General features: G+C 35.7%; 3 protein-coding genes across 4 annotated transcripts in view; 1 reads left to right on the top strand and 2 right to left on the bottom strand.

The window, feature by feature from the left end:
- The window catches only part of LOC6034096 (transcription factor SPT20 homolog), a 197,911-nt gene extending 195,536 nt beyond the window's left edge, over positions 1-2,375 (bottom strand). Inside the window, exon 1 of the mRNA XM_038265432.1 lies at positions 1,017-2,375. The gene's annotated coding sequence lies outside the window, so the exon portion shown is untranslated. The remainder of the gene's footprint in view (positions 1-1,016) is intronic.
- A 21,211-nt stretch (positions 2,376-23,586) lies between these two features.
- On the bottom strand, positions 23,587-51,083 carry LOC6049703. Of its 2 annotated transcripts, XM_038262233.1 has the most exons (7): positions 50,940-51,083; positions 47,152-47,362; positions 46,243-47,096; positions 43,706-43,903; positions 37,768-39,360; positions 24,560-24,672; positions 23,587-24,380 (listed from the first exon to the last, which is right to left on the bottom strand). In XM_038262233.1, exons 2-7 carry the CDS (start codon positions 47,304-47,306, stop codon positions 24,162-24,164), a joined length of 3,132 nt encoding a protein of 1,043 aa, XP_038118161.1. In that variant the 5' UTR covers positions 47,307-47,362; positions 50,940-51,083; the 3' UTR covers positions 23,587-24,161. The 2 variants fall into 2 exon arrangements, with proteins under 2 accessions (XP_038118161.1, XP_001866407.2); XM_001866372.2 differs by lacking the exon at positions 24,560-24,672 and having other exon boundaries at positions 24,179-24,380.
- A 12,425-nt stretch (positions 51,084-63,508) lies between these two features.
- On the top strand, positions 63,509-69,691 carry LOC6051596 (succinate dehydrogenase [ubiquinone] iron-sulfur subunit, mitochondrial). Its single transcript, XM_038264271.1, has 4 exons — positions 63,509-63,728; positions 63,985-64,095; positions 64,158-64,462; positions 69,096-69,691. Exons 1-4 carry the CDS (start codon positions 63,669-63,671, stop codon positions 69,490-69,492), a joined length of 873 nt encoding a protein of 290 aa, XP_038120199.1. The 5' UTR covers positions 63,509-63,668; the 3' UTR covers positions 69,493-69,691.
- The last annotated feature ends 2,398 nt before the right edge of the window (positions 69,692-72,089 follow it).

Here is a 72,089-nt window from a genome sequence, read left to right as displayed (position 1 = left end):
TCGTGATGCTCATGAGCAAACCCCTTATGTCTATGTCTATCAAAATTTTTGTAATTGTCTGCTCTGCAACTTTGTAGAACATTGTTACACTCTAAAAAATAACCCTGCAAAGTTAGAAAAAACACGATATTTTAAAATGAAAAATTTTGTTCTAAATGAAAAAATTACCCTTCTGGATCAATGTAGATTCGAAAAGTACATTAAATTTTCCATAAAATGACATGTTCCAAAATAGTTTCTTTGACACCAAATTTCTATCTCATCAACGTTTCAGGCTGCAAATTATTGAAAAACACATCTTTTTTCGCATGTTCAAAAAAAATGTCGTATCGCCCCTCCGACCTCCGGACCTCGGATTCGTGATCAGGGACAAAAGTTACCCCTTAGGAAAAGGTTTTACGCAAATCGAAGAGGGGTCGGGGCAACTGCTGTGTGAGTTGGCGGAGAATTACCCATAATACATTGCAAAATGATTAACAAATATGATTTCAATATGTATTATTTTTCTTATCAAAACGGACCCACACGTGTTAAAACTAGTTATAATAGATAGACCGTTACAATATTTTGCATAGTTCATGACGCTGTAATTTAAATTTTTTAACATTTCTATTTTTTGCTCCCCCCTCGATTTTGGTCAGAGTCGAGGGACATAAACTTCAAAAAATATTTGCAGCGGCCTCATAGCATAGCATAGCATTACTAACTATAATTATTGGAATAATTAAATGCAGGAAAAAGCATTTTTTTTTTCACAGTTCCGATTGTGCTCCTGGTTTTACCAAATGTTTGTCAGTTTCTGAAAATAAATAAAATCCTCCCCGACATTGACCTTAACAAATACTTGCAACGGCATGGAATCAAGCAAAAAAAATATAATTTTATGGTTCTAATGTATACAAATTACTGCTCTTAAAACTTCATAAGCAACCAATTCAACCTTTGAAAACCCATTTCCAATGTCAGTTCACAGTTCAATGAACCGCACTCATCATCGCGATCCGGAATCCACGTACCTTTTCACGTGGCACGAGTCGTCCTTCCCCACTCCTCCAAACTCCGCGGGACATTTATCCTTAACCTGCCGCTGCCTGTGCCTGAGACGACACCAACCCCGACCGACCTTCACCGCCACCAACTCACGTGGATTTATTTTACGTGTGTGCGGCACTGTAATGTGTTATCCTTTTTTTCCGATTTTTCCCTCCGACGCGCAAAATTGGCAATTCCGGCAACGACGTAACGGCCACCTTTCGAGGTTTGTTATCTTTTCATTTGCACATTTTTGGGGCCTAAATTTTCACGATGAAATAAACACATTGCCGTACTGCGCTACACCACCACCAACACCACCATCAACACTAGGGTAGCGTTTTATGCACCAACACAATCGCAGGGACACGCTTGGCTTTTTTGGGAGTGTGCGAGATCCTTTTAGGTTATGTACGTGAGGAAAATTCGACGGAGGGGAATCGGGGTGGAAGTGGGCAAATTTTCCGCCTAATAGCTTCACACACGAGTTGTGAGAGACTCACTTTTGAAACGACCCTAGCATCCTAGGCCCGAGGGCAACCACCTGCCCCGGAGGTTGGAAGAAGGTGCGGCGGGGGGGTCGTCCATAGATTATTATCAACGCTCTACGGCAGTAGTAGATGTGTGTAGCGTACGACGTGACGACAGTTTGTCGGAGGTTGGCAGATTACACGGCTTTAACGACGGTCTGCGACACTCTCCCTCTTTTTTTTTTATTTCTACGCTGCACAATATTTACACTTGGCTGAATACTCCTTTTTTATGATTTTCCATCAATCACTCTGGCGCTTAACGTGGCGCTTTCCAGGGTAATTCGAGACCTTTCCGGTCGCACCTTTTCGCTATCACATTGCTGGAACCTTGTCAACACTCGTTTAACGTGCAGTCAACGTGACCTCTTGGCTTAGTTACAGGTCTCATGTTCAATCCCGAGCAAACGTTGTGTTTTTCAAGTCTGCCAGCACAACTCCGAAATTCCACGCGACAAAAACTTCCCCCAAAATCCTTCACAAAACTTTCTCCCCTTCTCACTCTCTCTCTCTCACTCGGAGCCGTCTCACTCACTCCCTGCAGAGTCAGACACTTTCCCGACTCGCGTCGCGACGTTTTTCTCACCCCCACCGCCTTCAAAAGCCTCCTCCTCGAAGGGCTTTTCAGCGCCGCCGGTCGACTGGCCGCCAGAGCTTAATCCACGCCTAATCCCAGGTAATCCTGCATAATAACACCGTAACGCGCGTAACGCCTCACTGTCTCAAGCCCCACCAATCGATTAGACGGGACACCCGGACACGGCCCGAAACCGTGAAAAACTCACGTCACACACGCACGCACTGTCTGGCACGAAAGCTAGAGAAAAACTGAAAATCGGGCAAATTTTCCCGTCCAACCGAGTGCCGTCGATTCGATTTTCTCACCACCGGCAGAACAGCAATAGAGATTTTCCCCCAGTGCGAGACCAAGCGAGAGAGCACCCCAACTCTCACCAAAACATCCTCGCGGCGAGGAAAAACTCTCAAATTTTACTCTCGCACGCACACCACGCCGCAAATGTTTTCATCTTTCTAACCCCCCGTGTGCGGGGGGCCGCCGTCACCAATACACACGCACGCAGAAATTTCACGCTCTCACCCCATTCGTGAAAAACGAGAAAAATGAATTATTTACGCGCGCTCACGCTCTCTCTCTCCCGCTCTCTCGGGAAACTTCCTTTTATTCGTTTTTCCCTGCCCCGACTTGTTCCCACAATCTTACTGTGATGAGCTGGTGTGAGTGGCGGTGGTTGGAAAATCGATCGATTTGTTTTCCTTGTGGCTCGCTCGCTCGTCGTCGTAGTAGGCTCTGGTGGCTCAGTGTGTGTGTTTTCTGTCACTTGTTTTTCTTTTCGCTCTTGGAAAATCTAGCTCATGGTCTGCCTTTCCGAGGTTGGTTGGTGGTGTCGAATGTTGCAATACAGGGATGTGAGGATTTTTTGACATTTGTTGCATTTCTGATTGGGCAGATTTTTTTGAGTAATTTTTCTATGACAATAATTTTGGCAGCTGTCCATACAAAAATGCTATCAAAATATTCATAAATCGGTAAATTAAGACATTTTTTTATAAATTTAATGTCTTCTTAATTTTCCTTTTCAAACAAGAAATTTAGCTACGCTAAATTGGACATGTTTTGCGTTCCTCACTGAGGTAAGGATATAATCCTGCTCTAAAAATGAGCTTTTCTCAGAAAGCTCATAGACCCACCTTCATGTATACCTATCGACTCAGAATCAAAAACTGAACAAATGTCTGTGTATGTATGTGACCAAAATTCTTACTGAGTTTTCTCACCACTGGCTGAACCGATTTTGGTCAAATACGTTCCATACGTACCTATTGATTTTTATTAAGTTTCGATAAGTAGTTCAAAAGTTATGTACACCCAAAGGAAAAATATATATCAATATCTGCAACAGTGGATTTGCTGCAGAAAATGTTACATTTTATAACATTTTTTGCAGCAAGCCCGTAGTTTATTTTTGCCCGTGTGTAAACATATCAGCGATCTGCAGTTCTCACCAACACATATAATGCTAGCGCGTCCCTGAGCAACACTTCAAAGAGATAAATATGTTGGTGGTAGCGTGTCGGATCAACAATTAAGAAGTTGATGGTTCAATCCTCGATCTATAAAGATATTTTTTGCAATACAATCAATCGGCCGTCGGTAATGTCGATGATTGTCGATAACGGGCAAAAATGTCATACCCCTATATCGCAAAAAAAAAATGCATGAGGACAGTTTTCATGCAGAATCTGATATACTTTCATGCCGCCATGCATCACAATCATGCGACAGCCGTTTGGGTGTATAAAAATATGTTTTTGTATTTATCCGGATGTTAGATAAGTGATCGGAAATCGACTCAAATACCATCATGTTATACATGGTTGGTTAGGTAATCAAAAGACCTTTCCAACGATTCCAAAACGTTGAGAATCTGGCAACCCTGTCTCAAGTTATGGCCACTTAAGTGATTTTTATGCACTTTTCCGAAGCCGAATCTCCCTTAATGTATTTAAACTATGCCTGGATACATCATCCGACCCACCGTTGGTTAGCTAATCTTAAGACCTTTCCAACGACTCCAAATCATTGAGAATCTGGTAACCCTGTATCCGGTTATGTCCACTTAAGTGATTTTTATGCACTTTTTTGAAGCCGGATCTCCCTTAAATGTATTTATTATATGTCCGGATCCATCATCCTACACACCGTTGGTTAGGTCGAGTCCAACGAGCCCAAAACATTGATAATCTGGCAATCCTGTCTAAAGTTTTGGTCACTTAAGTGATATTTATGCATTTTTTATTGCTGATATTAAGAAAAACTAGATAACATTTTTGTCCAATTCCTTCGAATCGCCAAATGTTGGTAAAGAGTGAGGAAGGCATCAACCACATACGTGGATTAAGTTAGTTTTTAAACATGGTATGACTTACTCTTGAAGTCATGATAATTAAGGGGTTACATACATGTATATCGGCAAAAAAAGTCAGAGGTTAGTATGAGCACACACATAAACTTGTTTATAATTATTTTTTCTTGGCACTAAAATATACATTTTCACCTACTTTCAAAACAAATTTGAAGATATTTGGTTGCATCGTTGCCGAGATACATATAGCAATTTCAAGTTAGCAGTTTCAAAAAACGGGTGCCACGAAATCTCAACATTGTCTTGACCAAATCGGCTCAAAATTTTGGTGAAGACTTGTTAAACCGATTCCGTGTGCATGACGAAGCCCGATTTTCAAAAAAAAATATTTTAAAAAAAATAAAAATATTTTTGTGTTTTTCATATAAAAAACCGTTAGTTTTTGATTTTTGTATTTTTTAAAAAAGCTAATTTTAAAAATTGGGCTTCGCCATGCATACGGGATACATCTTGAGAGTCTTCACCTCAAATTTCAGCCAATTGTGTTCATCCCATCTCGAGATATCGTGGCACCCGTAAATCAACTCAGGGTTTAAAGAAAAACGCCAACAAAGTTTGACAGCCCGCTTTGCGCATGGCAACATTTTGAATTTAAATCGTCTCTTACTCAGTTTAATCATTAAATATCTTCATGAAACTTTCAAGAGTGATTAATAATCATCTTTTGAGTGGATTTATCAAATATTCTGTTATATTAAACTTTGTGATTTTCTACATGTATGTAACCCCTTAACACTTGTAGCCCCAACGGGGTCAAAAAAGTTGGAAATGCATTTTCACCGGCTCATACAACCGTCCCTTGGTTTTTGACCCCCTTGGTGCTTCGCGTAAGTTTTGACCCCGTTGGTGCTACAAGTGTTGGTGCTTCGGAAAACAAAGACAAATAGTAAATTGAGATGAAAAATATATCAGGATATGCAAAATACTTCTACAAACAACATATGAGCCGCGATCGTTTTGCTGAATAATGGATAGAAAACTGACTTGGATTCCGAACACTTCGAACAATAATGTCGAAAAATTTGTAAAAGATCCTGTACCAGATGATAGACACCCAAACACATATTTCCCAATACCCTGACTCAATGGTGCTTGCAGGACTCTATTCATTTCGGAGCTTTGAAGTAGTGTTGGGGTGGTTCATTCAATTGTGTTCATTTTTCCTTATGTTATTTGTACTTATTTTCGTTCAAATTTTTTGTGGATGGAGTTCAATTATTGATTTTTTAAATCATAAAAAAATCGCATTGCCTACCCTAACCACACAATACAATCAACTAAACCCCTTCGGAAAGCTTCTTTTCCACGAAACAGATGAAGATAAACCCTTGTGAAACGAGCACGAAGACCACAACCGTTTAGGCCAGATCAACCGGCGGTCACATTCCGACACGTTGTCCTTGGTTGTGCCTGTCGGTGGAAGGATTTTTCTCAGCAAGGATGTTTCGATTCAATGGACCCGATTTTCGCCGATGGTGTCAAACGTCATGCCGCCGGTGATGATGATCGTTAGTGATATAGGCCCGTCATTAGTGGGCTCGCCGGGAAAGGACTGACGGAAATGGTTAAGGGGTAGCGATTATTACGAAGGATTATAATCGATATTGAATTGAAGGACTGCTTGGAGAGGCTGAGTTTCGATTTGTCGATGCTAACCTTTTGTTGGCATGATTGTAGAAATGTATGACTAGTTGTAAACGATTTTTTAATTTATTTATTTTTTCAACGAAGAGTGTTTTTTTCTAACAATCCAATTGATGCAAAAGAGAAAACCGGTATGGTCAAATGGCGATGGCTTTAAATTACGCAAACATCTCTTTGAATATTGCATTAAGTCAAGTAACTGGTTATTCTCTCCTAACAACAGATACAAACTTAGGGATATTCTATGGACAACCTTGTCGTATTTCATTCCATCCATATGGTCAACGTACATCCTCACTAAGAATCATATCATATTCTTCCACCATCCTCACGTCACCACATCAATCCCCACAATGAAGCAGCACCAACTGAAACATAACGGAAAAAGCTGTTAAAATCAGTGGGTCTGCCCGAATTCATTTAGTGCAAAAACGGATTTCCCAGTCAACCATCAGATTCTCTGCTACACAGTCAGCGTATTCTTTTTTCCTTTATCGATATTCTCAGTTTTGATGTATTCTAGTGTTTCAACTTTTGTTGCCATCACATGATTATCCACAGCCCATTTCTGTCTTTTTTCTATTTTTTTTTTTGTTTTAGAACGTGACTCTTGTGCTTGCGAGCAGAAGGTAATAATTTTGGAATAACATTTTTTGATTATTGAAAATACTTGGCTAATAACACTTAATATTATTTATAACAAGTTTTGTTATTTGCCGATATCATTTTTTTTGTTATTAGATTGTTATTGTAAAAAAAAAAAAACGAAACTATTGGCACTACGCCCCCGGGGCATGGCCTTCCTCTAACGTGGGATTTCTGCTCCAGCGCCTCTGACGAGACAGGAGAAACCGGGACCGACGTTTTACTTCACCATCCGATAGAAGCTCAGTGGATAAGGCGGGAATCGAACCCGCGTCTCATAGCATCATCGGGATCGGCAGCCGAAGCCGCTACCGCTAGATTGTTATTGTAATAACAGATTAATAACATTTAAAGTTATTCTTCGAACAAATCTTTGTTATTATTTTTTTTTTTTTAGCAACTAATCCGATCATCCCAATAACAGTTGGAGGTATTCTTCAATAACAAAACATGTTATTCCAGAGTAGTTTTGGCTTTCAACCAATTTCAGACCAATAACAAATTTTGTTATAATAACATAAACTGTTATTCAACTCTTATGCAAAAAATGGATTTTTCAAGAAGATTTCATGACGCTTTTTGTAATTTTAACAGTATTTGTTATTGAAATGACATGAATTTTGTTATCACCGTCTGCCCGGGCTAGTTGGAACGATGTTTTTGATCGCAAAAATTACAGCTTTGATCAAATTAAGTTCTGCAAAATTCTAGGATCATCTAGACATCCTAACAAATCACTGTAAAGAAGAATCATCTTGATTGGTTGAGTAATGCCCGAGAACCAGCTAGTTGAAGTTACCGTTCCAACTTTTTTGGAGCCTTGAGCGTTGGAATGTTAAACTAGAGCAAGAGATCGTCCAGCATCCTTCGCTATAAAGTTGTAACTATCCATTTCTCAATTTGAAGATTTGAACTTTTGGTCTGGTTTTATTCCACTGTTTTCCACCCCATGTTTTCCATCTCTACCAACAAGAAGTGGGGAACGGGGATCAATGTTGTGATTGTGTGTATGTGTACTAGGGTGTCCAGGAAAAAAATACACTATGCAGAGTTGTATTCAACGGAAAAAAAAACACTTAGCTACTGGCTATGGCTAGGCCCCTATGTCACTTTGAGCTGATATTATTCTGGAGAAACTCGAGCTTCAAATTTGTTTAAAAAACATTTTTAAAGACCCTTTCAATTCAATTGTAGAGCATTCAATTCCTCATAATAATCAAACCTTTGACGATTTTTGTACTTGAAACATGGTTTCACCGATTAAATCAGTAAAACATTTGTTTCGCCAATTAGGCTCATCGGCTTCAAATACTCAAAATGTAATATCAAATTTTGATATATTTCCCCATATTACGGGCACCCTAATGTGTGCCTGGAGTTTGTTTTAGTTGTGATACTGCAGAAGCAATCCCGTTGGTTTGAGGGTCAAGGGAGAAGAGGGGAAAAATGTGTTTGATGAATAAAATATCAGCAAAATATGCATAAAATCGAATGAAATATTCAAACTGCAAACACAAAACAATGATGAAACAGAGAGAAAATGTCACGGCCCCCTGTTTGGTTGCGAGTATTTTCGAAGGAGAATCAATTTTATTGTAGGGTACTTTTTTTGTTACAAAGTGTCAGCTGAATGCAAGATAGAATTATGAGTGATGCCACAGAGTACTCTGTGGTGATGCTGTCAGAGAAGACTTTCAATTGAATATGCCACAGACAAACAGATGTCCAGAAAGTCCTTGTTTCACCCGTAGACTCCATGGAGTTTTTGGAAGATCGAAGACAGCCCAATACATCAACAAAGTAGTCTGCGATACTCATTGAAGCTATGCGGGTATGTTCCAAAGTAAAAAAAACCGTCGCCCTCTTGCTTGATAAGGCGGTAGATTCATCAGTCTTGACTCCAAGCAGTTCTTGGATGACCCAGATCATACCAATAAGTTCTTATAACAATGCACTGTAGCCTTCCACGCTCACTGAAGCAGTCTGGGTAGGATTAGGTGTCAAAATGTTGACGTATAGACTGTACGAAGCCTGTTGCACAAAATTTCCGAAGTATCGGATGGACTAGAACATCCCAGGTGTTCCAAAACCATGCTAAAATGTTTTAATACCATAACTGAACAAAATACAATTGATACATTTTGAAGAATCTCCGACAAATTACGAAATCTCAAAGATTCTTAATTTAAGTTATATTCTCAATTTAAGTCATGTTCATTCTCATTTTAAGTCATGACATAAAAATAGTTTCGTAAACCGAGAATTGTTTAAAAAAAGATGACTTAAAAAATATGGTAAGCCGGGGCCATGGTGTAGGGGTAAGCGTGATTGCCTCTCACCCAGTCGCCCTGGGTTTGATCCCAGAAGGTCCCGGTGGCAAATTTTGCGACGAGATTTGTCTGATCACGCCTTCCGTCGGACGGGAAGTAAATGTTGGCCCCGGACTATCCTAAAAAGGTTAGGTCGTTAGCTCAGTCCAGGTGTAGGAGTCGTCTCCCTGGGTCCTGCCTCGGTGGAGTCGCTGGCAGGCAGTTGGACTAACAATCCAAAGGTCGTCAGTTCGAATTCCGGGGTGGATGGAAGCTAAGGTTAAGGTGTAAAAAGAGGTTTGCAATTGCCTCAACAATCAAGCCTTCGGACACCTGGTTTCGAGTAGGAATCTCGCAATCGAGAACGCCAAGGCAATGCTGTAGAGCAGGCCTGCCAGGGCTCATTTTCACATTTTTGATCGTCAAAATTACATTGTTGATTTTTTCATGTTTTTTGATGGAATCGGTTCTCAGATGTCCAGTGAACATAATTTTGATAAAAGTTTGGAAAAATATTTTTGCAGGTCGTTTTTTATGTAAGTTTTAAGTGAAAAATTGGACCGGCCCGCGGGCCGGATCGATTTTAGACGTAAAGTGTTGATAAAAACGACCTGTATAATTTTTTTTCAAACTTTTGGTAAAGTTATGTTCACTGGTCATCTGAGAACCGATTCCATCAAAGAAACCATGAAAAAATCAATAATTGTAATTTTTACGATCAAAAATGTGAAAATTGAGCCGAAAAGGTTGGGCAGGCCTTCCCATGGTGTATAAAAATTATGAAACATGTTCTTTTGTGATAAATATTTCAACATTTAAAAACGAAATTGAACTGAAAAACAAAAACAAATTATAACCCATTGAATTTTAAAACGGGTTTTAATCTTATCCTAATTGTTTATCAAAGATTATAAGTAATAAAAACAAAACAAGATGATTTTAATGAAATATAATTGTAACATAATTTATTTTGATCGGATCGTAAAATTTGCTTGAAAATGTTGGTTCAAAGTCCAAATCTGGAGTTTTTTTTTTTTTTTTGAAAAAATCCAATAAACCAAATTTCTAGTTTTTGCTTTTTGGGTGTTTTTGAAACCACCTTGAGTCAGGGGTTTTAAAAAACACCTAAAAAGCAAAAACTGAAAATTTGGTTTATTGGACCTTTAAAAAAAAGCTCCAGATATGTTATTAGTTCCCAATATTTCGATGAAATTTTTGTCAAGCATATGATCGATTTTGTGATACTATAATAATTTTAAATTCGATTTAATTATATTGTACTTTTTTAATCAATTTCATTACAAAAATTACAAATTATACTAATTGCTTCTTCTCAATTTTCTATAATAAATTTTCCGAAAAATTCAACTACGCACTAAAAAAATCCTAAATCACTTGTTTCCAACAAACAATTTTAATTTCAAAAATTCTATCATTCCTCGGATATTAGTGGCATTTTCAGAATCGTGTTATTTAAACAAATAAAAGTGTGTTTCAAGCTATATTTAGAATCTGAGTTTTTCGTAATAATAATAACAATAGTTTTCGTTATTTGATATCACTCTCCAGATATTTTTATTTCTTATTTCCTTGATTGAACTTTACTTTACATCAAAACAGGATAAATTTCCCCACTCCCAAGGCCACGTCTAATCTGGACGGATTTTGCAAAGAATAACTTTCTGAAAACAAACGCAAAGTGACTTGCTAGCACAGATCACCACCACCATGCAAAAGCCACTAGGTATCATGCGAGTGAGTGAGTTGGGACCACATCAAGATTGAAAACACGAAGATTAGCACTAATCTACCCGGGCCCTGCCCACTGCCAACGGTGTGGTGCTTCTCGTCTAGCCGGACAATATCTGAAATAAGCTTTGGATGGGGGTGAAAGATACTTTAAATTCATTCAAATTAAAGTATCAGTTAACATTTTTTTAGCTAATTTTTGATGATTAGTTTAGTATTTTTGAGTAATTTCAAAACATTGACTACAAATGACACTGAGAAAAACTCGAACGATGCCGGCTTTCATGGGCAATTTGATTAAATTTTATTATTACGACTTGAGCCTTGCGGTCAAGCATAGATCCTTGCCTGCCACGTTTGTGGGACGGGGATTATGATGTTCGAATTTGTTCCTGCGGGCAGATTGGACCGTTGATGAACAGATTACTCTGCGTTACCTGTTTGCGATTTGAGTACACGGAAAAGTAAATAACTTTTAAAACATGATGATTTTGTCGGATGGCAAAAATAACAACTTTGTTTCCAATTCAAAAAAGAATTAAGGAAAACAAAAAAACGTATCTTTCCGTACATTCTGCATCAAACTTGGCATTTTCCAACAACGATCCGAAAACCACGTCATCGCACCATATTTCCAACGTGAGTTTTATGAGCTTTTGGCTGGGCCCAATTTGGCACGTCTTGCCGAGCTGGAAACTGCACTCACATTGTGCACAGCCAGAAAGGCCTCTTTCCATGAATTCCTGAGCGGAAAAACGGTTGCAACATGCCGTGTCTACGATGTGGTTTTGTTAAATTTTGTAGAATTTTCACCATGTGTGTTGTGCGATGGTGGAAATTCTTTGTATGAATCATATATCAATAAATATTTTTTAAAGATTGAAATGAAACAAAAAAAATACATCGAACATTTCTTTTGTTCAAGTATGGCCTTCAACTCATCTTCCCTAGAAATATCCCAACTAAAGGTCACAAAATCCTGTGTCGTTCCTCACTCCTTCTTCAATCTTAAAGCCCAAGCCAAATTCATCACGTTACATGTATCAAAACACACACAAACGTGTGTTACATTGTCAAGCCAGCATCCAACGGCGGCAGTAAATTCAGCAAAGGACAAAAAACGCACGCACCCCGAGCAAATGAGGAAAAACAAGTCCTTTCCGGCTCGTATTTCTTCTGTATACACTCTCCGGGGGCCATGAAAAACCTGGCCCCCTATTTCTTCGCCAGAACGATGATGACCTCTTGAGGCTGCGAGCACAGGTTCTGGCGGGTTAGGATAAAAAAAGGGACGCAGGGGGGAATTGTGTGATATTTTTGGAGTCGTGTTACATTAGCTGCCACGGGTTGAAAAGCTGAAGACTTTACTTCCTTTATTACTCCTAAAAATAAAAGAAAAAAACGCTTTGATCACCAGGATGAAAAGCCAAGCGTTTTGTTAACCTATAGGGAGTCGTAATTAGTCACATGAAAGCATAGAAGTGTGGTGGTACTTTTAACAAATTATTTTATTACCTACCGTCAGTGGGGATGACATTGGTCTGGGGGGTGAGATTGGGTCAAAGTGATTTTTGACGGATTTTACAATTTCTCAGGTTCTTCTCAATGAAAATGAATTCTGTTGAAAGGGTTGTGTAGGGGACATCTTAAGATGACTTCGCTGAAAAAATCTCGTTCCTAGAACAAATCCTGTTATTTTGGCAGCTGTCTAAAGTTGGGGTACGTTTTTGGCCAAAAATGACCTCTCGAAAAATCATTTTTCTAACATTTTTGTTAGAATTGCTCGAAAACTACCCAAATGTTTGAAAATCTCCACTTCAAACATTGTAGCGTGTCAATACGATTCCCTCGAACAAGAAACACTGTTGGATGACTTGTTTTTACCATATCGTTGTATTTGAGCATCATTTTAGTTTCATTTGACCCAATGTGACCCCCTCTAAGGGGTGAGATTGGGTCAATTTTCAAACTATAGGCATTTAAGGTAGTGTTCATCAAAATCAACCATATTTTGGGAAAATGTTAGTAAACTATCTAAGAACAAATCTACGTTGAAATATTTTCGATGTTATTTAAATTGTTTTTGTTATTAAGAAAATACGAGAGGTGTATCGTTTTTTGACCCATAGTCACCCCCACTGACGGTACCATATTATAGGGATATTTTAACCTTTATGTGAAATAGGTAATCTTTTTGAAAAAGTGAGCGAATGAAAAAACTACGTCGTTTGTGAACGGAGTCAGATTGTAACGAGCTCGAAAAAAGTGTGTAAAAAAATTCTAATTTTTATACTTTAAATTTTGAGCTAATTTTTTTCTCAGTGATTCCCAAATATGGACAATTTCACTGATTTCAAAAAAATGACAAAAATAACTGCGTAGGTTTAACTCGAGGGGAAGCATGAACTTTGGGGTCCCTAGAAACGCATGTATTTTGATTTTTTTTTTTTTTTGATATTCAGACACCGAACTTGAGCGATTCATAAGCAAAAGCAAGTGTCCGGAAATCGAAACAAGTAAGGTTCGTCTCGAAATATTATTTTTAAAACATGTATCTACTATTTAGCATAAGCATAAGCATAAGCTTAGGTGCCCACCCGCTGGGAATGTTAGTCCGATACTTGAGTGATAGAGACCGCCCAATCGACTGCATCTCCGACAAAGTCAAGATTCACGAGTGGCAATGATGTGACCATGAGCAGTTTGTTTATCGGTTGAAAATTTTAAATCTCAGGCAGCCGGCTGCGGAAAGATAAATAATTGATTATTTAAAAGTTTTTTTTTTATTGAACGCGTGCCAACCGAGCAGTAGTGCTATGGGCTGGACTTATCAGTAGAGCAGTTCTCTAGGATTTCGGTCATTCGATTTTTTTTGTATTTTTTAATCCGACTGAAACTTTTTTGGTGCCTTCGGTATGCCCAAAGAAGCCATTTTGCATCATTATTTTTTCCATATAATTTTCCATACAAATTTGGCAGCTGTCCATACAAAAATGATGTATGAAAATTCAAAAATCTGTATCTTTTGAAGGAATTTTTGATCGATTTGGTGTCTTCGGCAAAGTTGTAGGTATGGATAGGGACTACACTGGAAAAAAATGATACACGGTAAAAAAAAAATGGTGATTTTTTTATTTAACTTTTTATCACTAAAATATGATTTGCAAAAAAACACTGTTTTTAATTTTTTATTTTTTGATATGTTTTAGAGGACATAAAATGCCAACTTTCCAGGTTGTGCAAAAAATCATTGACCGAGTTATGATTTTTTGAATCAATACGATTTTTTCAAAAATCGAATATTGGTCGCAAAATTTTTCAACTTCATTTTTCGATGTAAAATCAAATTGCAATCTACTTAAAAATTTTGATAAAGTGCACCGTGTTAAATCCATATCTAGGTGATTTTTGAAAATTGTGGCAGTTTTTCATTTTTTGCAGTTTGCACACTTTGGAAAAATATTTTTGAAAGCTGAGAAAATTCTCTGCTTCTTCGGACTTTGTTGATACGACTTTAGTTGCTGAGATATTGCAATGCAAAGGTTTAAAAACTTGATGTTTTCTGTTCACCCAAACAGCCCACCATTTTTAATGTCGATATCTCAGCAACTAATGGTCCGATTTTCAATGTTAATATATGAAACATTTGTGAAATTCTCCGATCTTTTCGAAAACATTATTTTCAAAATTTTCAAATCAAGACTAACATTTCAAAAGGGCCAAACATTCAATATTACGCCCTTTTAAAATGTTAGTCTTGATTTGAAAATAATGTTTTCGAAAAGATCGGAGAATTTCACAAATGTTTCATATATTAACATTGAAAATCGGACCATTAGTTGCTGAGATATCGACATTAAAAAAATGGTGGGCTGTTTGAGTGAGACTTAGAAAACATCAATTTTCCTGTTTTTAAACCTTTGCATTGCAATATCTCAGCAACTAAAGGTCGTATCAACAAAGTCCGAATAAGCAAAATATAGAGAATTTTCTCAGCTTTGCAAAAATATTTTTTCCAAAAGTGTGCAAACATGTGCGCTAATTTAAAAAAATGAAAAACTGCCACAATTTTCAAAAAAATCACCTAAATATGGATTTAACTTGAAAACGGTGCACTTTATCAAAATTTTACTTAAGTACTTTTTGATTGCAAATTTGATTTTACATCGAAAAATGAAGTTGAAAAAATTTTGCGACCGATATTTCGATTTTTTGAAAAAATCAGTATTGATTAAAAAATTCATAACTCGGTCAATGATTTTTTGCACAACCTGGAAATTTCTGAAAAGTTGGCATTTTATGTCCTCTAAAACATATCAAAAAATAAAAAAAATTAAAAATAGTGTTTTTTTGCAAATCAAATTTTAGTGATAAAAAGTTAAATAAAAAAATCACCAAATTGTTTTTACCGTGTATCATTTTTTTCCAGTGTAGTCCGTATCCATACCTACAACTTTGCCGAAGACACCAAATCGATCAAAAAATTGCTTCAAAAGATACAGATTTTTGAATTCATACTTTTTCATTTCATATTCATATTTCATACATCATTTTTGTATGGACAGCTGCCAAATTTGTATGGAAAATTATATGGACAAACTAATGATGCAAAATGGCTTCTTTGGGCATACCGAAGGCACCAAAAAAGTTTCAGTCGGATTAAAAAATACAAAAATTAAAATTGAAGAAAAAAGACCGATTTCGTAGAGAATTGCTCAGTATATTTTTACTATAAATATAATAAAGAAAAAAAAACCAAAAAAATTACCGTTTGTTCAATTTAGAAAAAGCGAGCAAACTTCAAAACAAGTAAATAAAAGACGAAAAACGAAAAAACGAAACTATTGGCACTACGCCCCCCGGGGCATGGCCTTCCTCTAACGTGGGATTTCTGCTCCAGCGCCTCTGACGAGACAGGAGAAACCGGGACCGACGTTTTACTTCACCATCCGATAGAAGCTCAGTGGATAAGGCGGGAATCGAACCCGCGTCTCATAGCATCATCGGGATCGGCAGCCGAAGCCGCTACCCCTGCGCCACGAGACCCACGCTTTACTCTTAATAAAATCGATAGTTTGATGAGTTAATACTTAAACAGCCAGTTGGAATAAATTATTACGATCAACGAATATAAACAAAAAGAAAACAGGACACCACGTAACCAATTGTAATGAAAATTAAACAAGAACTTAAACGAACTAAACCGGCGGCGTGCCATCCAATCAACGATGATAAAAGAAGGACTTATGAAAAATAAAATATCAAATAAAAGGCTCCGATAAACACGTTGCAGATCCAATAGAAATGAGTTGTTAACCGTGAAAAATTTAACACATTATATGAAAAATAATTACACAATTTACCCGAAGCCGTACCTTCTGATCAACGGTGAAATAGGAAGGGCTTTTAAAATCACCAAACAATTCTAGCAAAACAATTTAATTGGGCCGATGTCGAAGTGTAAAAAAAAAGTCTATCTTACTCGATCCTGATGTAAACATCAACTGACGTGAGCAGGATAGACTCATTGTTTACACTTTGACATCGACCAAAAATGACCTCCATCCAACTTCGACTCACTCCTCCTCGCAGCACACAATTCACGACAAAAATGCGAAACAAAAGGCACGCAAAAAATCACTTTTCACTCCGAATATGTTTTACGACCACGCGCTCCCTTTTTCAATTATGCACTCAAACATCCATACACTATTTTCAGAAGAAAAAACCTTCAATCGTTGCATTGGAAATTCTTATTTGTAGTCTGGTGTGACATTGATGTCATCGTTTTTCTTGTTAAAATCGTGCATTTATTTGTCAGGTGTACTTAACTATGGTTGATGCTATAGTTTTAAAGAAAAAAAAATCTATGTTGTTATGTACTTTCAAAGTTTCAATAAAAATATTTGTACCAGCCTAATATTGAGAATCCAAAATACAAATTATTTTTAAAATCGCAATTTCTCCGCATTTTTGTGTGATTTCCCTGTATTAAAAAAAAAATTGGAATGAACATTGCACATACGTTTCTGATGTAAGGTACAAGGAAAAAAAAACATTTTTTAATGATCACTAAAAGTTTAATTTCCAAAGTAGTTATGAATTTTTGAAATAATGTGATTTTTATTTTTAAAAGCTAGAATATTGCCAAACTAAATTTTATGAATCATTTTGAGATGACCAATCACCAAACGAATTAAAAAAAAATATGAAAAAGGTAAGCCGTTGCAAATATTTTTTTATGATTATATTTAAGGGGATTTAATAACGAGGCCATTTTTTCAAAAATCTTCAATATAAAAATGGAATATGACTTGCAATAACCTGAAAACAATAAAAATCAAAGTAATTTTACTGGATTGATACTCGTTTTGAGCATGATTGAACCAGAATTTGATGAATTTCGATGTACAGTATTTACCATTTTTTTTTTTTTGCAAAAAAACATTTTTTGTTTCGTCAAAGCTTAGTTGCTAAATTGGAAATCTTTTACAATTGATTGTATATTGATTCAAATATCTTGCAAACATATTTTTTTCTTTTTTTTATCAAAACGGTAAAAGTGTGAAGCTTTATTAGTTCTGGGACAACAGATTGCAAAAGACATTAAGCTTTAGACAAAATATTCTCGTGAATTTTTAGATATTTAGCAAATATTTGAAAGCAGTATAACTGTATATTTGCCTGAAGCTATTTAATATGGAACATACATTTTTTCACACTGAAGTTCAATCAAATGCTTTACAAATTTGTTAATAATTTGCCCAAAATAAACATTATTTTTAGGCCGATGCTCAACCGATGCCATAGTCTCAACATTTGAATGCAAAAAGTGGTTTAAAATGCATTTTATTTTTTAAGTTAAGTTGTTTTGCAATCATTAGTTTTCAAAAAAGTAAGATTTGACGAAAACAAAAAAATTAGCGAAAAAAAACTTGTTGCTATACTAAACATCGAAAATTTTCAAAAATTCCAAAGATGTTTCAATCAACCCAAAACATGCTTAAAATGAAACGCAGGGAAATTATTGCACTTGAATTTCCATAGAAATTTTTTGTTTTGCCCCCTGATTTTTCGGGCCAACTTTGAGGGGGGGGGGGGTGGAGAGACAAAAACTTTAAATAAAATTTGTACCTGCCTAATAAAAAAAATTGAAATAAATCTCAAGCGAAAAAGCTTGAGTCTAAGAAACTTGCAATTTGTTTAACCAATAATATTTTTCCAGAATTATTTAACAGGAATATCATTTTAATTAGACTTTATTTAAGAAAATAAACACATTAAAATTGGTTATAAGAATACTTTTAAATCAGCCTATTCTATATTATCTTGTACATATCTCTTATTTGTGGCTTTCTAGAAATAATTTTATGTGTATCATTTATGCTAATTAAATAAAACGCTCAGACCCATCCATCTATCAAGCTTCCACAACTTACCTCTAAAAATGCCAACCCAATCGTCAGACCCAATTAGAACAAAAGCCTCAACAGCGCATCAGCGTCCTCAAAAGTTAACCACACTCTCTTCGGTCGCTTCAACTGGATGGCAGTTTGATGGAGAGTCGGCCGCCTTACTAAAAATAGTTAGACAAAAGGGCCTTCATCACTTCCAGGCCGCATCAGCATCAGGTGGTGTCGACGGGCAGTGGGGTAAAGTGGACAACTTGTAGATTTTTAAAGCAGCCCCTTCAAAAGCGTTTTTGAAGATGGGAGCTTCCCAAGAAGGAGTGCAGCGCAAAGAAAGGACGAAAATTTCCTTCCAGCTAGAGCAAAATAAACATAAAAATGGGGAATAACCTGGCAGATTTACTGCATCGCGGGGGCGGTTTGGGTGCCGAGCTGTTTTGCTAAATGTTTCCATTGCGCTTAAACTGCTGCTGCTGCTGCTGCTGCTGTAAAAGTGGGTTAAACGAGAAGGCACTGCTAAAAATAGAAGCGGAGGAAATCCTTTTCAGGTGCGGAAAGCTGGAATTTCCCAGGGACGCTTTTCGAAGAAAGTCGAGAATGGAAGCAGGCACATTCTTATGCGACAAATTTATTTTATTAGTAAATCGACTCACTGTTGCAGTGAGAGCTCATCTAACTTACACTAATTGGTTAAAAGGCCACCATTGAAATGGTTTGATTATTTTTTTTCTTTTTAAACTATCCACTAACGTCACGATCTAAACGTAGAATTTGGAAATGGTTTACTTTTATTCGGGTGCAGGAGCTAATCAAACTAACCAATTAATTTGTACTACATTTTCGATTACTGTATTTTGCGGTTGATAAGGAAAGAAAACGAATAACGAACACATTAACTGTAAAGTAACACAACACAAACTGTACACATTTAAACTTACTGACTTTGGAACGGAACGGAACACGAACAACACAAATATAATGTGAACAAAGTGGTAAAACTTATTAATTAACGTTAATTAGTCTGCTGCTGATGCTACTGCTGCTATTGGTAAGTGGTAAAGTTATCTTAATCGCTAAGGTAAGGCAACTTTTTTTGTTCGATTGCAAACTGGTTATTTTATTTTTACACAAAGCGTTTATTTTTTTTTCTTTTCTCAGAGTTAGTAGATTCTATGGGCTGCAAGCGAGGACACGGCATCGATGCTTCAATAGCGTGAAAAAAGTGATATTCATAAAGCATTTGAATGAAATCTGAGGCAATTAAGAAAAATGTTTCTTTTGCAAAAAGGCCTTCGAAGAGATCAAATCTATTTTAATGAACGTCGTTCATTTTCCAATAATTCCAGCCCAAAACAGGATTTTTTAGGTTCTTTTTTCTCGACCATCTCCGATTTCATGAAACTTTGTAGACTTGTCATCCTTTGCTTATATAGGCCATCCTTTTGAATATTTGGAGCCAGTTTCACTCGATAATGGCATTTGAGAAAGGCAAAAGTGTTTTAAATATTTTTGTAATTCGTAATTTAAATATTGCTGTACCTCGAAGCCGTTGCATTGTATCAAAAAGGGATCGAAGATAAACTTGTGGAAAATTAGACGGGCTTTCTGAAAGAGAGATTTTTCGATTTTTTTGTTGAAAAGTCAAATTTTAAGGTGAGCCCACGATTTTTTTTCGTTCAATATTTTTGTGAAAATAGCATACAAAAAGACTCACGAAAAATGCAAGATGGAGCAACTCACCTGAAAAAATACAAAAATCATTTGTTGTCATGGAAGACATTGGCTAAAATCCTTTGAAAATTCATCCAGACATAAAAAATATTGTGTTTTGGAATCGGGATTCGGGATGCTGTTGCAATTAAAACTACATGATTTTTTTTTACTTGAATACGTATTTTTCCAGTACTTTGAGAATGCAATGTTTTTCGAAAAAATACTCAGAAATATTGTTATTGCAATATGGGTGTCAAATGATCAATATTTTTTCATACATTTTAAAAGTTATCTCACACATTTTTGAAAATATTCACAAAACAACATATTTTCGGAAAAATACACAAATTTCCGTCTTTTACCCATATTGAAAAAATGATCGGAAATTTTTCATAAATTTCGATACAAGAAACAATTTTTGTTGAAACCTTAAAAAAATATCACAAATTTACGTATTTTTGAAAAAATACTGAAAAATTCAGTTTTTTACAATATGGTTTTCAAATATTTATTCATACATTTCGGAAGTAATACCATTTTTTTTAATTCTTAATGTTTTCACAAAACTAAGAATTTTCGAAAAATACTCAAAATTTTAGGTTTTTACAGTATGGGAATCAAATGATCGGGATTTTTCCATACATTTCAATAGTGTTATTTTTATGTGAAATACTCAAAACAACGTATTTTCGAAAAAAACTATAAATCTAAGTTTTTACAATATTGGTTCAAATGATCGGGATTTTGTCATACATTTCGAAAGTTATAACACATATTTCAAAAATACTCATAATTTTCACAAACCACGTATTTAAAAATAAATACCGAAATTTAAGTTATTACAATACGGGTACCAAATGATCGGTATTTTGACAAAGAACTTTGTCCTAAGGGCACTGTCTACGGGTGTCAATCCAAAATTTCGCGAAGCGAAAGTGTAACGATTTTCTGTCGTTTTTCAAATGCTTATATCTTCCCCCCCATTCAAACAATCTTTATGTTTTACACACCAAACGAAAGGGGAATTCTTAAAGTACAAGTTGACTACCTCACAAAGTTGATAAAACTTTGTTAAAGTACTTAAAAGTTAAGATGAAAATAAAAATGAATGCAAGAAAAATCCCGGCTGCTGATTGGCTGAAAGCACGTAGCAAATGTTGCTTCCTCTCCTGCTTTCGCAAAACTCTCACGCGAAAGTTTGGCACCACTGTTGCCACATTTCATGCGAACTATATAAGCTAGCACTTAGCCTCAGAAAATTTCAGTGCCTATCGCGGTTTCGTCAAAGACGGATCCACGGTGGTAATTTTATTGGTCACACACACACACGCACACATTGAACGACACAGTATGTGCACCAAATATTGGCCACACCTGGAGTGGCCAGTGCCCTAGGGAAGGTTCTACCGGGAGGACATTAATCGAATCATACGACTTGGGGCAATATGGGTATCAAAATTCATGGTTTTTGAAACTGGTAACTAAAATGGCCATTTTGACCGGATTGGCCACACCCGAGTGGCCAGTGTCCAAGGAAGGTTCTACCGGGAGGACATTAATCGAACCATCCGACTTGGGGCAATATGGGTATCAAAATTCATGGTTTTTGATACTGGACATGAAAATAACCATTTTGATTGTGGTGACCACAACCTAGAGTGGCCGGTTCCGTGGCATTTTCCGAACCATACTTGTTATGGCAATATTTTCGTGTTTTGGCAATTTATTTCCACAGAGGTGCCAAAGATTGGAAACATTTAATTAGAATAAATTATTCAGGATTAAATAAATAGGCCATGATTTAAAAATAAAATGTAATAAAATAATTTTTTAAGGAGTTTTGTACAAAGTTCTTTGTCATATTGGTCATGTAGAACATAACCACCTGCACCTTTTTTTCATACATTTCAAAATTAAAAACGCATCTTTTGAAAATAATCTTTATTTACACAAAACTACGTATTTTCAAAAAAATACTTAAAATAAAATTTTAATCATTGTGAGTAGCAAATAAAAAATATTTGCAAAACTACATATTTGCAGACAATACCTCAAATAATAAAAAAAAATGGGGGATGCAAAACTGGTTATAATCGTATGAAAAATCATGCAAACATCAAAAAATGTAAGTGTTTTGGAATCGGGATAATGTCTGCTACTTATTGCACTTATAATATTTTCACACAAATAAATATTTTTCCTGTATTCTGAAAATGAAATGTACCTCGAAAAAATACTCAAAATAATTGTTATTGAAATATGGGTATCAAATGATCTCAATTTTATCATACAAATCGAATGTGATGACAATATTATTTTGAAAATACTCAAATTTTTCACAAAACTAGGTATTTTCGGAAAAATACTCAAAATTTCAGTTTTTTTCAATATGGGTAATGTAATAACAACAAATGTGGAAAATAATAAAAATAAATCACAAAATTACGTATTTTAGAAAAAAAATACTCCAAATATCATTTTTTTTACAATATGAGTATCAAATATGATAATATTTTAAAAACATTCAAAATTTTAACAAATTGCGTATTTTCAAAAAAAATAATCAAAATTTAAGTTTTTTGGGATGTGGGTAACAAATGACCGTGAATTTTTTATACATTTCGATAGTAATAACTTTTTTGCAATATGGGTATCAAACGGTCGGGATTTTTCAAACATTTTGAAAGTAATGACAACATTTTTTGAAAATACTCAAAATTTTCACAAAACTACGCATTTTCGAAAAAAATAATCAAATTTCACTTTTTCACGATATGGGTAACAAATGACCGGGTTTTTTTTTAATATTTCGAGAATAATAACAATTTGTTTCGAAAATACTGTTTTTTTTACAAAATTGCGTATTTTCGAAAAAAAATTAATCAAAAAATATAGGTATCAAACGGTTGGAATTTTTTCATATATTTCGAAATTAACGACAACCTTTTTTGAAAATACACAAAATTTACACAACATTACGTATTTTTGAAAAAATACTCAAAATTTCAAAATTTGTTATATTTGCAATGCATGAAAAAAAAATCCGATGATTTGATACCCATATTGTGAAAAACTGAAATTTGGAGTAATTTTTTCGATAATACTGTTTTCAAAGAAAATGGTATGACATTCGAAATGTATGAAAAATAACACGATCATTTGATACTCATATTACAATAACAATTATTTTGAGTTTTTTTAGGTAAACAATTGCATTTTCAAAATGCAGGAAAAATACGTATTTTTTGTGAACATTTTCGTGTAATTAAAATTGCAATGGCTAGCCATCATTCCGATTCCAAAATACTTAAAAAAATATGTTTGCATGACTTTCAATACGATTATAGCCAATGTCTCCCATATATCCGAAATCCCATAAGTAATGTGCTTCAGTTATGCACGCCTCAGTTTTGCATCCCACAATTGCGGTGCTAAACCGAGGCATGACTGTATTCATTTTTCGAACGATCCAAAGTGAGGAAGGAAAAAAACAATAAAACAAAATTGAGAATAGTTGACAAAAATAAACTTAATTTTAAGTACAATTTTGGTTCCGGAATAAAATTATGATGCTTTTAAAGCTTCTCAATGAAAAAAACACACACAACAGGAAAAAATACATTTTCTTAGATTATATTTCCAACTTGTAGTGTACAATAGTCAAAACTGTACAATTCAACTCATTTTACACGTCTCCATTCCAACAAGACACTTTCAAATGCTTCCATTTCACTTCGATCACGCCTTAATTCTTAACAAACTCGCCTCCAATCGCCCAGAAACTAAATAAATTCTAAACGTAAGCGCTTTTAGGATTAATAGTTAGTGCAGAAAGGAAGCAACAGAAAAGAAGGGGTGAGTAGAAAGAACAGAGTCGTTCAGCAAGCTTCACGGTCGCGAAAGTTGCCAACGATGACAGCTGGGGTGCCTTACAGTGCTAGATTTGGTTCCTGACTTGTGTGTCCGCCACAAAGTAATGGTAGTTATTGCACCATCTCTTTACTCTAATGCGATAAAGATAAATCGCTTATCGACTAATGAACGCGCACAAAAAAAAATGAAACAGTTTAAAACCTACAAACGAAGGTTAATCGAGGGGCGAGATCTTACAAACTAGGGCAAATAAAAATAAATAAAAGGAAGAAGCTATTTACAACGATTTGAAGCTCGCGAGGGGCGTTCCCTTCAAACCCTCTCGCCGTGCACCCGGAACCGGTACAGGCAGGTGTAGTGCGCGTTGCCATGGTTGGACTCGATGCGCAGCTCGACGATCCGGAAGGCGCGCCCGGCCAGTTCCGGCCGCGTCGGTTCGTCCACCGGGAAGTACTGCAGGGCGGCGCTATTGTCCTGGTACACGTAACTGCCCAGCTGGACCGGGTCGGGGTCGTGCTCGGTGGCCAGGCCCTGATTAAAAGAGAATAAATTAATTAAAAAAAAATGCAATTCTTGCATCCCGCCTTCCATGCAACTGTTATTGTTCGCTAATTGTAGTAGAGCTATGCTAACTATTGCCGGACATGCAAATATACTGTTGTTGTTACTGCTGCTGCTGCATGCATAGCTATTGATGGGGAGGAACCTACCCAAACGGAGAAATTCTTCGGGGCGGAATCAATTTGGTTGTTCGGGGCAAGCAGTTTTGAGATATGCTCCAGTGAGAAGCCTGTCACGACGACGGCGCTGTTCAGCTGGATGACTGCAATTGAGAAAAAGAGAGAGAGAGAGAGAAGAAGGGGAAACAGGGTCAGAATTGTTTGGAGCAGATGTATTTTGCAGTAAATTTAATGATGATATGGTCACTAATGAGTTATTGAGTTACGAGTTATATCAATAGATTTGAAAAAAAGAAAATAACAGCACAAAACTGGAAACAATTGTTGAATTTATTGTATTTTTTGAAATATTTCAAATAAGCAGATCTCTGCCTCAGTGCTCTCTTCTATTAACCATGCTGGGTTTTCTATCTACTTAGAACAAGAAAGCACAAAGACATCGATTTATAGACATAAAAAAATGTTATTAACAATACCAATAGAGCTATCTAAACCTGCTCTCACGCACACTAGCACACCATTTGTTTTGCTGGCGGGTACAAAATTTAACCTCAATCTTTTTCGTGTACGTACACGCAATACATGAGCACGTAGATAACTCTATGCTGCTCAGAAATGAGTCTTTAAGATTTGAGTTATTTTAACTCAGAAATCAACAAAAATTGAGGGAAATTCACGCAGATTTAAGTTGAAATTTATGCATATCTGACAGATGCCCCGTTTACTCATTTTTGAGTAGGTACGGTTTAGACAAAAAACTGAACAATTTGAAATCGACGTCGTCGTGCTATCATGTCGCACCCGTCATTTTGACGTTCCGAGAAAAACACGTTTTAATGTTTGACCTTGAATAAACAAAAACGAAAGCACGCAATGCAAACAATAACAAACACGTTTTGTTTGGCTGACCATTCTGTGCATTGTCTCGAAGTTTGGTTGAAGTTGGTTGCTGGAGTCCCGAGTTATAATTAAAAATGTTTACGGTAGTCTAACTTGTACGTGCGTCAAACGCATCCTGACCTGAAATCCCTTTGCCCTTTGTCGCACTTACATCAATTTTCAGGGAGTGACAAGATAGCACGACAGGATTGAAACTTCTTTTATATGTAGAGTGACAAAAAATTTCGGAGCTTTTTTGGTTTTCATTGAATATCTCAGGATTGAAATCAAATTTTGGGGATCTGTGAAGGTCAAAAGATGAGGCATTGTGAGCTGCACAAAATGGCGTTCTTAACTCAATTTGTCCCAAAATGCACGTACAACAAGTTAGCACGATGGCGACGAAATGAGGTTGAATATTTTAAGTTCTGAAATAAGGTTCCTGGTGAGTTAGATACCGTAAACCATTTTTTAATTGACCCAAACTTTTTGGAGGCCTTCCCTATGACCAAAAAAGCCATTTTGTGTCATTGACCCAAGACTCCATACAATTTTGTCAGAGATCCTTACGAAATACGAAAATCCTTTTTTAGGTACACAGTAAAAAAAACATGGTAATATTACATATGGAAAGGGGTACATCTTTTACGTCAGAAAAATGTGTAATGTTACCTCTGAAAATGTGTTATTTTATCACTTTTCTGGCGTAGTGTCACTTTTTCAGTCTAAATTGAGGTAAAATAACATCATAAAAGAGGTAACCTTCCAAAATAACACTATTTTTTACTGTGCATTGATGAGGACTTTTCGGGAAAAATACACGAAAAAAAAGTCTTAAAAATTTAATTTCTCAATTTCTTTTATTTATTAATATTATCAAGGGGACAAAAAAACGCAACTTTTGAGTCATAGAAAAGAATGAACTAGAGGTGGGCAAAAAAAAGAGCGAGCCGCTCAAAGAGCCAGTTCACTGAAAAGAGCGAACGAACCGTGTCTCACAAAAAAATAACCGCGGTTCTTTTTTAAACTCCGGTCTTTTGAAAGAACCTTTTCAAGATGGCACGATTTTGGTTATAAATATAATTTATTGAATTTCCAAAGAAATAAGCATTAAATTTGTTATTAAGAATTGAAAATACAATTTCAAATAATTCAATGCTTTTTTTTCATTGTACAACTGATGGTACATTAAAGTATTACCGGAATACAAATTTGAGCATTTCAAATTGCATAATTTGTAAAATAATACATAAAAATCTACAGAATAGTTTAGAGATTTTGGAAAAAAATACTCTTCATAATAGTCCAATGTGAAATAACTCATAAAATCACAGGTTTCTTGAAAAAACTTTTCATCCGAATTTTTTAAAAAAAGAGCGAAAAACCCGTTCAAAGGAGCGGCTTTTTTAATAAGCGAACGAAAATGAGCGGCTCCTAAGAAAGAGCGGTTTTGCCCACCTCTAGAATGAACAAGAATATTGCCAGCGATTTTTTTATTTGTGGTTTTTGAAAAAAAATAAGAATTATACTCGATTTTTTTTTGTTGGCTACAGTTTTTAATGTAAAATCAAATTTTACAATCGAAAAGTACCTAAACCACAGATTTGATAAAGTGCACCGTTTTCAAGATGTTATGTTTTAGCTGAAAAATAGGGTATATGACCCTATTTTGGACCTAGTACCTATTTTGGACCTATTTTTATTAACCGAGGTAGTTCAGGCTTTTAAAGTACGAATTCACTGAATCCAACCAACAGAATGTGTAGGCAGGATCGTTTTGTATCTTACCTCTTCCAAAAATGTTAACATTTTTGATTATTTCCGCTTTTTCAGCCACTTTTTCCAACGCCATTCGAACTTCCTTTCATTTTCCTAGCACATCGATTAGGTCCAAAAATTCCGGCCTCGTTGCTTATCAGATTTGGCTCGCGACACCTTGATGATTTTTTCTGTTTTGCACTGACACCAAGCAATTTCGTCCGGTTTCCGAGCAATGTAACTGTTGTTTATTTAATTCTTTCTTGTTTTCCGTCACTAAACCATTGAAATAACTATTCTGTTATCGAAAAAAACTCATTTCAAAATATTTTTTCAAATCAGCCGCGTTGGATCAGTTTTGGAGCTACTTTGCCGTCGGTTCAAGGCTATCACCAACACATGCATAACAAGGTGTTGCCAGTTTTGCTTATCAATTTATTTCGATATTTCATTGAAATTGATTCAAATTTTTTAATTTAATATTTTGAATTGAAGTTCTTTACTGTAATTATTTGAATGAAATCTAAGCTTTAAAAAGCAAATGATTAACAGAAACAATGAAAATATGTTTTTTAAACGATAAAAATGCAAATTGATGCTAGAGATTTAGATGATTGTTAGGACCGATTGCAAAGTATCCCAAAATTTAAACTGATGTTGATTTATCTTTGCATTAACATCATTATCACCAATTTAGCCGCATATATTTTTAATTTTTGTTCCAAAAATGCAAACTGGCTACCCTGTTGAAATTGAAGGAGAAACGATTGAAAAACCTAAAGGGTCTAGTTCATTAAATCGTCAGCTGTCACCGTGACAAGAGCTGTCAACATCGCTTACGAGTGATTTTTGAAAAAGTCGTATGAACTAAATTTAAAAAAAAATCTTGAGTTAGTTTTAAAAAGATCCTAAGCGCTAGTTGTAAACAAATCAATTTTTCGATTAGTTCTCGATCAATTTACGAATTGCTTTGAATTATCGTCTGCACGTCTTTTGAATGCTCTTTACTGGAAAACAAACAAAATTTGGTTTGGTTCAGAAAAAAATCAAAAATGTGTCGGAGATCGTGATGACTTTTAAGACGTATTGCAAACTAATCAGAGAAATATACATATGGATAATATATTTTTTGTAAGTTTTATCTGATTTTTGCATATTTATCTCTATATATATTTTTTTTAAACACAGCTATAACGATTTTTTTCACAATTGGCAGCGTTGGTTTATAATAAATTACACTTTTAAATTTTACCGTGACAATCATGTTAGAAACACAATTAAACCAGCTAGAAAAATAAAAATCTTCTAATCTAATCTAATCTAATCTAATCAGACCCTAGCGCAGCCAATCTTTCGAAGGGATCCTGAAGAGTGCCTTAGGTTAGATGACGCCTAGCACTCTTCTTGTCATTTATTAACATTTGTAGTGCGCCATTGCATTGAAATGCATTGAGACATCACAAGCGTTAAAGCGGCCAGGCCTACTGCGTAAAGCCGTATCGCAGAGATGACTCGTAATTAGGTTGAGTTTGAGCACTAAGTGTTCGAACAACAACACAATTCTGAATCGACAGGGAGGAAGAAGCGTGGGGACACACCACCATACGCTCCGAGATTTGGTTGTATTCGTTGGGAGCACCATGCTAAGAAGGTTTGGTACTCCGGGACCCTCTGGGATGGGACATTGTATTTCCACGAATGACCTGGACACTATTTGCCGTGGTTATAGCGCCACAACTCGCTCTCTGTAATAGTATTCCTAATTCCAGTCCAAGTTCACCAAGTCGTCATGGCCTAGTGGTTAGCATTTTTGCTTACCAACCCAAAGGACGGGGGATCGAACCCCGCCTCGAGCGACTTTGATTTTTCGTTCATATTCATCATTTCTAATTTCTGTGTTCTAATCTTTCTCGTTGGGAGCAGATGAGCATCGAACGCAGAACCATTCGCTTACAAAGCGAACACCGTAACCAGTCAGTCACGGCCGCTCCTCTAAACAGCTAGAAAAATAAAAATCTTCGAAAAAAAATAAGCATAAGAGGTTAATGCGATGTTAACATTATGAATTTTGTGATTTGAGACATATAGCCGGGGTGACTTTGATAGGTTTGATATTTTTCCGCAAAATGAAGAGTAAAATTGAATACGTACGGAATGGTATGGAATCATACTGACCGTGGTAGAGAAGTGCTCAAAGTACCTCATGAAGAACTTTTCATGAAATTTTGAAAAGTTTAAAAAGTTAAATAACTGTAACTAAGAAAATGTTGATAAATAGCATTATTTTCCAGTGATCCCCGTGCACCGCGTTCAACCGCGTTCTCTGTTTTCTGTACTCGATCAACATGACAGATGAGAAAGTTTCACACCAAGTAACAAGCTATAATCTCCCTTTAAAATTTCTTGATTGTTTAATAATATTTGAACATAAGCTCTGCGTAAAATTTAGAACCTTTTTTCATTGTAACTTGTTATGTATCTGTGTCATTCATTTAATTTTAAGATTAGGTGTTTTTATTGCGAGTAATAACGGGTTGTCTTTTATGTTATAATGCTTGAACAATTAGGTCGTAAGAATATGCAAATTGTAAATAGGACAGAGACCTGCTAAAGATGCGTGAGTTTCCATTCAATATGATTAAAACACGTTTTCAAATTCAAATCCATTGTTTCATCATAATTGTTTAATTTCTGAAATAAATATTCTCCAAATTATAATCGTGGATAGGCCCTTTGGTTTATCAAACCGAGTTTTTGTAAGTGTGCGTGTTGCCACTGCACGCCGCAATTCGAGTTGTCCAAATTTCAACCAATCAGAGTGTGGGTCCAAAATAGATTCAGCGATGTCTCCAAAATACATTCAATAAGTCCAAAAAGCATCCAAAAAATGTTTTACTTGAAATGCTTATTACAATGAAATGGTTAAATTATTTTAAATTTTCAATAGTACACTTTGTTAAGCATAAATTAAGGCACAAAACAATCCTGAATCGAGCCGAATTAGTTAGACCGTTCCTGAGAACTATGCGAAATATGTTGACGCTTTGCATAGTAGGTCCAAAATAGGGCCATATACCCTACCCGTATTTGAATTTTAAGTGTTGTCTATTCCCGAAAATATATTTTTCGAAAAGTTGAGAAAATTTCCAATAAAATAACCTAAGCATAATTGGATGCTGAAATACAGCGAATAAAAGTAATTAAAAGTAATTACTGGGTAATTAAAGTAACTATTGAGTAATTAAAGTTATTTAATATAAAAAAAATTAAACTTGTTTAACGAATCATAAGTTTAATTTAAAACTTCGTTGTTTTTTTTTATTTTCAATATATGAAGTCTCATTTCAAAAATTTAAAATCGAGATGTACTTTATTATATTTAATGTTCTGAGATAAATTTTATAATTAAAAAATTTAACTTATCGATATTTAGCCACAATTCGAATACAACTTTATCAGTTCTAAATCTATCCATACATTATAAAGTATCTTTAAACAAACTTTTTAAAATAATTCCTCATATTTCATTCAATTCATTGCTGATATTACAGCCTTGCAACAAGTAATGATTAAATCGAACGGCTGCTTGAGTGAAGAGCTTGGTTTCTGTTCGTTTCAACTTCCGGTATTTTCCCCTTACGGTCGCTTCGTAACAACGATCATGACCGGTGCTGTGTGAAAGCTTTCAAATATCTCATTTTGTGCAATCACTGGCAGTGACCGTCCTTTTTGGGCCTTTTTCTATGTTTTTTTTAAAGGTTTTTTAATTTGATGTATTTTTATGTGATTTTTATACATTTATTTATTTTGTTCTCAAGTTGATTAAACATACGATTATGAATTTAAAAAAAAAGATAAATTCAGGATTGCTCCCCTTATAGGGATAAATATTTGCTTAATTTATTCATCCGCGTGAATTTATTAGTTTTCTAAACATGATCATAACACTACCCATTTCAAACCTATACAGACGATCACCACAAAAATCGGAACACCAATCGATCCGCCAATCCAAACAATTGAAATTTCGTTTCTTTTTTTCGGCTTTACGTCATGGTAAATCTGTTCATATACAATCTGGTATTTCCGGGTAAACTTTTCCAGCTTTTTACAGGCGCATTTTTTAGTTCCATTCCCAGTATCGCGGCGCAGCATCATCCACGACCCCGGCGGCGCCCTCGCAGACAAGTCCTCCATCAGCAGCAGCTCCTCGGCAAACAGAAACGAAACTCTCAGCTGAACCAGAATAAAATCGGAAAAATGGTGCGCCAGCTGGAGCGTTCCATTTCTGCATTTGTAGCGCATCGTTCGGGCGCCGTCCTGAGACATTCCGGCATAATCTAGCGATACAACGCTTCCGAACGGTTTCTGGTAACAATCCGGAGAAAGGGAAAAGGTGAACTTGTCGGGGGTTCCAACGGAAGATCGCTCGACTGTCAGCTGCGTGCAGCCTGGTTCCCGAGGATCGTACAAAAGATTGAACAAATGTTCGGGATTTTGACGCACAACTGGTCGAGTCTGCTCCAGGGGGATGTATTTCTCCAAATAATACACTCCAAACGCGTCGGTGGTTTCTGCTTCAGTTTTGACAGGAATAGTTATTACGTTGAGGCCACAAAATTCTGAACCGATTGCAGACGTGGCTGAAAATGCTATAACAGCGATATTCAGCAACATCTTACAGTGAAAACATAAATCACAATGGTCTGGGAAAGGTTGCTCGTGACAATTTTCCTTAATTTGATTACCATAAGCTGTCTGTAAACAAATTATTTCGTGTGTGCTAAGAAGTGTTGTTACGTGTTACTATGGGGTAATATTGCTACTAGACAAAGGGACAAATAAAGCAAGGTTTAAATTAAACATTATTAAATGAAATTGAATGTAATATGGGAAAGCATACAAAACGGTTAGGAAAATATTTGAAAAAATCCAAGTTATTGCGTTACGTAATTAAAGAACGCTCCATTAAGACATCGAATCAGAGGGTATCCCAGAGGTCGATTTTTTTATTGTCACCCTACTGCGCAGTCATTTTTGTATTTTTTAGGTCAGTGTTATTTTATGATTATGTTTTAGATGACCGAAAACTCCATCTTTTGACCTACAACACAACATAAATTGACAATTATTTTTGCCAAATAAAAAAGTGTTTTAAAACGACAAAAAAAAACATGTTATCTAGCGAAAAAAATCCATTTAAAAATTACTATAACAGATACGCAGAGTGCAGTTTTCTACCTAACCATATTCAATTTTTTTGACATGTGTAAGTTATGATCAACTTTTTTCATAAGTAAGTATTCGAAAATTCCATTTTAAAATTAAAAAAATAGCGTCCAATATTCAATTAAAATTATTTCAAGAACAATTTTTTAAACATTTTCTTTATTATTTAAAATATTTAAACTCCCAAGCAGCCATGCTAGATATACAGACAAATCTGTATTATACAGTTTTTCGATCCGGAAAATCGCAAAAAAAAATGTGTATATACAGATTTGTTTTTTAAATGATTAAGGCCGTTGAAAATATTTTTCAAAGTTTATGTCGCCCCCCTTTAAAATTGGTACAAAAAATCTGGGGGAAATTTTTTTTTTTTCAAAAATCTTCAAAATTTTTATGAAAATAGAAGTCAAATCAACTTTAAACAATCTAAAACGCATTTTCTGCATTTATAATCATATTTAGCATGTTTGGGCTGGATTAAAAGTATTTTGAATTTTTATGAAATTCCAAAGTACAGCACCGCAAAAACTTTTTTTTTGCAAAAAAAATAAATTTTCTTCAATACTTACTTGAAACCATGGCTCGTAAATTCAATGTTTAAACTTTTTTATTTTTTTGCCCCCACCCTCGACTTTGGTCAGAGTCGAGGGACATAAACTTCAAAAAATATTTGAAACGGCTTAAATTCAAAAAAAAATCACAAATTTCGTAACTGAATTATGCTTTAATACGATTTAAAAGCTTAAATCTGCTGTCAAAAAATTGAGAAAATCTTCTATGGCTTCAAATTTGACATGATACTGATAAAATACAGATTTATTTTTAAGAAAATACAGATCTCCCTTAAAATAATCTGGCATCGTTGCTCCCAAGCTCGAGAAAAAAGGGAAATTTGTATGGAAAGAAATTCCCCCTTTTTCTCGGGCTGGGGAGTTTAGGTGTTAAGTTTTCTTAAATCACAAAAAAAAAAAAACAAATCAAATTAATCGCTCTACAGCATTCCCTTGGCGTTCTCGATTGCGAGATTCCTACTCGAAACTCAGTGTCGAAGGCTTGATTGTTGGGGCAATTGCAAACCTCTTTTTACACCTTAGCTTCCATCCACCCCGGGATTCGAACTGACGACCTTTGGATTGTTAGTCCAACTGCCTACCAGCGACTCCACCGAAGCAGGACCCAGTCAGACGACTCCTACACCTGGATTGAGCTAACGACCTAACCCTTTAGGTTAGACCGGGGCCAACATTTACTTCCCCGTCTGACGGAAGGCGTGGTCAGACAAATCTCGTCTCGAACTGGGTGTGATGAACTTTTTTTTTCGCTTTTTTTTTGCGGAAATGTTAATCGGAATTTCACAAAAATTCTACATACTGACTTGTTCGGTAACTGGGCTAAGAACGTAGCCCATTCACCGAATGCTGCTCGCTAACTGGGCTGAACGAAAAATAACGAGGGGACCACCGATGCATATACAATACTTTACATATTTCTTTTATTGTTACTTGAATTAAATAAAAGTATGATAAAAGGTTTTTTTAATGAACAGGCTTTTGGCATCCATTAACCCTTGGTCATTTCGAGTTGTTTTGGTTTTTTGACGTTTGTCTGCTTTCTAATTGGGCTACGACCCAGTTATCGAACGCCCAGTTACCGAACAACTACTGTATTTCGAAACAAGCTTAAAGATGCTAACTATCATCAACGCAGTATTATAAATGTGTTATAAATTGTGTTCTTAGTTTGTCAGACTTCTATTTCCATTAACATTTTGAAGTTGCTTGTTCGAAAACTGAGTTGATCGAAAAATGACGAGGGGAATATCAACAAAAAATAAAAAGTAAAGTTACTCAAAATATCTCCGGACATACCTTCAAACTTCCACTCAATGTAACATGAAATTTCATGAACACAAAATAAACAATTTTTATTTAATGATTTTCATATTTGCATCCACTGACCCCTCGTTCATTTTGCTTTGTTATTATTTTTTGACATTTTTTCTTGTATTGAACTGGGCTACAACAGGGCCCAAAGTTAAAAAGTGTTTATTATGATTTACAAAATTTTAATCGAGAAGAATTTATAGAAAGCGAATATTTGAGATTCGATCCCAGAAAAATATCTTTTATAGGATTTAATTTTTGTTGATGTTTTTTAGTTTGGAATTTTCTCTCTTTTATTTTAGTTAATAATTTTTAAATTTGCTGCATAAAATCAATTGCAAAAATCATGTAAAGTTGTTTTGCGAGTATTAAATCATATTACAGAAAATTTATTGAATCCAGTAAAACAAATTATTTTCAGTCACTCCTGAATGTTTCATGAAGATATTACATGATTAAACTGAGAAGAGACGATTTAAACTGAATTTTTTTCTATGCGCAAAGCGGACTGTCAAACTTTGTAAACTTTCTTGTAACACCGAGTTGATTTACGGGTGCCACGATATCTCGAGAAGGGATGGACTAACCTGGCTTAAATTCGGGGTGAAAACTCTCAAGACATATCCCGCGTGCATGAGGAAGCCCAATTTTGAAATTTTGCTTTTCAAAAAATACAAACACCAAAAACTGACGATTTTTATTTGAAAACACAAAAATATTTTCGTCTTTTTTAAATGAGTATTTTGAAAATCAGCTTTCGTTATACACACAGGACCGAATTAACGAGTCTTCACCAAAATTTTGAGCCGATTTGGTCAAGGCAGTTTTGAGATATCGTGGCACCCGTTTTTTGAAACTGCTTTATCTCGGCAATGATACAACCAAATGTTTTTAACTTTGTTTTGATAATAGATGAAAATGTATATTTTAATGCCCTGAAAATTGAATTTAAATAAAACTATGTGCGTGCTCACACCAACCTCTGACTTTTTTGTCGATTTACATGTATGTAACCCCTTAAATCAATGTGTCGAACAAAGCAGGCGCAAAGCAAAACCGAGGTACAAGAGAAACCGCGTGTGCCGCACGGTGCAGGAAAGCTTGCCATTCAGCTTCTATGAAAGTGACAGAGTCAGCGATAGCCATTTTTACAACCGCACCACTACACACTCAATCGCGAGTACCTAAGCCATTGGCGTCGCAAACATTGAATATCTTGAAAATGATGTAAACGATAAAAGCTTAGAAAGACGAAAAAATGAAGCCTACTTTTAGGCGTTTTTAGGAGCACACGGGAAACAAATTGATTTTATCCGGATGAATTTCCTATATCGAAAAGGTTTCTGCATAAACATTGAACAGTTATGCACTAAGAAACCGAAAAGCTACAATATCTTACATGCTGTAGGAAACATCGATAGACAAGCTACTACAAAACGAGTATATCTTGAACCACAAACTATATGCGCCAGCATTCGAAGCTCAACTTGACAACTCAAAAATCAAAAGTCGAAAATCGATGCAGTGTGATTTTTTTGCGATTTTTCCGATGAAAATTTATGCTGAATTGTAATATTTACGAAGATAGAAATGATGTCCAGCCATATAGTAAAACCTATACCTTTCATTAGTAAGAAAGGCAAACATTATTCGCAATTCGCAATTTTCAGTGTAAGAACGGGCCTTGACCGATCTTATGCACTAGGTTCCCGACGAACACGCACTGCCCTTACACCTACATCTCACCCTTGCTCTGAGTCAGTACGAGCAGCACGCTAGAACACGCTTTGAGTGTTCGTGCCAGGCATGCACACCTTCTTTTCCGGTTACGCATTTTAACTCGGCCGGGGGTGGTACATTACGTAGGGTTTGATGTAAGTATAAGCGCCTAACCATTTATAGTGTGCCTATCAACTTTCATTAAAGCAAAAACTGTTTTATTTTTAGTTTGAATTCAAAAACTTATTGTGATTTACTGTGTATTGTTTTCTCCTGAAATCTTCCCTATTGTTGAGTCGTGTTTATCTGTTGCTATTTCTTCTGTCGCGGTGTTTTGTTACAATATTTTGGTCCTAAGCATTTTATAAAAGTTTTTCAAAAGTACAATAGTAATATTTGTGTTTATTCTTTGATCATTCCAAAAATTGAGTAAGGGCTCGAACCTCATTTGTTTGAAGAAAAGGGTGAAGATTGAAACCAATGGACCGTGAAAGAAATAAACTATTTGAAGAATCAATAGTAAAAGAAAGATAGTAATTGATGAAGTAGATAAAGAAATTAACAACAAAATAAATCGCTGCCAAATTAAGGGAAAACAGACAGTTTGTTACAGCAGCATCAATAAGTAAATAGAGTGGAAAAACGTTGAGAAATAAGAGAATCAAGAAAATAACAGAATATAGATGGTAGATAGAGAGGCTGGATCCTATTAGAGAACGGACATCCCAAACCAAAGCACCAATCGAAGCACGAGAACTGTCAAACGGAGGTACCAATCGAGCAAAAGACAAAGGATTTTGCTCGATAGGCACCTCCGTCTGACAGCTCCCGTGCCTCGATCGGCACTTCAGGCTTGAGATGTCCGTTCTCCAATAAGCTCCAGGCTCTCTAATGGTAGATAAAAACGGAAAGAATAGAAACCCCGTTGTGCGATGTTTCAGGTACATCCACAGCAGTTGACTCAACATACTGCGAATCAAAACAATACCGTCTACAATCACAAATTACTTCCCTTTTCCACATTGTTGCGCCCCTTTCTTTAAGCCGTCTCGACTCTGACCCGCGGTGGTCAAAGATTTACGATCCGTTTCCACAGGCCACCAGCTAGGTCATCATGAAAACCAAGCCAACGTGGAGGTAAGAAAATAGGACACTCGCAAGGAACCAGAGCTATACTGTTCTGATCAAGATAATTCGGATGATCTAACAGAACTACGGATGTAGTTAGTTACGCTCCTTCCAGGATGTTCCTTACGTGGACGTCAACCGAAGAGCACGCAACAAGGTCAGTGCCATTGCATGCTCTTAGGTATCAATCCTTGGCCTGCAAGAAAGGCAAACATTATTCTTTAAAAATTAAACTTGATTTTGGTTTAAATCCTATTTTAGTCAATTTTGAATCGATTGAATACAAAATTACATCGATTGAATCTGTAGTTTCAGAGATAAAAAAAAAGGGTTGTAGAAAACTTTTTTATTCTGGTTGATGTGAACCGTTCAATAGTGAAAAGATCTCGGAATTTTATGTAAAGTGCTCAAAACGAATTGAGACAATCTTTAGGAACAAAAAAATTAAACATTTGGATTTCCTCAAAATTCGAAAAAACCCTAAATAATAAATATGAAGGTTGATTTCTTAACTCAATAGAAACAGGCAATTTTACATCTTACTTTCTCCGGCATTTTCAAAAAATTAACGAATGATACCAAGCGAAGCCACCACCAATATAACTACACTACTCGCTACACACATCTATGTTCGCTACTCACCCAGATATCCCGGGAAGCCAGAAAACGCCCAACACTGGCCGGGCTGCATCGTGGGTGAAATTACGGTGCGGGGCGTGTTCGTCGGGTACCACAGCGGAATCCCAAAGATCGAGATCTGCGCCGAATGCGTTTGGTAGTTTTCCGTGCAGCGAGTTGAAAGAATCTGACCACCGGCGGACTCGAGCGCATAATCCACGAGGCCCGTTTTATCCGCGTCGTAGATGCGAAGCGCGTCCCGGACGATCCGCCGAACGGTGTCCTCCGTGAGGCCGCTGGCACTGGGTGGGGTGTCCGTTGCGGTGTTGAGATCTGCTTTGTGGGATTGAATGGACACGAGGACCTCCTGCTGGATTCGGTCGCTGACTTCCTTCATGAGCGTGGCCGCGGAGCGTTCCATTTCCTGCTGGATTACGGCGTTCACGCCGGCTTGGTACTCCTTGAGGCGGTTCTCCAGATAGTCTTTAGCGACAAACAGGTTGCTGATCCACGTCTTGAGATCCTCGTCGGTGAAGTCCTGCTCCACGTTCATGCCCAGAATGGTTACAATGTTCTTCTTGATGATGCTGTTGAGTCCGGAGAATTGCTCGCGCTGAACCGCGGCCAACCGAGCGTCAATGTCCGCCAGCAGCTTGATGTACTTTTCGTCGTTCTCGATCCGGAAGCCGCTGACCTGCTCCGCCAGTTTGTCCTGACTACGTTTCAACACGTTTATGTTATCCTCCAACATCAGACTGCTGGCCGCCAGTTTCTCCGTAAAGTGCTGCTTGATCTCGTTGATCTCATTCTTCAAGTTTTCAACCAACGCTGATTGAGACTCCTGTTGACCCCGCAAGTCTTTGGTCTTCAGCAGAATCCTAGAATCTATCAAATCCATCAACTTCGCAGACGACAAAATCTTCATCAGCAGCTCTTCCAACTGTTGATCGCTGATGACAAAGTTGTTGTTCGTAACGCTTATCTGCTGCTTGATCAATCGCTGAATCTCCACAAAATTCGCCTCCGAAATCCCAACCGCTTCTCGCTTTTCACCCTTCACCGTCGGATCGAAAACCTCCGGATACGACTTGACCAGCGTCACCCTCACCTGCTCCGCAACCCGATCCACATCCCCCTGCGTCAACTCATAGCTGTAAGCCTTCAAACTCTGCTGCACCACCCCTGCCACATGCACAACCACTTCCGGTTCAATCTCCCGCTTCACCTTCTGCGCCGCCGCCTCCTCCTCCTTCTTCCTGTACTTCTCCGCCAGCAGCCCCTCGATATAAGCGTCAATGTGACGCATCAGCTCGTCGTACTCCTCCGCGCTCAAGCTGCGCTGCAGTCCGCTCTTCAAGTTCTCGTACTGCTGCTGGCCACCACCACCCCTCGGGGACCGGTCCCAGAAACTCCACAGGTCCAGCGACGGAAGCAGCGCGCTCCACGAGAGCGACGACTCCCGCCAGTCCAGCTTCTGGAACAGGTTCGCCCGGAACGCGTCCAGGTCGGACGGGTTGAGGGAGGCGGGCAGGACGGCTCCTAGGGAGGAGAGCGCGATGGTGGCACGCTTCGACGCGGGCAGGACGATCGTTTGGTCCTCGTCGGCGAGCAGGAAGGCTGGGGGAAAACAAAACGGTATGAATTTAAAAATTAATTATTAGAAAATATAAAAAAAATTAAATATGAATATTTAAAAATTGAAAAAGGAAAAAAAAATTAAAGCACTTAATCAGAAATTTTTAAATGTTTCGCTTGATTTCTTAATTTTAAAAACATTTCTTTAGTGCTGGATATTTAAAATAATTTAAGAATTTTCCAATTTTGTAGTTTGATCTTTTCGCTTTTTTTATTTATCAATATTTTTGTCTTTAATTAAATTAATACAATATAATTTTATTAAAATAATTTAAAAAGTTAAAATCTATTTTTTCAAAATAGTGTTTTAGCCCTTTTCAAAGGTTTCTTTTGATTAAAACATTTCATTTTTATAGTTTTTGTTTATTTTTAAATTAAAAATTCAAAATTCAAAGAAAATCGATTTTAAATTTTATACAAGTAATATTTTATTAAATATCTTAAATAAATGTTCGGGACACATGAGTGTTTTAAGAACTTTCCAAAGATTTCTCTTGGTTCAAATATTTCGAAATCACTTTTGTTTAAAATAGCAAAAGAAATCAAACATTTTGTTAGGTTTTTTTTTAATTTTGAAGATTTTTTGACTCCTGAATACAAATAATTCAAAATTCATAAAATTTCAAAATCTTGAAATTAATCAAAATAATCTTTAATTTAATTTTTTGTATACTTTATTGTTATTTTTCTATTTTGCAGTTTTTTTTTATTTTTATTATTAAAATAAACTAAACATTAATAAAATAACATTAAAAAATGTGAAGCAAAAAACTTTTTTTTTAATTTTTCGCCAAAATAAAATTTTCGTCAATACTTAGATATTTTGGAATTTAATGATGGCAAAACAACTGGACAGGTGTATAATGCATTTTAAAACACTTTTTTTCATAAAAGTGTTGAAACCATGGGTAGTTATTTCAATTTTATACTTTTGTATTTTTTTAATTAATTTTTAATTTTAATTAAATTTTTCTCTAAATTTCTGATTTTTTTGAAAAAATACCTTTCAATTCCTTGAATTCTTTCAGGTCTTATATTTTTTTAATATTTTTTAGTTAATGATGGGAAAATTAATGTTATGAGCCAAGGTTATTGACAATAAAATTATCGAGCCTCAATAACGATAACGATAATTCTATCGTTATTTCGATAATTCTATCGGCGATAATCAAACCGCCGGACGATAACTCATTTTTTAAATCATTCTAAAATCCACTTAATTCAACAAATTCATGATAAATTTTCAATGCTCTCACTAAGAATAAATTTTTGAAAATGTAGTTTCAAAGTATTAGTACTCAAAATTGTTCACAAAATACCGTCTTTTTCGAAAGTACTTATATTTTTATCATTTGCAATATGGGACTCAAACGAAGCTAAATTTGATGTGTATTATCAGTTTATTAAAGTTTTTTAAATACAATTTTCAGAAAATACTGAATTTTTAAAAATACTAAAATGTTCTAAATTCGCAAAAGCCGATTTTTGAATGCATTTTTATTTATTGTTTTTAAGTAAATCACTAAAATTTTCACAAAATATCGTAAGTTTTAGAAAATACAAAAAAATATATATATATATGGATATCAAACAAAAAAATTATATGAAGCATAAATATTTTAATTTATGTTTGAAGCATGCAAAATGTCGTTGGAGTTATTGTTAGAATTTTTGTTTTTTGAAAAATACGGTATTTTATGAAAATTTTAGTATTTTAGTAAAAAAGCAAACTAAATTACGGTTTGGTTGATTTCCGTGTAGCAAATTATGAAAATCTGTGTACTTTCGTAACACGTTTTAACAGGACATGAATGCCACTAAAGTGGTAAAATGTCTCTAATAATAATTATAATAAAAAAATACTTTTAAATACAACTACACTTAAAAAATATACTTATTTTTGGTGAAAACATCGAAGATCTAACACGATTTTGTTTAATTAAGTCGATTTTAGATTTTTTTTTTTTTTAGCATTATCGTCCATTATCGGCATACAAAAATTATAGGTTTGATTTTTTTTATTTTTGGGTCATATATGACCCATCATGTTTGAAAGGGTTAACTAACTAGAAAATGTGTAGTCATTTTCGACAAAAACTTGAAATAAAATTTGCATTGGCCTGAAATATTTTTTTTTGCAATTCCGTCGTGAAACTACTTACTTTTCCTGTTATTCTAAAACGACGAAATAGCCTACTTTTCTGTACCAATAAAATAAATGCTGAAAAGTTCTACTTTTCAGCACTCAAATGGGTGCTGAAAAGTTGAACTTTTCAGCACTTGTTTCGAAAAGTAACACTTTTCAAAAAAAAATTGATTTAAACGATTTATTGACAAAAAAATGAAAATTTGACATAAAATTTCACTCAGTGTGTTTTTTGGAATTGCAAAAAATGTTGTATGGAACTCGTTGCAAAACTTGATTTTTTCAGCACTCTTCGTATTTATCCAACTCGGTGAACCTCGTTGGATAAATGTACGACTCGTGCTGAAAAAATCCTCTTTTTGCAACTTGTTGCATAAACTACTATTTTATTTCGACTAGTTTAATTTGACAAATAATCAGAAATCAAATTATTCGCTGTACAGGCATTGCGTTGACGTTCTCGATTGCAAGATTCCTACTCAAAACTAGGTATCCGAAGCAGGGATGGAATAATCGCAAAAAAATCAATTTCGCTTGCAAACTTTCTTCACCCGCGAAAGAGAGAGGAGGAAAATCAGGCAAAATAAAATCGCTCCCGAACTTCTCCAAGAAAATCAATCTGTTGATGATTTTTTTTATGAATTTCCTTGTCAGCACCACTTAAAAATATTTATTTCACTTGTTTACACACAATGCCCTACTACAAAATGTGACAGGTTATATTTCGACGTGTGACGTTACACTTGCAAGTGAAGTAGTGAAAAATATGTTCCGCCGAATAATCAAGATGATGATTTTTACCAATCTTTCGTGCGCGAGAGAGAAGAGCCATGCTCCCTTCGGATTTTTTTCTCTTGATGAACGTCCAATGAAAATCTTTTGATGATGATTATTCCATCGGTGGTCCGAAGGCTTGATTGTTGAGGCAAGTGCAAACCTCTTTTTACATCTTAGCTTCCATCCACCCCCCGGGATACAAACTGACGACCTTTGGATTGTGAGTCCAACTGCCTACCAGCGACTCAACCGAGGCAGGACCCAGGAAGACGACTCCTACACCTGGACTGAGCTAACGACCTAACCCTTTAGGTCAACATTTATTTCCCGTCCGACGGATGCGTGATCAGACAAATCTCGTCTCGAAAAATGGCACCGGGACCTTCTGAGATCGAACCCAGGCCGCCCAGGCATAATATCGGCTTAGATGCATACACTTAGAAACATTTTTGTTTATTGTTTCTCTCTCTAAAGACCAGAATGCCCTTTTTCAGACATTTTGCAAGACACGTGAATAAAAACGTGTGCCAACTATCCTTCTCTCAAAACTTTGTAAAAATTAATTTAGCCTGCATCGAAATAAAACAGTTAATTTTGCCACTTCGCTGAAGAATCTACCGACCAAGAGAAGGATAGAGAGCACACGTTCAATAGAAACTTACGAACTACTTCTTACCTGTTTTTTTTTGTCTTATTTTTTTGGGAAACTTCTTATAAGTTCGTGTGGAGTAAAACACGCAGAACAGCATTTTCGATTGAATATTAATTTGTGTATTCTCTTTATTAATCGAAATGGACGCGATACATTCAATACAAAACGACGATAAAATACAAATTAAAGTGAGTTTTTATGAATACAAAACAAATTACGATTACCGGAAATCGTAATCATGATTGACGCTTTAAAATATGAATTTTCTCTCTCTCTTTCAACGCTTTCTCTATCCTTCTCCACGAAATGGCAAACTTAAATCTGTGATACTTGACGTAATGTGGCAAATCAATTAAAAAAAAAGTATAAGAAGTCAACTCCACCGGCTCCGGGGTCATGGCACAAGAGTTCCGACCCTAGGCCACACCGTTGACGTTCTCCTGCCAAATCTTCTGCACCTCGGCGAACGCATTCTCCGACAGCACCTTCAGGCTGTCCAGATAAAAGCCTGCGAAATCCCGCGCTCCATGCCACTTTTCAGCGGCGAAAGCCCGCACCGGTTCCACGCTCGGCAGCTCAAAGTTGAGGTCAAGCTGTTGCAAGGGGTTGCCGACGGTGGGGAGCATTTCGCGCAGGGACTCGATCGGGGCGGGATCGAGGTAGAGATAGAGTCCTGTTTGGTTTGAGTTTTTGGTTGGAAGAGTTCGCGGGGTTGAGAAGAGAACGATTAAAGGGGTTTGAGGGAGACTTACCACCAAACAGCAGGAACGGCAGCAGGATGAGGAGCCACAGCAGGAACTTGCGCTTGCGGCGACCCTGGGTCACGTCGCTGGCGGACGTCTGCAGCAGCCAGGTGTCCAGGAAGAGGACCGTTGAGATCAGCAGGTAGAGCTTCTTGAAGATGCCCGTCAGCAGCGCGTTGAACAGCGAGGAGATCTTGCCGATGAAACCTACGGGGAAAGGATTGGCGTTGAGAGCGGTTCAAGTATTTACAGGTCTTCAGCAGTTCAGTCTTAGACCATTACGTACAAATATGTCGTTACAGATCGACACACTTTTTTGAAATCTTTTTTTCTTAATTTTGTATTTTTTTTTTGATTTGTTGTGATTTTTTTAGAAATGTTTAAACATTTTTTACCTTTTCAAAAACTTTTGGATTTTTTTTAGAAGATCCGATAAACCTAATTTAATAAGCAGATTAAAAAAAACATTTGTTGGACTTTCCATTTAAAAAAACAGAAATTAGATTTTTAAATTTATGACTCTTAATTTTCTTTTATAGTTTGATTTTTTTTGTATATTTTTTATTGTTTCCAAATATTTGATTTTGTATTTTTAAATTTCGGAAATGTTTAAATTTTTTATGTTCTTTTATTTTTTAAAATGTTTGTATTTTTTAAAATTTATAGATTTTTGAATGGTTTTATTTATTTGTATAGTTTTTAATCCATCTAAATTTTTCAACCTGCTGTATTTGTATTTGTAAAAAAATATTTTTGTGTTAATTTACATGTTTTTTTAATATGTTTGATGTTTTATATTTTTAATAAATCATTAAACTCTTCTTATTTTATTTTATTATGAGTTTTTGGATTTTTTCTATTCTTAGATTTTTTTAAGTACAAAATTTTAAAAGAACAAAAACTTCAGGTTAAAAATCAAAAGCACGAATTTAAAACTTTAATTTAAATATAAACGATCAAATTTTAAAATTTCACAAAATAAAAAAAAATCTTAACGAAATTTCAAAAAATATCCAAAAATTATTTTAAAAACAAAAATTAGCATACAAATCAGAAAAATCCTTAACTCCATAAAAAAATATCAATAAAAAATAAAAACAAAATAAAAAAAAGTATTTTTTAGGGACCATCCACAAACCACGTGGACACTTTTTATTGGAAATCTCAACCAACCCCCTTCTCCCTCGTGGACAATCATCCATACAAAAAAACTTTTTTGTATGGAGCGTGGACAATCGCCATACAACCCCCCCCCCCTCCTTAATGTGTCCACGTGGTTTATGGATGGACCCTTACGATAAAACATAATAAAACATGTCTGAAACAGAAAACAAAACCGAAAAAAAATATAAAAGAATATTTTTTTGTTTGAAAAATTAAATTATGCAGAATATTTTTTTTTTATATAAAACTAAAATTAAAAAAAATTCTATAAGTTCAAATATGGAAAAAAAATCTAAACTTTTCTAGCAAAAATATTTTTTTTTCAGTATTTTTAATTAAGAAATTTTGAACAAAATATTTAAAAAAATCAATCTATTGATTTTTTCGTCATATTTGTGTATTTTTTTTGGAACACGTTTTTTTTTATAATTTTATTATGTATTGATTTTTTTTTTATTTTCTGGATTTTAACACTGTCTGGTTTCTTGTGGTTTCTTTACCGTTTTTTCAAGTCCTGGTTTTCTTTTTCAATCAATGGATTTTTTAAATTTTCTTAATTCTTTTTGTTTTAATTTTATTTTTTAATTTCGGGATTTTTGTTTTATTTAAACTTTTTTGTATTATTTTTAATAATGCACTTCTTTAATTCCGTTCAAATAAGTCTACACAGGTCTTGAACTTTTTGTAATGTTTAAAATGTTTTGTTGTTTTAAATTTCCCATTGAATTCTTTAAATTTTTGGAACATCAAAGTTTCCTAAGGTTTAATTTTTTTGATCGATTTTGTATTGCATTTTACATGTTTTTGAATTTTTTGATTATTTAATTTTTAAAAACCTTGTGTTTTAAGCAAAAATTTTGGTTTTTTATGAATTTCGTATTTTTTTTAATATTGGATTTATATTTTAGAAAATAATTTAATTTAAATTGTTAAATTCTCTAAAACGAGGACAAATCTATACATTTTTGTATTTTTTTATTTTTAGAAATTTTGATTATTTTTGATTTTTAACGTAATAAAATATTTTTGGAAGGATTTTTTTAAATTTTTTTAAATTTTTAACAGTTTTTTTTTTAATTTTCTAGTTTATATGCAGATTTTTGTTTTAATGTTGTAATTTTATTTTTTTCAATTTGACCTTTTAATTTTTTGATGATTAAATTTTGTGATTCCTGATTTTTTTTAATTTGCATTTTTTTTTTGAATTTTGTACCTTTGTTATTTTTAATTCCGTTCAAAAAAATCTACACATATCTTGAACCTTTATGTCCAGTCCAAGTACGTCAAAACCGGTCTTCAACATTACTGGTGAAGTAAGTCGACAAACAAACAAGTCTACAGTTTTACAAGTCTCCAATCATCCCAACCAATCCCCCACTAACCTCTTTCATCTTCGATGCGCGTGTAGTACATGTTATGCTCGGACTTGTTGAACAGCCGCGACACGGAGTGCGCACTACCGTAGAACACGTTCACGATCGACAGGAAAAACCGGCTCACGATCGATCGGTGCTCCTGCACCACGGTCGTCTTCCGCTGGTAGCTGGCATTCCGATAACTCCGCGACGCCGCCGACAGCTGCGACAGATCCAGCTGCTCCTCACCCGAGTCGTACGGGTCGGAGTGCGCGAAGCTTCCGCCGGCCAGTCCGCTGATGGCGTACCTCTGCCGGATGAACGACTCCTGGGTGGGATTTCGCTGGATCATGACGCTGACGCGTTCCGCGTGTTTGCTCAGTCCCGGCCGGGACATGTTGGGCATGGCGATCATCCCGGCGGCGAGTTCGCGCCGATGCGGGGACAGTTCCGAGTAGGTGTAGTCCGTCTTGGGGAACTTGTTCCAGTACTCGCCGGCATCTTTGTACTCTTTGTAGGCCGAGTGCCGTTGGAGTTCCTCGGGCGTTAGGGTGATCTTCTTGTGGGACGACTTGGAGGTGGCTTTTGGGGTGCTCGTCCGCAGGATCGCCGTCTGGGTGGCTTCGAGCACTTTGTTGGTTTCCTTTATGGCGGGTGTCGTCGACTTGGACGTTTCCTTGGACGCAGCACTGGTGGATGTGGTGATTGTCGTCGACGTTGTGATGATCGTGGAGGTTTTCTCCGTGAGTGCGTCCGCGGAGAGCTTTTTGATGGAGACGACGACCTCGGGCGAGGTATTGTCGGACGAGTAGTCCGAGGTTACCGTGCGGGTCTTTTTGACCGATACTGCTTTTTGGGGAGAGCTCTCCTCCTGGATTGTGCTGCAAGAGATGAACTCGTGAGAATGCGAAGATCGTCGTCGATCGGTATACTTACGTAACGGTGGGCGCCTTCTTGGTGGGCTTGGTCTTGTCGGAGCTACCGTTGAGGTCCCGCTCGACGCTGACCCGCAGATTGAGCAGGCCGGGCGTTTTGGACCGAGATCGGGTGCGCGGCTCGGACACCTCTTGTGGTTTCGGTTGATCTGCCATGGTTGTTTCTCTAGTCTCTACAGGTTCGTGCTGGCGCGCAGCTAATACATTTCAATCTGAAAGCAAGAAACGGTTCACGATTAGCTTCGAAGGGCCTTTCGAGCTTATTTATTCGAGTCGATGGTTGTTTGATTTTCATGTTAATACGATCACACTTGGAAGCATAAATCTCCAACAATTATGCCGAGAATTCGAAAAAGAACCCATCCATCTCCTGAGATTCACAACAGAGTCTCGTCGTCAAATTTATCTTCTTGCCCTAGCCCGATTTCCACTAATTCCCTCAAGATGACACCATTCCGGCTAATGTTGAACATCGTGGCGGTGTCAACAACAACTGCCAGAGTGAAGAGACGAATCTGCGTTGAAGCGTGGCACGACGAGTGTCGAGCGCTGACTGATGTTTACATTGCTTGTGTAAAGTGCGTAAACATGCTGGTCGGAGTTGAAGAGGGGAGCGAGCAGGTTTAGTGAAATGAAATTTTAAAGTTAAGCATATTTCCGCTTTGAACGAATCGTTAAGGCAGCCTATTTGATTAAATACGCTATACAATGTATTTTTATTATTTTAAGAGACATTTTCTTTTCTGTTAAAATTTAGCATATTTTAAATTTCCGAATTCTAAAAACCTAGAAATTTTAAATTCCTAAATTAATTTCAAAATCCAAAAATTATGTTAAAAAAATCTTAGTTCTCAAATTCTAAAATTCTTGAATTACTAGGGGAAATTCTCGTATCTTTGGCAGGTTAAGCACTCGCTCCTAACTCCATCCAATTTGCAGATTTTCACTATTTAAACAACTAGTTTTGCAAAACTTTTGATAGAAACTTGCTTGCTCACTTCTTATTGAGCTATTTATCACTCGATTTCAGTTGAAATCGCTTTTAATGAGCTTTAATTGAATGTCGAAGTTCTGACCTGCCAACATTAGAGGCACGCTGGAATTAGATGCTGTTCCCTAAATTCTAAAATCCTATTTTTTTTTTAATTTATAGATACAAATCTACAAAAATACTTCAATTCCAAAATTCAAAAATTCTTAAATTTTCAGGTTCTAAACTCTAAAATTCTAAAATTCTTGAATTCTTACATCCTTAAATTCCTAAATTCCTAAATTTTTAAATTTTTAAATTCTTAAATTCATAGATTCATAAATTCTTAAATTCTTAAATTCTCAAATTCTCAAATTCTTAAATTCTTAAATTATTAAATTCTAAAATTCTGAAATTCTGAAATTCTTATATTTTTATATTTTTAAATTCTTAATTTCTTAAATTCTAAAATTCTAAAATTCTAAAATTCTAAAATTCTAAAATTCTAAAATTCTAAAATTCTAAAATTCTAAAATTCTGTAATTCTTAAATTCTTAAATTCTTAAATTTTTAAATTCTTAAATTCTTAAATTCTTAAATTCTTAAATTCTTAAATTCTTAAATTCTTAAATTCTTAAATTCTTAAATTCTTAAATTCTTAAATTCTTAAATTCTTAAATTCTTAAATTCTTAAATTCTTAAATTCTTAAATTCTTAAATTCTTAAATTCTTAAATTCTTAAATTCTTAAATTCTTAAATTCTTAAATTCTTAAATTCTTAAATTCTTAAATTCTTAAATTCTTAAATTCTTAAATTCTTAAATTCTTAAATTCTTAAATTCTTAAATTCTTAAATTCTTAAATTCTTAAATTCTTAAATTCTTAAATTCTTAAATTCTTAAATTCTTAAATTCTTAAATTCTTAAATTCTTAAATTCTTAAATTCTTAAATTCTTAAATTTTAAATTCTTAAACTTCTTAAATTTTAAATCCTACAATTCTTTAATATATTAATTCTTCAAATAAATTTTAAATGCCGCCGTTTTAGTCAAACTAAATTTACATAAATTCAGGTAATTTTGGAGCTTTTTGTTAGAAGTTTTGACAAGGACTTTGGATAATCGACTGTGTTCAAGTTTTTCATTACCCTAGATTTCTGAATTTTTATTATCAAGTTGAATTTTGTCTTATTTTAAAATTTGATAATTTACCAAATTATAAAATTTTTAGAAACTTTTGCTGCTTGCTTGACGGTTTCTTTAGCGTTTTTTATATGGAATTTTTCCTTCCGGGCTCCGTACCAGCTTATAACTGTTGCGTTTTGCCCCCCTGATTGATGAGCAACGAGGCTGAACAAACCTGGACGAGCTGGCCTCCTGCCTGGCTTCTCAGTGATCTTAAAAACTGCAACGTAAACTTCTGCCTGCTGACCCTGTTAAGACTAACTTTACGAGCTCAAACCGCGTGCGTTTCGGCGTCCCACTTGGCAGTTTGAGGTTTATAGCTAAAACAAACTTCAAAAATTTCTAAAATAAAATTGTTCCTTGAATTCTTTAATTTCTCAAAAAAAAAAACTGGTAACAATCAAAACTGCTTCCCAAGAAATACTCTACAATTAAACGCTTTTCAAAAGTGACTCAACTTATGCAAATTTTGCGTGCCCCGCCACAGCTCGGCGACCTCACCACAAGATCGCGTTCGCGTGATCTATCGAGACCGATCCAAGTGCGTGTGTGTATCGCGGGCATAAAAATAGCTCCGGCCTACGTCATCGGCCTTCCTTTTAAAAAACGCCAGCGTTGTTTGTTGTTTTGTCACCAACGGACGGTTTGCTGGTTGTTTTGGTACGCTGATTCGAGCGATATTGGCGCGCTTTTGAATAGTATACTGACGAGGTTTTGCAAGATAACAAGCTAATAAAAGCATGAAATGCCATATCGAACGTTCCGAAATCGGGTCGGATGATTTGCTTCGGGGTGAGAGATAAGACTTAAGCTAAATTTTTGAGGCAAATTCTAAGCCTAATGAATTTTCCTAATTAACCCTAATGCAATACTTGAAAAAGCTAATGGAATATTTCGATAAAAGCAAAGCGATTCATAATTTCAGCATGTTTCTAACGAGTTTAAAAATAAACATGTTTCTTTCTCGCAGGAATCTCCAAGCTCAAAACATATGAAATATACAAAAACGAGCCGTCCAAAAACACACGCCCAAGACAATATCGAAATCGGGCAGAAAACGATAGAAAGACCAAAAGGCGGGAAAGAAGAAAAACAAATCATCATTCGGCTAACACCACGCTTCTCACACCAGCAAAACTAACGCGAGTCAGGCAGTAGAAGACTGAATGAAGAAACAACAGCAGAGAAGAAGGAAAAAGCCGTTGAAACAAGACTTGGAACGGCGCGCCCTATTTCTCACGGTAAGAATCGGAAAAAATGTTGATCTTAAACTTTTAATATCAACCAAACGAAAATTGTAAAAACGATATTCAACTAAATTCTTTAAATTCATCAAAACTACTGTAAAGTTTTAACTTGAAAACCCAGCTTCATAGTTCAGCATTTAATCAAACAAAATAAAGCAAAACAAAATTGTGTTTACTTAGATTAAACTGTTAAAAAATCTGTAAACATTTCTAATCCCACCCCTCGACTACGTCCCTGCCTCTGTCAAAGAGAAACACAATCATTTGCTTTCTTCTTCCTCTTTCCCTTCTCCTTCTTCCACTGAAAAATGCACTCCAGAATCGCCTTTTCAACCACATTTTTCACACCCAAATCACGCAAATTTCCACCCAAAAACACCGTAACTACCTTCACGAACACTTCAGCTACAAATCACGCCACTTTCCAGCCGGTTTTGGGCGATTTTTCACCGCTTTTCACGACGACGATTTTCCCCCTGCCGGACGACACGACGACCGACGGCGACTTTTCTTCCTCGCGGCAAACGAACGAATGAGAAAAGAAGAGCAGCAGAACAGGAGCGTCGGCTACGAACGGTGACGTCATCCTCTCACGCGTGAGAGAGAAGTTGAACGAATGTCGACTTTTTCAAACGGTTTTATGAAGTAGAGACGGTTCGGTTCGGGTTTTTGAAAGGAATTTGAATAAAAAATATTGAAAAGATTACTAATTATCACTTGAATTATTAACACTTTTAAGGGTGTGGGACATTTCCCCGAACCACATTGTGTTAAAAGTCATTGCATTTTGCTAATCAAAAAATTAAACATCGAAGCTATTTTTCTAAAATTATGCTGTTTTTAACACGTCCAGTAGGGGAAATTCTCGTATGTTTGGCAGGTTAAGCACTCGCTCCTAACTCCATCCAATTTGCTGATTTTCACTATTTAAACAACTGATTTTGCAAAACTTTTGATAGAAACTTGCTTGCTCACTTCTTATTGAGCTGTGTATTACTCGATTTCAGTTGAAAACGCTTTTAATTAGCTTTAATTGAACGACAAAGTTCTGACCTGCCAACATTAGAGGCACGCTGGAATTAGATGCTGTTCCCCTATTTAATGAAAAATCAATGCAAACGGGCAAACGGGAAAATTCGTTGCAAAATATTTGAGTTTTTGAGAAATAAAATATTTAAAAAGAAAATAACTTATTGCCGAAACCAGTATGAGTTTTAATCGAAAACTCACATAAATTTGCGCATTGACGATTTGAATATATAAAAGCTAAACTGTATTTTAAAATTAATTTTAAAAAATGTATCGTGACCTATCTTGATAGAATTAATTTGACTTGACGGCTCTATTTAAGGCCCATCGCCAAAGAAAGGCTTCTCAGTATATTTTATATCAATCTCTATCGTTTACGTAGTCCGTTTCAAACGTAACAACCGGTACGTACACGGAATCGGTTGTTGCATTTGAAACGGAATCCGTAAACGATTCGAATTGAGCTCCGTTTCAGAATTCCGATTGAGTAGACTGGGTGTTTGTTTAGGCAATTAATCCAGATCCAGCCTCCATGCTAAGATGTTTTGGGGCTCCGTGACCAATTGGGATGATACATTTTATTTTCACGAATGTTCTGGGTACCATTTGCCACGGTTAGAGCGCCAAAACTCGCTTAAGGTGAAATTCCAAAACAACCAAAAAATGGCGGAAAAAGCTGCCGTGTCTGCACCTTAATTATTATCACTGATTTGTCGTTTATCCTTAGCCTCCAAGATCGAGAAAACCAGACTTTCAGAAAATCGGCTCTGGACTCAAGATTTTGCCACCTACCTTTTCCAAACTTTATCATGAACTAAATATGACCACTATCTATCTTTTCCTCCAAGTTTGTTTCCACTTTTCACCTTTAAACTCCCAAAAACTCGATCTAAATTGAAGGCTCCAAAATATTTGTCGTCGGTTTCTTCTTTTTCACAAAATTTACTCATCTTCTTCTATATTCTAAGCAACACATTATTTCACTAAATTCTATCATACTTTCGAGACGGATCGGCTTGGCACCACATAGCACTTAGTTTTTTGGTGAAAATATTCCAAAACGCGGGTTTTGACGAGACTTTAAGCTATATTTTTCTCTTAATTTGCCGATTTTCAAGGACCCGAGCACCCGACCGAAAAAAAACTATCGTTGTATTTGTTTCTGTTGTTACACGTCGTACGCAGCAATCCTTCAAAGTGTGTGTGAATCATTTGGCAAATCGTCATTTCTTACTAAACATTTGAAAATGGCAAGTCAAAACAAAGCCTCATCTGTCGATTTTGTGAAGCACAAGCCCTATCCAAAATTTAATAATTAAGGCCTCAAAGTGTTGCCAATCGAGTATATCAGCAGTCTAATTTTAACAAACTAAATTGATTTAAATTTCAATCAAATCGTGCTTTTTCTGTGTGTAAAACATATTATACATACAAATAAATAATTATTTGCATAGAAAAACTATTTTATCAGCAAAAAAGAGCAGCGAGTGTAGAAATAACAACAAGGTTTTTTTAAGTCGCCATCAACCTGGCATCACTGGTACCGCTGACAATCAAACCGTCATGTTGGGGAGGAAAGACAAAGGAGAAAACAAAAGCTCATCTCAGTAGGCAGAAGTTGAACAAAAAAAAACGGCCATGGCCACTGCGGCAGCGATGAGGCCGGAATCGACGGTGAAATAGGTGATTTTTACAACGAATGTGGCCAGCTACACCAATCGGAGACCGGTCGGTCAAATCTCCGACGTATCCCTTTCGGCAAAGATGTTTGTAGATGGCCCAGAAGCAACTGCTTCAGATTCAGCTCCTGCCAATCGTTAGTGTTGCTGAATCCGGCGCAGATTCACACGGCCCAAATTTAGTGCGATTACGTTGACCGTGCCGGCCTACCTTGATAGGCTCTCCTCTTGCTCGTAGATTTGAAGGGAAAACCGCGGACAGTCTCTATATGAAAAGATCGATTGCTGTGGATTGACGCCAAGAATCATAATTTCCAGCCTGGTTCTATGTGTCCCCTTCGAAGAAAAGATCAAGTGGTACTGTGTCGTGCAATGGTCAAATTCTAGGAAATTCTCTCCATGGTCACGTTTATTTTAAAGCTCGAGCATGCGAAAAATCTTGCCCGGCCAGAAGAATCTGTACCTGGTTATTTGGTCCACCTGAAAGGCCATTCCCGGGTGCCGGAAGCGGTCTTCGAAACGGTCGTACCAGATGAACCATCAATGGAAAGCTGGTTGGCAAGGCTTTTGTCTTGCTTTGCAAGTGAGCAGGTTTTTTTTTGAGTATTTGAGGAATTTTAGTTAAATGTTATAATTTGTGGTTGAAATAACAAATGAAGGGACGACGAATACTACTAAAACACATTCGAAATGGGTTTTTCGTTGATCTTTAAAAAAAAACTACAAATAAAAAAATATCTTCCCACTGCTACGTGAATAAATCTTTTTGTAAATGTTTACTTTTGGGAGCAAACAAAACAAATAGATTTGTGTTTAATGAGAGTTTGTAAACAATACCAGGTTTGTGTTGGTGTGTGTGCTAGTTTTACCAACATAAAGATACTGAAAATGATTAATGATTGCAATGATTACTACAAAGAAGAACAACATGAAGAAGAAGCTAAAACAGAGTCCTTGGAATTTCACCTTAAAATAATAGTCATTTAATTTTCGACCAAAAAAAAACATAAAAAATAGACCAGAATGTCTGATTTTTTAAAATTTAACAAACTAGGGGAAATTCTCGTATGTTTGGCAGATTAAGCTCTCGCACCTAACTCTATCCAATTTGCTGATTTTCACTATTTAAACAACTAATTTTGCTAAACTTTTGATAGAAACTTGCTTGCTCACTTCTTATTGAGCTATTTAACACTCGATTTCAGTTGAAAACGCTTTTAATTAGCTTTAATTAAATGTCAAAGTTCTGACCTGCCAACATTAGAGGCACGCTGGAATTAGATGCTGTTCCCCTATAAAAATTCAGAAATTCAAAAATTATAAAAATCAGGAATTGGGTTCTAAAATTATTAATATTTGATTGCCGATATTATTGTTTACTACGTTAAATCTTATTTTTCCGAGTGCAATGAACCTCTGTACGACCATAAAGAGTTTAAAATGGATTAAACCTCGCATTTCTTCTATCGAAAGTTAATCCATCGAAAAATGTTGTCTTGTCAATAATTTTGTTAGCATAAAAATGAAAAAAGTGATCAGAAATGATTTTTAATCGTGATTTTTACCGTTGTACATAAAAATAGACATAGGGCTTTAGTACCCAATTTAAAAACTTAAAACACAAAAATCATAAAATTCGGAAGTGTAAAAAATAATTTGAGAATTTTAACTAATTTAATTCAGATTAATTTTGAGCAGTAAAAAATCTAAAAATAAAAAAATCAGAGTTATGAAATACAAAAGATTGTGATCTTAAAACTCCGGTACCAAAATAAATAAATAAAATAGTTTTGGATCAAAAGTTATCAAGTTCCAACATTTAAGATTTCAAAAATCAAAACTGAAAACTTAAAAAATATAAGTATTTGAAAAAAATAAATACGGTTCGTACTCGATTACTTTAAAATAAAAATAAAAATACGCAAGATAATTCCAAAGTTTTATATCTAAAAATCTTGAGATCAAAAAATAAACCAGTTCGTACTCGATTTCCCAAAGTTATTGCACTCCCGAAATGTCAAATTCGCGCACCAGCCCAGTCAAATCAATCCGAATTCTGAAACGGAATCTAATTAGAATCGTTTCAAACTGTGACACTTCTGCGAGAATGTCATTCTGCGATGTCGTAGATACATTCGTTGGCTGATTTTGGAATCCTGCAGCTCTTCCTGACCCAGTGAAAAATTTTCGCTAATTTTAGTGAACCTGATCCTACAAACAGAGAGGATTTTCACTAAAACAGAAGAGCTTCAAACGGAATCAAACAATAAATAAAGCTTCTGGATGGATACATCCGCATCGACTCCTTAAACAACTTACATTCATAATTATAAAAAAAATACAATGTCGCTTTCAACTTTCGTAAGATATCTTGGCATCAACTCCAGATTCTCAAAAGCCACAAAATTATCATTCTTGCAAAAAATAATAATAATAATAATAATTTTAATGATCGATAACATTTTTTTTTCTTTTGACGAACAGTAAATTGATTCCAATTTGACAGTTTTGCCGTTTTGCGAACCACGATTCAGCCGAGGATCCAGCACTCAGTTTGAACACTGCAATTCTGGCCACCATCTTGTATTTAAAATTTCTAAATCAGCTGTGAATCAAAACAAAAAAATATGAAAAATATATTTAATTGATATTGGGCTATGTTTTAAATGATCATGATCACCTTTAAAAGGAATTGAAATTGAGATGATAAAAAAATTCTTCACAATCATTTTCAAAAGTTATTTATAAAAATAGTCGACATTCACATCCAAACCCCCGTGCCCGAGTCGACAAACAAATATGTTTTGCTCTAACCTCTCTCAGATAAACATCCACTCTCTCTTTCCCTCGTTTGCAGCATGATGCGCGCGAAAACGAGAGAAAACGCACCGCATCACAACATGAAAACATAAACCACTTCTGTGAACTCAGCATTTGAGCTCAGCATCTAAAGGGCCTATCCGACCAAAGCGCGTCATGCGCGCCCTCGCGGCATTTTTTGGAACTACTTCAGAATTTAACTCAAAATAATTCAAATATGTTCGAGAATCAAACTAGCAACAATCCGATCGCTAATCTGGTACGCTAACCACTGAACTATCGAGGTTGCATGTTTTTAGCTGAGGAATAAACTCGAACTGGTCCAGCAAGAAACTTTTAAGTTCTACTGAGAATATCTTCCTAACATAAATGCTGTAACGAAATGGGGGTGGTACGACCCAAATCGCTCTGAAAAGATATGAAATCCCGGTAACCAAGCAATGAGCTAGTCGGTTTTTGATAGCTCAAAATGTCCCCTACAAGCTGTATATATGGAATAGTTGCCTAAATTTCGTTTAGTATTTTTTTTTTTGAATTTTCTAAAAAAAATTTTTGGCTCCCCGTCGGGTGGTTCGACCCAAATCGCTCTCAAAAGATATGAAGTCCCGGTAACCAAGCAATGAGCTATTCGGTTTTTGATAGCTCAGAATGTCCCCTACAAGCCGTATATATGGAATAGTTGCCTAAATTTCGTTTAGTATTTTTTTGGAATTTTCTAAAAAAAATTTTTTGGCTCCCCGTAGGGTGGTTCGACCCAAATCGCTCTGAAAAGATATGAAGTCCCGGTAACCAAGCAATGAGCTATTCGGTTTTTGATAGCTCAGAATGTCCCCTACAAGCTGTATATATGGAATAGTTGCCTAAATTTCGTTTAGTATTTTTTTTTTGAATCTTCTAAAAAAAATTTTTGGCTCCCCGTAGGGTGGTTCGATCCAAATCGCTCTGAAAAGATATGAAGTCCCGGTAACCAAGCAATGAGCTATTCGGTTTTTGATAGCTCAGAATGTCCCCTACAAGCCGTATATATGGAATAGTTGCCTTAATTTCGTTTAGTATTTTTTTGGAATTTTCAAAAAAAAAAATTTTGGCTCCCCGTCGGGTGGTTCGACCCAAATCGCTCTCAAAAGATATGAAGTCCCGGTAACCAAGCAATGAGCTATTCGGTTTTTGATAGCTCAGAATGTCCCCTACAAGCCGTATATATGGAATAGTTGCCTAAATTTTGTTTAGTATTTTTTTGGAATTTTCTAAAAAAAATTTTTTGGCTCCCCGTAGGGTGGTTCGACCCAAATCGCTCTGAAAAGATATGAAGTCCCGGTAACCAAGCAATGAGCTATTCGGTTTTTGATAGCTCAGAATGTCCCCTACAAGCTGTATATATGGAATAGTTGCCTAAATTTCGTTTAGTATTTTTTTTAATCTTCTAAAAAAAATTTTTGGCTCCCCGTAGGGTGGCTCGATCCAAATCGCTCTGAAAAGATAAGAAGTCCCGGTAACCAAGCAATGAGCTAGTCGGTTTTTGATAGCTCAGAATGTCCCCTACAAGCTGTTTATATGGAATAATTGCCTAAGTTTCGTTTAGTATTTTTTGGAATTTTCATAAAAATTAAATAAGATTTTACGAGGACTCTGTGTCTGAAGATATGCACACAATGGCGCACTCTCGCAGAATTTTTCGAAACCTTGTATCCAAACAACCCACTCCGACCTTCGGGAACTGTGTCGGTAATGTAGTTTCGATTCTTGGAATAGATTTTTGAGATCAAGTCAGGAATGTGGAGTATAATATGAAAAGGGCTCATTAGCATTTTGAAAGCTAGGACTATTTTTCAAATTTCTAGGCTACAGGGAACTATTTAACAAACCACGCAATGATGAAGGTAAGCTTTTCTTTTGCCCTACGAGTTTAGTGAACAAGTTCACACAAGTCTGATGATTATCAAAATTGTTAAAACTGTTTGCGTGGTAATCCACCTGGTTTTCGTGTTGGTCTAAAAATAGAAACAGGCTCTGTTACTCCCCATTATTTTTTTTAATTTGTAAGGAAATGTTTGCGCTAGGCCGCTGCAAATATATTTTTTGAAGTTTATGTCCCTCGACTCTGACCAAAGTCATGGGGGGTTTAAAAATTGAATTTACACGCCATGATTTTAACATTTGAATGAAAAGAGAGTTGTAAAATGCATTATACACTTGTCCAGTTGTTTTGCAATCATTAGTTTCCAAAATACCTAAGAATTGACGCACATTTATTTTTTTTTGCAAAAAAAAGTGTACAAATTACACCTACGCGACCGCCGGGACCGATACATGTAACCAGTATACAATGTATAGGATACGTAGAGCTACATTGGCGTTCATCAACTTACATTTACACCGACGTTTTGGCCGTGCGAGCATGGGCTCGGTCTTTGTATATTTTGATGATATTATCAGCAGTCGGTATTCCAGGCTTCTAAAGGTGGATTATGGATTGTTAAAATTGATTAGTTAAATAATGTGTAAATTAAAGATAGTCATTATTATTATTAAGCCACAAAATTGTGTTATGGTGGTTTTTTGAATCCATCAGTCAAGCATATATTTTTTTAGATTTCTATTATGTGCGTTTGCTGCTTGAGGTAAATGAGGTAAAAAATATCATATAAGAAACCATACCCTGACCTCCAAAACATATGCCGCATGTAAATAAAAGGTCGTGCTTGTTATTCTGAGAAATTTGTAAAATTGGCCCTTTTTTCTCACTAAAAACTCAAATATCTTGGAGTATCGAAATTACGCTTTCTCTTAAAGAAAAATGTTCGTGGTGAAATTTCCACATGCTACATTCATTCCGTAGTAACAGTTCAATAGGGCGAATCTGCGTTTGTAAACAAGCAGTTTATCCCCCTCTTACTTTACGTGAACTGTCACTTGAGCAAAAGGGATAGACTGCTTGTTTACAAACGTAGATTCGCCCTATTGAAATGTTACTACGGCATTAGTTTTACTAAAAAAAAGTCCACCCAATTGTTAGCGAGCATTTAACAAAAAAGTTAAAAAAAACAATTTTTCGACATTAAATTGCCTGGAAGAACCCAAAAACGCACAAAATGGAAATCTAAAATAGTCGTTTATGCAACAAGTTGCAAAAAGAGGATTTTTTCAGCACGAGTCGTACATTTATCCAACGAGGTTCACCGAGTGCGGAAGAAATCAAGTTTTGCAACGAGTTCCATACAACATTTTTTGCAATTCCAAAAAACAAAGTGAAATTTCATGTCAATTTTTCATGTATTTTGTCAATAAATCGTTTAAATCAAAAAAATGTTGAAAAGTGTTACTTTTCGAAACAAGTGCTGAAAAGTTCAACTTTTCAGCACCCATTTGAGTGCTGAAAAGTAGAACTTTTCAGCATTTATTTTGAAAAGTGTTGCTATTCGATTCTGTTATTTTTGGTACAGAAAAGTAGGCTATTTCGTCGTTCAAGAATGACAGGAAAAGTAAGTAGTTTCACGACGGAATTGCAAAAATGACATTTTAGCAACAATACGTTGCAATGTTGCAAACGTTTCGAATTGAAAACAACTTTGCAACAATCCATTTCGTTTTGTAATCGAAACATATTGAAAACTTATTGGTTCCATAGGAACGTGGCGTTACATCGTGCTGCCATCTGGTTTTTTGAAGTGCAAGAGTGGAAAAGTGCTGAGTCATCGTCTAAAAATAGACGGCGTCCTATCTCGCCCAGCAAAATGAAGTCGATAAAGTAGTCGGTTTCGATGAGAAAAAGTGGAAAACGTGGTCTAAAAATAGCGACGCCATACCCCTATTGTTGCAACATGTGACTTAGCCCGATTTGTGTGCTAAGAATAATATTGAAATCAAAAATCCTTAGATACAGTTCAGCCCAACCATTTGATCTTTCATCAATTCATCCGTGGCTCAGTGGTAGAGGCAAGGTGTTAAGATCTAAAGGTGCCAGTCCAGAACCCCGACAGGGGAACTTAAGTTTTTTTGTTCAAATAGTTTTTTTGAGGGGCAGGACACAGCTAATCAATCATGTTTACACTAATTAATTAACGCTGATTTTCGTCAACTAGCTAATTGATTAGCGCTGATTTGACATTCCATTCCCATCTCATATTGAGTTATCTTGACGTTGAGAAAAGTCACTTTGACAGTCTGAAAATGTCTCAATGTATGATCTGAACCGCAAGAAAACACTAAACTTTCAAAGTAACCTGTTGTGCGGTTTTATCCGGTGCAGGCAGGTTCCGGGCACAGCCGGAGCATGGATTTTGGCGAAAAAGGAGACCAAGGACCTCGGTGATGGGTTTGTGTGGAGTTTTGTCCACATGAAGTGAGGCAGCCTCCTTCGAGATGATCGTTTCTTCATCGTGTCAACCGACTTTGGTGAGTTGGTGTTGATGAAGCAACATTTGCAGTTTCAGGTAAGTCCGTTCCCTGCTAGTGGAGGTGTGAGTGTGCATCAAAAGGTGAGCTGATAATTAAGTTTTTATTATAAATTACACTGGGAAAACGAAATTTAGAATTTGGGGCAGTGGGATCATCAGTTCTATGTCATTATTTGATTTAAATTATCATATGTTTTCTTTCCACAGGAAGCGAGTTGTGGCGCTATAACCACGGAATATAATATCCTGGGCATTTGTGGAAATACAATGTCCCATCCCTGAGGGTCCCGGAGCACCAAAACTTCTTAGCATGGTGCTCCCAACGATTAATTGCCTAAACAAACAGGAACGTGAGCGGGGGATCCCCACGTTTCTTCCTCCCCTGTAGATTCAGAACTGTATTGCTGTTTGAACATTCGTGTTCAAACTCAATCCAATTCAACGAATCATCTTTGCGGCTAACTTTACGCAGTTGGCCTGGCCGCTTTAACGTTTGTGATGTTTCAAAGCAATTTATTGCATTGGGGCACTGCAAATGTTAATAATGACAAGAAGAGTGCTAGGCGTTAATCAACCTAAGGCATTTTCCAGGATGCCCGCGAAAGACTGGCTGCGATAGGGTTAGATTAAATTAGATTAGATTAGATTGTAATACTAGATTATTATACTCAGTCAGCCCGCTGTACTGAGGAAAATAAAGATTTAGGTATTTACGCTTTCATTATTATGTAGGTATTAAACTCATACAGCCGGCTGTGGAAAGACTGAATCGCAGGGAAAATAAACTGGGTATTTATTATTTTTAGTAATATTCACGTATTTGTATTTTTCTTAAATATCTCTTACCGAACATTTAAACGAGTACAGGCAAAAAAAACAAAACAAACAAAAACGGAGTAAACCAACGACGACAACGGTAACGGAAATTTTTTGCAACAACCGCGACGTGAATTGAACTAAAAACATAAATCATTAAAATGCAAAAGACGCGGCGTAGTTCTTTTTCAAAATACTAAAACTTTTGCTTGGAACAAACTCACTGAGATTCTGTGAATAAGGCATCACTGCACTCATTTAGTTCCGCCACCGACCACCGTCGAGCTTAGTGGCGTGGCAGTTGCCACACTGACATAAAGCTGTCACCCCTCGTCGCACTGTCAGCTCACCTGACTTTTCTTACCCACACTCAATAGGGGGATGGCGTCGCTATAGGGACGTGGCGTTACATCGTGCTGCCACCTCGTTTTTTTAAGCGCAAGAGTGTAAAAGTGCTGAGTCATGGTCTAAAAATAGACGGCGTCCTATCTCGCCCAGCAAAATGAAGTCGATAAAGTAGTCGGTTTCGATGAGAAAAAGTGGAAAACGTGGTCTAAAAATAGCGACGCCATCCCCCTATTTTTTAGACCACATTTTCCACTTTTTCTCATCGAAACCGACTACTTTATCGACTTCATTTTGCTGGGCGAGATAGGACGCCGTCTATTTTTAGACGATGACTCAGCACTTTTACACTCTTGCGCTTAAAAAACCAGGTGGCAGCACGATGTAACGCCACGTCCCTATCCTTTAAACACCCGCGGTTAACAAAAACAAAGGCTGAATGAGACCCTTGCTATGGAAAAGGCACTTTTTCACAAAATCACCCCAAAACTTCACTTTTCATTTGCAACCACCAATACGAAACTCACCTAGCGCAAACACTTCCTTACAAATTAAAAAAAAATATATATGGAATAACAGAGCCTGTTTCTATTTTTAGACCAACACAAGAACCAGGTGGATTACCACGCAAACAGTTTTAACATATTTGATAATCATCAGACTTGTGTGAACTTGTTCACTAAACTCGTAGGGCAAAAGAAAAGCTTACCTTCATCATTGCGTGGTTTGTTAAATAGTTCCCTGTAGTCTAGAAATTTTAAAAATAGTCCCGGCTTTCAAACTGCTAATGAGCCCTTTTCATATGATACTCCACATTCCTGACTTGATCTCAAAAATCTATTTCAAGAATCGAAACTACATTACCGACACAGTTCCCGAAGGTCGGAGTGGGTTGTTTGGATACAAGGTTTCGAAAAATGCCGCGAGAGTGCGCCATTGTGTGCATATCTTCAGACACAGAGTCCTCGTAAAATCTTATTTAATTTTTATGAAAATTCCAAAAAAATACTAAACGAAACTTAGGCAACTATTCCATATAAACAGCTTGTAGGGGACATTCTGAGCTATCAAAAACCGACTAGCTCCAAGGGGCTGGAAACTCTAATATTTCTTTAAAATACTGAGTATATTAACGATATTCCAGTATACTTGTTAGTATACTAACCGAAAAGCAATAAACTGTTAGTATATTAAGATACTCTCAGTATATTGGTAAGTATACTGGCGATATGTAAAGGAAATAATAAGTATACTAACATATATTTTGATATACTGGTTGACATAATAATTATAGCTCTAAGAGTTTCCAACCCCTTGACTAGCTCATTGCTTGGTTACCGGGACTTCATATCTATTCAGAGCGATTTGGATCGAACCACCCTACGGGGAGCCGAAAATAAAATTTTTAAACAATTCCAAAAAAATACTAAACGAAATTTAGGCAACTATTCCATATATACAGTTTGTAGGGGACATTTTGAGCTATCAAAAACCGACTAGCTCATTGCTTGGTTACCGGGATTTCATATCTTTTCAGAGCGATTTGGGTCGTACCACCCCCATTTCGTTACAGCATTTATGTTAGGAAGATATTCTCAGTAGAACTTAAAAGTTTCTTGCTGGACCAGTTCGAGTTTATTCCTCAGATAGTTCAGTGGTTAGCGTACCAGATTAGCGATCGGATTGTTGCTAGTTTAATTCTCGAACATATTTGAATTATTTTGAGTTAAATTCTGAAGTAGTTCCAAAAAATGCCGCGAGGGCGCGCATGACGCGCTTTGGTCGGATAGGCCCTTTAGATGCTGAGCTCAAATGCTGAGTTCACAGAAGTACATAAACCGCGAGAGAGGGAGCGAATCTGATATTTTTTTCGGGTGAGCAACATTTTTGACTTTTCTTCGGTGGGCTGCTGTCAAAACCGAATTTCGCGATTTCGCGTGGTTGCGTATATTTTGATTCGAACCGTTCCGTCGGGGTTGTAAAGTTCCGCTTGCTCTTCGAGAGAAGGTGTATCGTTTATTTTTTTCCGAAATGGCCATGGTGTCCACCGAGTTGAAGGCCCTGCTGGCCTGCCGCGGAACGTTTGGTCAGGTGAGGCTCATTATCCGCGGAATGATTATGTCACGGAAGAAAAAGTGGATTTTTCTTTCTAGAAGTTTGAAAGTGGAGATACATTTTTGTGTTATATAATAACACTGTTTTATTGCGTTTTTTGCAAGTTTGAATCGAATTTGGCACCGTGCCAACGAATCAAATCTGGTTGCTTTGTTTACAGATTGAAGTGTGATCAATTTGCTGTTCTAATCAATGCTTGCTTTGATTCTAATCTGATCTTTTCTTCTTTTAGCTGAGAGCCATCCACCTGGCCGCTGCCAACAATGCCGCCGCGAAGAAGGTCAAGAAATTCCAGATCTACCGCTGGAACCCGGACCAGCCCGAAACCAAGCCGTACAATCAGGTAACTTTGTACAAAAATCTAACAAGGCAGAATTAAACCCCCATCCTCCCTCACTCTTCCAGACGTACGAGGTCGATCTGAGCGCCTGCGGTCCAATGGTCCTGGATGCGCTGATCAAGATCAAGAACGAAATCGATCCGACGCTGACTTTCCGCCGGTCGTGCCGCGAGGGCATCTGCGGCTCGTGCGCGATGAACATTGGCGGAACGAACACGCTGGCCTGCATCAGCAAGATCGACACCGACAATCTGGACAAGCCGACCAAGATCTACCCGTTGCCGCACATGTACGTGGTGAAGGATCTGGTGCCGGACATGAACAACTTCTACAACCAGTACCGGTCGATTCAGCCGTGGCTGCAGCGCAAGTGAGTAGTTGTTCCGGCAGCGTCTTACTTAGGTTGTCCGGGAGCTGCACAAGCTGATCGTGCATGTGACCGCTATCCAGAAAGCCCGATGGCCCTGTTATGGAGACCGAGAATTCACAGCGGTGGACCCCATCGCCAACACCTCTTTCAAGTACCACATCTACTACAGTGGCGGTAAAAAGGCGATGCACGGAGTAGGTTTCGTAGTGATTGGGGGCCAGCAGAACCGAGTGATCGTGTTGGAGGTGGTCTGGCTTGCCTATTGAGAATCAAGGGCAAATTCTTCAACTACAACCTGATCAACATCTACGGACCGACGAACGACAAGCCCGATGACGAAAAAGATGCCTTCTATGAACGTCTCGATAAGACCTATGGATGTTAGAAGGAAGGCTCTCTTCCGGATCAGGTCGTAAATGGGCCAATGTGGACAAGAATTTCATCCTGCTTACGTCAGAAAAATTTGGTCAAAATTCGAAAAACATCCGAGCATTGATCTACGCAATCGGACGAATTTTTTGAACGATATTTGGCAAAGTTGTAGGTATTTATGAGGACTATTTAGAAAAAAGGTGCACGATTTTTTTGCCGGATTTTTAATAATCTTTTTTTTTATCATAAAATCTGTTCCCAAATAAAATTTCTATAACTTGCAATATGTATGGGTATCAAACGAAACAGTTCGTTAAATACCAATATTGCTTTTTTTTAAATTGAGTACTTTTGAAAAAATATGGTATCTGGTAAAAAATTTAGTATTTTCCAATAAAAATCATCAATAAGGGGAAAAAGCATACAAAATTTCGCTTCGTTTGGTACCCATATTGCAAATTATAAAAATTTGAGTCTTTTCGAAAAAATACGGTATTTTGTGAACAATTTCGAGTTATATTTTATAACTAGGCCGTTGCAAATATTTGTTAGGTCCCCCCCCCCCTTTCAAAATTTGTCCAAAAAATCCGAAGGCAAACAAAATATTATTTCAAAAAACTTCAAAATTTCAATGAAAATTGAAATCGAAACTGAAAACAATCTAAAATCCATTTTTCTGATAATCGTATTTAGCATGTTTGGGCTCGTTTAAATGATTTGATTTTTTATGAAATTTCGATGCACAGCAAAGCAAATACTTTTTTTGTTCGCTAAATAAAAATATTTTTTGTCAATATTTAGATGTTTTGGAAACTAATGATTGCAAAGAACTGGACAGGTATATAATACATTTTAAAACACGTTTTTCATTCAAAAGTTTAAACCATAGCTCTTGATTTCAATTTCTATACTCTATACTTTTAATTTTTTTTGCCTTCCCCCCTCGGCTTTGGTCAGAGTCTATGGATATAAACTTTAAAAAACATTTGCAACGGCCTTACTAAATTTTCGAAAATATATTTTTGGTGAGAGCATTGAATTTTTAACACGATTTGGTTGAATTTAGTTGAAAATTCTCTACGAAATCGGCCGATTTCGACTATTTTTATGTATTTGTATTTTTTATTTAGCTCAAACTTTGTGGGGGCCTTCGCTATGACCATATAAGCTAAACGTTTGAATTAATTTGCTGATCAATTTGGTGTTTTGACAAAGTTGTGGGTATTGTTGAGGGATATTCAGAAAAAAATATAACCGGAATTGGTAAGCCGATTTTTAAATTATTTTTTTTTTCTAAAAACTCAATTTCTCAAAATCCATATTTTTTTATTTTCGATTTTTTTGATATTTTTTAGGAGACAAACCCCCGCAACTTTTGAGAGAAGTATGGTCAAAAACTCTTCCGCCGAGTTATAATTTTTTTAAAATAGTGATTTTTGCATAAAATCGAAATTTCATGCATACAAATTTTGTGGACCTAATGGGAATTTGAATTTGTAATCGAAAAGTACCTTTCAGATTTTTTGATAAAGTGTCTCGTTTTCAATGTATGGTCTCCAAAAGTTTGATTTTAGCGGAATATTTACAGTTTTTCGATTTTTTTAGTGACCATTTGATTAAAAATTGTCTAACAGACATAGAAGATTAGAGTTGCAGAGGCTATGGGAAAAAGAAACAGGAAAATTGATGTTTTTTTAAAGTCTCACCCAAACAACCCTCTATTGGTTCGATTTTCAATGTTAAAAAATCAAACATTCGTGAAATTTTCCGATCTCTTCGAAAACAACATTTTCAAATTTTTTGAATCAGGACTAACATATAAAAAGAGCCAAACATTCAATTTAACGACCTTTTGAAGTCTGGAGTTTTTTTTTAAAAAGGTCCCATAAACCAATTTTCCAGTTTTTGCGTTTTGGGTGTTTTTGAAACCGCCTTGAGTCGGGGTATTAAAAACACCCAAAAAGCAAAAACTGAAAATTTGGTTTATTAGACCTTTTCAAAAAAAAAAAAAAAAACTCCAGAAGTTTTAGTCTTGATAAGTTTTTTTTATCATATGGCTCGAAAGTTGCGGGGTTTTGTCCCCTAAAACATGGAAAAAATCTAGAAAATATAAAAAATGAGTTTTGGGAAATTGATATTTTATGAAAAAAGTTAATTTTTTGAATATTTTTGTATCATTTTTGTATGGACAGTAGGGTGTAATATGGTTATATGGAAAAAAATAAAGTTGTCCAAATTTAACTAGCACAGCAACTTTTTGGTTCCTTATAGAGTCCTTATGAACTCCCCAAAGTTTGGTAACGATTGGTTTAGTCCCCACTTTGCGCAAAGCGATTCAATTTTCCATACAAATTTGTATGGGAAAAATCATTTTTTTGAATTTTGGTATTTAAAAAATCCAAGTTTCACGCTATACTAAAACCGGATTCATATTCGGATGCTCTAGAATGTGCTCTACAACTTTTCCGAAGAGAGTATGGTGCTAACTTGCTCCTGAAAGAAGATACAGCGTCCTCAAAACTCGTCTAAAACGTGTTTTTCGATAAAAAAAAAACACGTTTTAGACGAGTTTTGAACACGCTGTATCTTTTTATAGGAGCAAGTTAGCACCATACTCTCTTCGGGAAAGTTGTAGAGCACATTCCAGAGCATCCGAATATGAATCCGGTTTTGATATAGCGTAAAACGTGGATTTTTTAAATATCATAATTCAAAAAAATGATTTTTCCCATACAAATTTGTATGGAAAATTGATTCGCTTTGCGCAAAGTGAGGACTAAACCAATCGTTCCCAAACTTTGGGGAGTTGTTTAGGACCCCAAAAGGAACTAAAATAATGCTGTGCTGGAAAATCGATTTTGATATTACACCCTAATGGACAGTTTCCAAAATTGTATGGAGACTTGTATGGGTGAATCAATAACACTTTGAGCCACATTAAAAAAAAACACACACAAAAAAATGGTCGAAATCGGTCGATATCTTAGAGAATTGCTCAAATGTCCTTAGACAGGATAGGCTGATGTGAGCTGGACGAAACAGTTTATTTAGTAACCAGAGCTTTCATAATTGAATTTCTGAACAATAATCGGCAGACATGCAGAAAAAAACTCCAAATTTAAAATCACTCAAAACCTCATTACTGCCCATGTTCACATAAATGTCCCATATGCAAAAACAGCATGCTGGGAAAAACGCATTTGAAGTTTGTCCCACACATAAGGCTACATGTTAAGTTTTCACGAAAAAAGTGGATTTCCTCCTGATTGCTAGAACAAAGCACTCGATGATATACGCTTTTCTGAAATATCACACGATTCTGAACAAAACTGCATAAATAACTCAAAAACGATGAAAAGCATATGGGACATTTTTGCGAACAGGGGGAAGATTACCTATTGTCTACAAAAAAAAAAAAGCCAGCATTGTATAAAACAAACTGTGGATTTGTTAGGGCACTAGTTACCCATTTGAGGTGAAATGAAAATGATCTGGAAAGTCAGCAGCATCCTCATGCAACTGTCCCTCGTGGTACCGTATGCTGTATGTGTAGGCACTCTGGTCCAGTTCCGGCCGCCAGCTTCGGAGACCAATGGAAGTCTCGCTGCTGGGGAAACCTCCAACGCCGACGACGTATCGTACTTCTATACCGATGTGTACGGAGGAAAATTACGTTCAGCGCAAGTTGCGCTTGCCGAGCAGATGCTGGTTTATCCGTGTCTGATGATGGAACCTGCCTACTCGTTGGTACAGGACCGAATGACTATCTACGGAACGTGCGACTATGAGAAGATGTTTCGTCTGGAGCTGACGCGTTCGGAGGGACGGTGGAACGCAACGGCCCAGCTATCGACTAAAAATTGTCGGAAGGAGTTGGTTGAGGATTTTGTTCTGGAATGGCACGGGAGGAACTACACGGTCTTTGCGAATTCTTGGAATGTTGAAAAATCTTCGCTTACGGTGCATCTTTTGGTACACAAGCGTGGAATAAGCCACGCGCAGGTTCGGGAAATTTATCCGGTTTTGGACATTGCGTTCGGTAAAGTTCGTGACGAGAACTGCCGGTGCTTGGCGGGAGCAGAATTTGCGTATCGTGAGACGTGGGACCAGTTATGCCCGGAATCGACCAATCGTACGACTAATGTGAACGTCTCTGAGACCTTTCATTTCAAACAATAAATTAAAAAATAATTATCTAAATTATCGTTATTATTTTCAAACATTTAAATATATATCTGTATTTTCCTTCCCCTCTCTTCAGGAACGAAACCGGCGAGAAGAAGGGCGACGCCCAGTACCTCCAATCGGTGGACGACCGCGCCAAGCTGGACGGGCTGTACGAGTGCATCCTGTGCGCGTGCTGCTCGACGTCGTGCCCGTCGTACTGGTGGAACGGCGACAAGTACCTGGGGCCGGCCGTCCTGATGCAGGCGTACCGCTGGATCATCGACTCCCGTGACGAGTCGACCGCGGCCCGGCTGGACAAGCTGAAGGACCCGTTCAGCGTGTACCGGTGCCACACGATCATGAACTGCACCCGGACCTGCCCGAAGGGCCTCAACCCGGGCAAGGCCATCGCCGAGATCAAGAAGCTGCTGTCCGGCATCGCCAAGAAGGACGCCCCCGGCCTGGAGACGGCCGCCCTGCACAGCAAGTAAGCAAAGGTTTGAATAGTGGTTGCTTTAAAGGACGATCTACCCTGCTGGGAAAGTTAGCTGGATTTAAGAATCGATCGGCGGTGGGTACACAAAATCTTAACTTATTTATGTTCCATGTGACAATTTTCTGAAAATTGTGTGAAATAATAACATGTAATTACTAGTTGCAGGAAAATAAAAACGATTTCTGCTTGAGAAATATCGACTTGATTTGCTTTTCAAAAGGAATTTGAAAGAAAATTTCAAAATTTATATTTGGTTCTAGCTTTTTTTTCAAGAACAGCAATGTTGCAAATTATTAACATCAAAATCTAGAAAAAATCTAGCTGACATGTTAGTAGAATTAACTAATTTACAAGCTGGAAAACTTAACTTGTTCTTATGTTATTCATGCTTGGTTTATTAATTATTATTGAAAATTTTTGTTATTAAATAAGATACTGACAATGACAAAAATAACAAAACTGACAAAAAATGACAAAAAATGATAAAAATGACAAAAATAACAAAACTGACAAAAATGACAAAACTGACAAAAATGACAAAAATGACAAAATGACAAAAAATGACAAAAAATGACAAAAAATGACAAAAATGACAAAAAATGACAAAAAATGACAAACAATGACAAAAATGACAAAAATGACTATAATGACTAAAATGACAAAACTGACAAAAATGATAAAAATGACAAAACTGACAAAAATGACAAAAATGACAAAAATGTAAAAAATGACAAAAATGACAAAAATGACAAAAATAACAAAAATAACAAAAATGACAAAAATGACAAAAATGACAAAAAATGACAAAAAATGACAAAACTGACAAAACTGACAAAAATGACAAAAATGACAAAAATAACAAAAATAACAAAAATGACAAAAATGACAAAAATGACAAAAATGACAAAAAATGACAAAAATGACAAAAATGACAAAAATGACAAAAATGACTAAAATGACAAAAATGACAAAAATGACAAAAATGACAAAAATGACAAAAATGACAAAAATGACTAAAATGACTAAAATGACTAAAATGACTAAAATGACTAAAATGACTAAAATGACTAAAATGACAAAAATGACAAAAATGACAAAAATGACTAAAATGACAAAAATTACAAAAATGACAAAAATGACAAAAATGACAAAAATGACAAAAATGACTAAAATGACTAAAATGACTGAAATGACTAAAATGACTAAAATGACTAAAATGACTAAAATGACTAAAATGACTAAAATGACTAAAATGACTAAAATGACTAAAATGACTAAAATGACTAAAATGACTAAAATGACTAAACTGACTAAAATGACTAAAATGACCAAAATGACTAAAATGACTAAAATGACTAAAATGACAAAAATGACAAAAATGACAAAAATGACAAAAATGACAAAAATAACAAAAATAACAAAAAATGACAAAAATTTCAAAAAATAACAACAATAACAAAAAATGACAAAAATAACAAAAATGACAAAAAAGACAGAAAAGACAAAAAAGACAAATGAGACAAAAAAATCAAAAAAGACAAAAATTACTTGAATAACTTAAATAACTTAAATTACTTAGAATACTTAAATTAAATTATGTAAATTACTGAAATGACCTTAATTATTTCAATTATTTAAATAACTTAAATTACTTAATTTATTTAAATTACTAAAATTACTTAAATGAATTAAATACTTTAAATACTTAAATTACTTAAATTTATTAAATTACTTCAAATACCTAAATTACTTAAATTCCTCAAATTACTTCAATTAATTAAATTACTTAAAATACTTAAAATATTTTAATAACTTAAATATCTCAAATTACTTAAATTACTTAAATTACTTAAAATACTTTAATTACTTAAATTACTAAAAAATTTCAAATTACTTAAATAACTTAAATTACTTAAATTACTTGAATTAATTAAATTACTTAAATTAGTTAAATTACTTTAATTACTTAAATAACTTAAATTACCCAAATTATTTGAATTACCTAAATTACTTCAATTACTTCAATTACTTAAATTACTTAAATTACTTAAATTACTTAAATTACTTAAATTACTTAAATTACTTAAATTACTTAAATCACTTAAATTACTTAAATTACTTAAATTACTTAAATTACTTAAATTACTTAAATTACTTAAATTACTTAAATTACTTAAATTACTTAAATTACTTAAATTACTTAAATTACTTAAATTACTTAAATTACTTAAATTACTTAAATTACTTAAATTACTTAAATTACTTAAATTACTTAAATTACTTAAATTACTTAAATTACCTAAATTACTTAAATTACTTAAATTACTTAAATTACTTAAATTACTTAAATTACTTAAATTACTTAAATTACCTAAATTACCTAAATTACTAAAATTACTTTAATACTTCAAATACTTAAATTACTTAAAATACTTAAAATACTTAAATTACTTAAATTTCTCAAATTACTTAAATTAATTATATTACTTAAGATACTTAAAATACTTTAATAACTTAAATTTCTCAAATTACATAAATTAATTAAATTACTTAAAATACTTAAAATACTTAAATTGCTTAAATTTCTCAATT

The sequence above is a fragment of the Culex quinquefasciatus genome, chromosome 3 (genome assembly GCF_015732765.1).
Source record: "Culex quinquefasciatus strain JHB chromosome 3, VPISU_Cqui_1.0_pri_paternal, whole genome shotgun sequence".
Classification (NCBI taxonomy): domain Eukaryota; kingdom Metazoa; phylum Arthropoda; class Insecta; order Diptera; family Culicidae; genus Culex; species Culex quinquefasciatus.
Note: the sequence above shows the minus strand (reverse complement) of the source record. Positions and strands in the feature narration are given on the sequence as shown.

Bases quoted from the DNA above. Each gene is read 5' to 3' on its own strand.
- LOC6049703 (XM_038262233.1), bottom strand. From the start codon at position 47,306: ATGGCAGATCAACCGAAACCACAAGAGGTGTCCGAGCCGCGCACCCGA. The intron at 47,097-47,151 runs GTAAGTATACCG...CATCTCTTGCAG, and splicing joins AAGAAGGCGCCCACCGTTAC to CACAATCCAGGAGGAGAGCT. The intron at 39,361-43,705 runs GTAAGTCTCCCT...GTTTTCCCCCAG, and splicing joins GCCGTTCCTGCTGTTTGGTG to CCTTCCTGCTCGCCGACGAG.
- LOC6051596 (XM_038264271.1), top strand. From the start codon at position 63,669: ATGGCCATGGTGTCCACCGAGTTGAAGGCCCTGCTGGCCTGCCGCGGA. The intron at 64,096-64,157 runs GTAACTTTGTAC...TCACTCTTCCAG, and splicing joins AAACCAAGCCGTACAATCAG to ACGTACGAGGTCGATCTGAG. The intron at 64,463-69,095 runs GTGAGTAGTTGT...CCCTCTCTTCAG, and splicing joins CAGCCGTGGCTGCAGCGCAA to GAACGAAACCGGCGAGAAGA.